Here is a 72,089-nt window from a genome sequence, read left to right on the forward strand (position 1 = left end):
AAGAACTGTGCCTATTAATGGGAAGATTTCCCAGGTCATGTTGAAGAAAGGTTACACCAGGGATGCCCAGCAGTGCTGGGTGAAAATCCTGCCTCGCCTTCCACCACATGACTGCCAGACTGTACGGACCATGCTTCCAGATAGCAGCATGCCTTGCCCTGTGTGGGGTAAAGGCTTTTTTCCTGCACAGGATTCAGCAGGAGCGGCTGAGAAATTTGTTTTCTGTGCTTCACATTTTATGGGAGAGCCCCTCCCAAACCTCCATGTGGCTGGCGGGCTAGCCCCTCCCCCACACCACATGGCTAGGCCCTGCCCCGCACGCATCACGTCTGCCAGGTGGTGTGGACCATGCTTCCAGAGAGCACCATGCCCTGTCCTGTGCGGGGTGGTACCACTTGAGAGGGCTGACCCTTGTGGTTCCCTCCCAGGGCTAGCAAGAAATATTAAAGTCACCACAAGAAGTCATGAAGAAGTGATTCCCTACACTAACACTTCCCAAAGTGTGGTCCACAGCCCAGTACCAGGCCTTGGAAAAAAATACCGGTCCTTAGAAAATATACAAATTATCGTGCATGATCCTATTAATTTGGTACATTTTGTATTTTCCTGTTAAAATTCTAGTTAAATTGTAATTCAGGTAATAACAATAAGTTAGGGTCTTAAGTATTTTATATCAAGATTTATATTATTATGTACTATTATTATTGTGAATAAATAATAAACAGTGAAAATTTATTCGTTTTTCATTCAGTTTTTATGTGTGTTTATACCTTTGGGCCGCCAAAAAAAGGTACTGAAAAAAAAAAAAAACTGGGTTCCAACTATAAAAAGTTTAGGAAACTGGGCCCTACACCATTTAGCAATGTGCATTTTACAGGGTTCACCTCCCAAGCTGCCACGCGGCTGGTGGGCTAGCCTCCATCTCCCCGCCGCATGGCTGCCCAGCTGCGCAGACAGCAGCATGCCCTGTCTCATGTGAGGCTTCAGTGCTTGGGAGGGCTATTTCCGTGCACAAGATTTAGCAGGAGAGGCCAAGGAACTTGTTCTGAGCTCTGCCCTTCATCCTACCCTTCCATCGCCCACCCCACTGCGGGCGCCACATGGCAGTTACATTTTTAAGTGATGCCTGCTAGACCTGTGCTTCAGGGCATCTGCCTCTGCCCTCTGCCCCGTTCTGCACTGGATATTTTTGAAAGAGCCCTGTCTTCTCTCTTTTTTTCAAAAGGGACCCCAACCCAACAGGGTTTTTGGTTAAAGAAAGTTTCCTGTGCTCTCTGTGCAGGGTCACACTTCCTTCCAAAACCATGTGGCTTGGGAGAATTTCCTATGAAGAAATGAAACCTGTGGGCTCTCTTTCTTCATTCCCTCTCCCTTTCCTCTCACACACAGGCAGTTCTAGGACTTTGTAACCAGAAGAGGCAAGGGAATCCCTGTTATTCACGGGTTAACTAATTCCTGAGTAGAGCCAACAGACAATAGTCTCAAGGGCTCATCTTTCCTCAACTTTTCTTTCTTCTAATACTTCCTTAACTTTCCTTCTCTTCTCTCTAGTCTTGGATTCATAATGCGTCTTGGTGCTCGAGCCACTACTACTTCTCATGGGGTAATGGCTCTTTCCAGCACACTATTCACTAGACACCAATGCCCTCTGAGATTCCATATCAAGTCTTGAAGTAATTACAGTGCTTGGCCCACTACCACTAGACACCAATGCCCTCCCAGCACCAGGGAGAAAACCCAGGAGTCCTGGCTACCAGCCATCCCGCCCACTAGCCTACTAGACCCCACTCCCAGAGCGGGACGAGAGCATGTCATTGTATCTTCTTTCTTTGTGAAGATAGCAGTCCATGTGGTCACTCTGGATTCCACTGGTATCTACGCCAGCCACAAGTGGCACTTGGGTATCATGGGCTTCACCAGGGGAAGACACTCTTTGTCTAGAAGTAGTCTCCTTAATTTACCTGAATATCTCAGAGAGGTAGCCCTATTAATCTGTGTCTTCACAAAACAAAAAAGCAGTCCTGTAGACCTGTTCTTTCCTACAAACAGCTGCCCAGCCTCCGGAAAATTCTCTCTAGCAACCACAACACACCACAGAAATACTAATACTGGAACTTTTCCTTGCAACAAACCCAGTTGCCAACTCTCTCCACATATTTACACTGGAGACACCACCACTGAACCTAACAACATCAGTTACATGATCACGGGCTCATATTCTTGCACTTTCTACTAATGTGATATGTGCCATCATGTGCCAGCAACACCGCCCTGCCATGTACTTTGGACAAACTGGACAATCACTTCACCAAAGAATGAATGGACACAAATCAGACATCACGAATCTGAATACACATAAACCTGTCAGTGAGCATTTCAATTTAACAGATCATGGTATCCAAGACTTGAACTTATCACTTCGGACTCAACAAAGATATCAATTAGCTTACTCTTTACAAGAACAATTTCTCCACCTTTGATATTCACAGTGATCCCAGGCAGCCCACTTAATAGACACTTACAGAAACTCTTTTTTCCCCTTTCCCCTCCCAGCTCCCTTCTGTCCTATCTAGCTGATTCATATTTCTTTTTTTTTTCTTTCTTTTAAATTCTCTTTGTCTGTTATCAGTATTCTCCAGATCTGAAGAAGTGGGTCTGTCCCATGAAAGCTCATTGCCTAATAAATTATTTTTAGTCTTTAAGGTGCTACACGGCTGCTTTTTTAATTTACTTGAAGTAATGACAGGACTTGAGCCACTACTATGCTCCAGGCAGATTGGCACTTCAGTAGCCAGCTCTGATGGTGTCAGTCAAAACATCCTGATCCAGGGGCAGGCTTCAGAAAAATGGCCATTTGTTTTCTACAGCAGTGAGAGCAAAGGACTCTGGGATGATGACATCACACACCCACAACCACTTGCAGAGACGTTTCCCCCCAAGACACTGGCACAGAAACCCAAAATGCAACAGGGCTGCAGAAACTGTGGGATAAATGCCCGCAATGCACTGCTGCTGCAGTCGAACTTAGGCAAGTTAGTGGGGACTCACTCAAGTCAACTTTGTGAGCAGGTACGGACATTCAGCTTCAACTGTATGAAATCTAGCATTACAAAGTCAACTTCAACAACTTCAACTTTATTCGCAAGTATAAAGATACCTGCACACTCATGTAAATCACGTCAGGAAAACCACAATGTGAAATCAGCTGCATTACACCACAGTAGAACCAGTGCAAATGAGAGGAGAATCAGGCCCCTGAGTGCTAACGAATGTTACAGCAAGAGACAGAAAATCTCAAAACAGGGCAAGATGCCCCCTCCCCCCCCCTCAAAAAAAAAAAACAGTCATCTGCTGCAACTGATTCAGGCCTGCCTTCAGAAGGAACATTACCTCACATACTTGGCACTAAGCTGCTGTTCTGCTGCCTGAAAGCCAACTCTTCTCAAGATGCTAATGGCAGCAACAAGAATTAGATGTTTTAGTTTATCTAGATGAGTTTTCTAAAATAAAGCTATTGTGCTAGCCCCGACCCAGTTCTGTGCTTCTACTTCTGGTTATGAGAAATTGAAACACAGCTACCCTGGCCATTTTTGCAGGTGGCTCTTCCCCACTCACAAGCACTCAAAGTCCATAAATGCGATGTTGGGGTGGGAAAGGAAAAAACAAATCCAATAATATATGGGGATAAACACACACACACACACACACACACACACTGAACAAAATTCAGCAATGTATCAGGAGTCCTCAATAGTGCACTTCCAATACATTAATTGTCCAGCTCATGGAGATCCATCTTCCACCATCTAAACCCCTACTCACAGATTCAGTTACACTCAGCAGTAACGAGTGCCTCTTTTCCTAACTGCTCCAGTCCAGAGAAGGCTGCACCATCTGCTTCTATTCTGCTCTAGAGCTACCTAGTACACTGTTGAATTGGTCCTAGGTTCTCGCCACCTATGGAAGGAGTGAGAGGGGGGACAAAGATTGTGTGAAGTCATCTCCATACATCCACTGCTAGTCTCACCAGGCCTCGCTGTATCTATTAATTCTGCTGAACCAATAAACTCCAGTTCTGCCGATCTATTACTCGTAGGATGATTCATTCACATTCTCTGAGTGAAGAAGCCAGAGCAAAACAAAATCCATGCATTGCATGCCCTTGATTCCAGTTTCTAACCCAGAGACCTGTAGAGTCAAGGTAAATCACTCATCCACTCCAAGGAACAGCCTGCTCAGTTCTTAGGTCCTTTCATGAGTACAGTCACTCTAACAATCTATCATTTATACTATCAAAACCAGGACAAATTCAAACTAAAGCAACAAAACCCTGTGGGAAAGCAGCAGCATAATAATACATGTAAATGGAGCTTGCTAGAACTAGCTTTTTTCCTTTTATCAGCCTTCTAGAACTCGGGTTTCTGTACACGTACAGATATAACATTTTCTGGAGCATAGTAGGGGCTCAAGCTGTGCAAGCATACCTGACGGTCTTGTCCTCTAAAACATTATAGAAAGCCAGTGTCATGGCAAAGTACTGAAATCTCTAATGGTTCATAACATCAAGGGACTAAGGAGAGAAAAGATCTGCAGCAGACCTAACTCTTTGAGAGCAAAAGCTAACCAGAAAGAAATGTGGAGAAAGAAATACGCACCTGATAGGGAAGGCTATATATCCACATCAAAACCGCAGAGACCATGTTAGTCTCTAGCATCATTAAAGACTAACAATTTTATTTATTAAGCAATGAGCTTTTGAGGGCAAGACAAACTTCAGCATCAGAATCTGTGCCCAACAACTCTTTTGTGTGTGTGTGGAGAACAGCTGTTATACACTGGGGTGTGGGGGTTACCAGTGCCTGTTGGGGGCAGGGTGAGGGAGTGCAGTGAGGGACAACCAGAGGGGCAGAGAGTAGGAGAGCACCCCATCTAGCAGCTGGGTGGGGAGTAAAGGGGAATGATGTAATTCCCAAGTGCTACCGCAAGTCACCTATCTTAAGATGCTGACCAAAATAAATGTATTTCAGTTTGCTTGTAATGAACTCAGCTTATGGAACATAATGTTCTTCTTTTGAGCTAGTCATCCCTTGCTGCTATTGGCTGTCGGCAGGTATCAGACGGAAACATCATACCACAGCTCAACCAAAGCTGCACCCACTTTTTCACAACAACAGACATTTATGGCCTACAAACAGCTTCAGCTATGTCCCCCAATCAAAGAGCAGGCACATAATCATCTTCCTGCACTAGCAAAACACTTTATCTAGAATGCATGATTTGTTGTGGCTCTGTAAGGCAACCTTAGTTCTGGCATTTTTTTATTTTGCAACCCTAATGCTGTTCTACTAATGTAGGGACTTTTGTGTGTAATTCCCTCGGCTTTTAATAAAGCAAACTAAAAAAACCCAGAAATTTCATCACATGGTAGCACATTGTCATTCTCACAGTTCACCAGCAGGGTTAGAACTTTAGATCTATTGCGCAGACTCCTGCCACTTCAGCAGACAGAGCAACTGATAGCAGTAACAGATTGACAGCCTCTAGGTGGACCAGCACTAGATGGAAGTGAGATGCTTTGTCAGTGAGTTTCACAGGTACCTCCTGACAACAGAGGAATGGCAAGGCTCAGAAATCCTCGGATCTAGTCTGGATTCTGGAGAGGACCATGCTCTTGTTAGCATAAACATCTTCCTCTGACCCCACCACCCTGTGTTGATCCCTTCTGACTATCACGTCTAACCTGTCCCTAAGCTAGCCCTGCTTCTTCCTCATCTCAGGCCCAGTCTTCATTCCTCAGGCTTCTCATTCTAGTCCCAACATCTTTGCCCAGTCATTCTTCGGCTTAGTCTCCACTCCAGCCTTCCCAGCCCCATCTTCCTACTCCCAGGCCCACTCTCACCCTTGTTCACAGTCTTCTTACCCAACCAGTCCCATTCCCCATGACATGCCTGACTCATTGCCTCCATATCTTTTGCAGCCTAACCAAGACTTTCCCCACTGCAGTTTCTTACCTGAATTGTCTCTCTTCTCCCCCTCCTCCCCAACACACACATTTCCCATCCCCACTGGCTCAAAGTGCCAGCCTCCTACCCTGGACTCCAGTTTGAGTCTCAATGTCAGACACACACACTTGCAGGACTACTTGCCCTCATTTCTCTGCTTAGCCAGTCTCAGCTCTCCCTATACCCAGAAATGTTTCCCATCCCCATACCATCATCCACAATGGTTTCCAGTCCCAGTCTCTCCTTCTGGTTCTTACCTGGATCTCAGCATTTCCCAGCCCCTCGCCCCCAGTTCCACCCATTCCCCTCTCCAGTCTGGCATTGGGGGCTGTGCCTTTGGAGACTCAGCTTCCCAAGGCCAGAGTACAAGCAGTGTGCTGTGAAGCTCTTGTTGTGCACAGACAGTTGGAGCCAGCCACTGAACAAAGCAGATTTCCTGCAAGCAACCTGAGCACTGAGGGATGACTGAACACGACATCATCTCAAGAGTAACAAAGGAATTGGGAAGATACTGAGCAGTAAAATTGAAAGTGTACTACAGAAAGTTGAGCAGTACCGCACTCCATAGACAGAGAGAGACGTTTTTTCAACAAAGCGTTCATAAAGAAGGTGAAACCATAGAACAGTATGCAACTGATCTGAGGCTGAAAAGCCAATCTTGTTGTTTTGGGGGCTAGTCCCTGTTGAGATGCTAGACTGTAACTAGCATTTGGAAGAAAAAACTATGAATCGAATTATAATTTGTCAAGCAAAGAAACTCCCTGGGTCCAGAATGAAGTTTATGGAGGGTGGCTTGTTCTCTGACATGGTGGACATGAATAAGAATCCAAAACCAAGAAATCTGAAGCAGAAAGGCTCAAAGCTGGAGTCTACCGAAAAACAGCACAGAGGCCTGCATTTACAAAGCCAAACACCTCAAGACAATGCCTATGATATAGGAAATGAAATCCTGGGGGAGACGGCTAATGCATTAGCAGTTTCTGGCTGGTGCTCTTAGAAAAACAGATCACCTCTTTGACCACATTCAATACTCGCCTTGGGAGAGACTGTTTCCATAGATTACCACTGAGATTATGTTTTGCACCCACAGTATGTCACTATAAAATACAACTCATTTGATGGTATACAGCGGGGAAGGGAATCTTTTTTGGGTCGGGGGCCACTGACCAACAGAAAAATCAGTTAGGGGACATAAAAATTAGAAGCAAAAAAAGAAAAAGAAAAAAAAAGACCCCAACCTCACTGATGTGGCCCCTGACTGAAACCCTTCACTTCCCACATGCTCCAGCCCTAAGGCCAGGGGGTGGGAAGTGGAGAGGGTGGAACTGAGGTACAGGGTTTTCCCAAGACCAGATAGACTGTTCTAGGGGCCTGAGGCAGGGCCAAAAATGAGGGATTCAGGTTTCAGTATAGGGAAAGGGACTGCCAGTGAGCAGGATGGGGGTGAGAGGTCTGGGCCAGAGGGAAGCTGCAGGAGCAAGCCAACAGTAGGGGCTGTGAGTGGGAGGGAGGGTGCAGGACCAGACTAAGGGAGTGGGTGTCCGGAAGGAGGAAACAGGCAGGAACAGGTTGAGAGTGGGTCGTGTGCATGGAATAGAGGGTGCAGGAGCAGTGTGGATGGGTGTGGATGGGAAGGAGGATGAAAGAATGGGCTCAGGGTGGGAGGCCTGAGTGGTAGGGAGGGGGCAGGAACAGGCTAAGATGGGCCTGAACAGGAGTGATTGCAGGTCTGGAGTGGTAGGGAGAGGTCTGTGAGGAGGGGTGCAGGTCTGGTCTGGGGATGAGGGCCTGGGAGGGAACAGAGCCAGTAGTAATTTGATATGTGAGGTCTGGGTGACTGGGGGGCAGTTACCAAGCACAGCTCGCTGTCGCTCCCTGGCACTGCCCCTGGTGCTCTGATTGGCCAGAATTGCCGCCAGTCAGAGCAGTGGTGGAAAGCCTCCAGGCAGTGCTGTGCTTGCCATTCCCCCAGCCAGGGCAGAGAGAGTGGAGGCAGCAGCAGTACACAGAGGCCAGAACTGCTTCCTGCCCCCACCACTCAGAGCCCAGGGTCAGGTCCAGCCCCAGCTTGTCTGATTCCAGCCCACAATGTTCGAGGCTCCACAAACTCTAGTGGATACTGTACTACCAAGTCCCAAGCCTTGGGGTCCAGACCCAGACAAACCACAGTCTGGATCTGAGTCATGAGTTATCCACCCCTGGTATACAGGGTACTAAGGATTATGCAGATCTCATTTTGAAAAGAAAAACAAAAGAAGATGAGCATGGCCAGAGGCTCCACCATGCAGCTTTGGAAAGAACCAGAGTCACTGGCCTAAAGCAAAACAAACAAACATATACATGCTGTTTATCTGAAACAACATACCTGTGAGACAGGTGAACACATCAAGGTGAACAAGGTGATTACAGTAAGGTTGAGACCATCACCAACATGCCCACCCCAGCTCACAAGGAAAGGGTGAAATGATTCCTTGGAACATTGAACTAAGCGGGTATATTTGTGCCTCACATAGCCTTCCAAACCAGCCATTTCTGAGAACTGTAGTGCAAGCAAGGCCAATGGACATGAGATTCTAGTCTTAATAAAGAATCATGGAAATATGGAGTTAATGAAAAAGACCCTAGTCCTGAAATATTGTGATGGTAAGAGCAAAACTAAGTTGTCCACAGATGTCTCCAAGGAGAGCATTGGTGCAATCCTCTTACAACAGTATGTTTAAAACTGGAGACCACTGGGTTATGAGTGACACGTGCTAACAAAAAGCAAGGGTTAATCTTCTGCTCAAACAGAAAAGACAGCTTTGGCCTTAGGCCATGGGTATAAAACATTTTATGTGTTTATGGGAAGCTTATGCCAGCTGAAACTGACCATAAACTTATTGCCAAAGAGAGCTGGCCAACCCTAAACTGCACTCTCCAACCCCACCTCCAACAAAGTGAAAGTTTTTTTCAGCGATAAGGGAAAGCACAGAACAGAGAGAATCCCTGCTTTCAATTCAGGTGAATAATCCAACTTGCAGTTGCCTGGAGCTACAATTGCAAGGAAGGCCCTAGGCTGGGGCATGCTCAGCACAAAGACAACCTTCGGAGAATTTAGCTGTGACACTCTACATAATATCTACAGAACATGTGTGAACTGCAATTTCTGAAAATCTTTTAATTTGGACAAATGTAGGGCAGTTTTCACAAGGATGACAAAAGGCACATCCTTATTGCAATGGCCGGCCCATTCCCCATTCAAGCTCCTCCTCCAAAGTACAGGAACATGAAAGTATCTCATGGACAAGGTCATTGTAATTTTTTAACATGGGCAAAATGCTTTTTTTTACTGGTCTCATCCACAGAAGTGGCTGAACCATTTCTGTTGATGTTTTCAGAAAACAATTCACCCTGAAGCAGGCATCTGGCATACAGCATTCCAGGCCCAGTAGTAAAAGTGTAGCAAAGTCATAAGCAGCAGAAAACAAGGTCTTATAATGGGAACTCTCTCTCTCTCTCTCTCTCTCTCTCTCTCTCTCTCTCTCTCACACACACACACACACACACACACACACACAAACACATAATAGTCCCTTCTTTAGAAATAAGGAAGGAAAAAGTAAGAAAATCCATAATTAGAAGAAACTAAGAATACCCTCTGGAAGACTGGAACAGGCAGCAAGTTTCTATTAGGGGAGAGGGAACTGGGAAAAATCACATCTATAAACACACAAAAGAATGCAAACAATATGTAAACACCCATCCTAGCTTTTCTGGGTCATTGTCCTTTGCCTCTGTCTCCCCTCTTGCAGTGTGAAAATCCATGGAAGAATGTTCTCTCACACTACTCCTCCCTTTTCTCCACTGTACTCTACTCAGAAGTTGTCCAAGAACAGCAAGTCACAAAATCCAGTTGTACACTGAGGTGGGTTCGCTCCCAGACCCAAGGGGTTGGGGAGGGACAGGTCATGGCTTCTGCTGCCATTCATTGCTGCTGCTATTTCTGTGTCCTTGGTCTAGCTCAGGCCTTCAGCACTACAACCCCCTACCAACAACATTAGTAATGACAGCTTCAGCTGCCACGCCATGTCTGGCGATTCCATCATCTAGCCCAGTTCTCAATAATTTTTTCTTGAGTGATTTCAGAGGGGAGTAGGGAACCTCACTGCTATTAGTTCCTCTATCTTGTCCTTCACAAGAACAGTGTCTTTCCATGACTATTAAGGCTCAGCCCCTATCAGACCAGTTTATCAAAGACTTCAACTCTAATGATCACTGAAAAAAAGCAATGGGTCTTAAGTGGAATGGCTTGGGTCAAGTTGGGTTCTTTTCTCTACTCCACCATTGGCTTTACTTCACTTTCCCACATTTAGTGGGTCAAGTTAGAGTGACCCACACAGTAAGGGCACATTAAATACAGTTCCACCCCACCCCACCCCACCTTAATCATTTGTTAAGAGTAATAATATTTCATTACTTCTGTACTCAAGAGTTAAATTTTTAACCTAAACTGCCAGAATTGATCTCTTTGGCTACACTACAAAGTTATTCCAGAATAACTTATTCCAGAGTTATTATTCCAAAATAAATATTCCAGAATAATGCATAGGGAAGCTCTGGAATAAACAAAACTTATTCCAAAATAGCGTGCTTCCAGGGGCTCTACTCCGATTACGTTTACATAGGCAATGTTATTTTGGAATAAGCCATTCCCGAATTGTTTATTTCAAAATAGCTCCTATCCTCTGTCTACACAACCCCCATTTTCAAACACCTATTTCTAAATAGGCAAAATTCCTCATGGAATGGGGCTTACCAAATTCAAAATAAGCCACCAGCTCTTTCAAAATTATTTCTAAATAACAGCTGTGTTGTGTAGACATTTGCAAAGCTATTTTGGAATAGCGGCTGCTATTCTGAAAGAACTGTGCTGTGTAGACATAGCCTTGATCACTCAGGCAAAGTACGTTTGTCTACGCAAATAAAGTGTGCTCCTCGGGTGTCTTCCCCCGGGCACAGGAGAAAGTATCTTCAGACCACTGGCTTAGATGATACCTAAAAGTGTTGTAATCTTAACATCTGATACCTTGAGATATTCTGTGGCTAGAAGTCATATGTGTCTCACTGGAACACTGGGAACCTCTCCTTTCTGCTGGCCTTTCATTCTAATCCTGTAGGTTCCTGAAATAAATCTGCTTCTGGGCTAGATTCAAGGAAAGTGCACCCAGGGCACTGGACCAGTGTAGTTTAGGTAGAAACACTTCTCTGGTGGAAGGGGTGAGAGAATAAATGGCAGTTGACTTCAGAATTGGAAAGATTAGAAATAGTCTACAGGTACAGGGGTTAGTGGTCAGAGTGCAAGTGAGGCAGTCAAAGGTTCATGATAAATATAAGTTATGACATGGCCCTTCAATCTATTATATGGATATTACTGATGCATAAGTGCCTAGTAGAAATAGATTAGATTGGCAGCAAAGAGACAGGATATATACACCTACACCCAAATACAGACTGTTCAGGTTTTAAGCCATGCCTAAAACTAAAGGACATTCAGGCAGGCCTCACACAGTGTCGCTGCCTCTATAATAAGAGTTCTGTTAAGGCATGACTTCACCATGCACTGAATCCATACACAGAAATTGAGCCAGCAAGTTTCATTTATTGCATCTAATATAGTAGGTCTTGCCCACACTCTGCCATCTCTTCCCTTTTTAGAAGACTAAACCCACCCAGTAGGGGTCAGTTGAGGGCTAAATAGCTCTGAGAAACCATACCCCAAGGTCAAAGTCTTCACTCCCAAGCCTGTATGCTCGTCTCCCTTGTGCAAAAATGCAAGGACAGGGAGGTTCTTTGAATCCTCTCCCCCACACACCACCTCCCACTTGCACAGAACCAGGCACAATCTGGTCTTATATCTCTATGTGTTGACTTAGTACATTTCTAGTACAAATTACATAGATCTGTAAATACACAACGTCATGAAAAGCTTGTTCTAGCCTTGGAAAAAAATGCTGAAGATGCCTTGGCTGATAAAATGTAGGAGTTTTATCTGTTGCTTTAAACAAACCATGATTTGTTAAGTCTTGCGACATGCAAAGAACAGCAAGTTGGCAGGATGCTGAAAGATACACTCAGCATCAAAAGTTTCCTTTGATGAATGTAGAACAGTAGGGAGTCAGATTAAGCAAACATGATGCTCAAAAATATTTTGCACTTTTCAATTACAATTACTCACAGCTCTAAGCTTTTTAGGCTACAGTTTGGCTTTGGAGACACTCTGCAGCATCCTAACTGTACTTCTTAAACATTCTGGATGCATTATAGTCCAGCAGGATCCAATTGGAATTCATCGCCCTACTATATCCCTGCAAGACGCAGTGTCTATGATATTTATATACAATCAGAAAAGGAGAGGGAATGGTCATGTTGTGAGATTGAGACACAACAGATGAACAGCACGTATACTCCATTGGTATGCAAGAGACACAAAGAGAACAAGAGGAAGGCCTCCAGTGCATCGGCTGGACCCTTTCTGGAGGATTCATGGACAGACACGGACGACAATCGCACAAAACAGGATGGTGTGGAAAAGTTGTGATCTGCATCAGTAGCGAGACTCTCCACATCAATGAAATCGCAGATTTTTTCCAAGTATTAATATATCCATCTCCATAACAATTTTCTCTGGCTCTCTTGTAACAAACTGACAAGAAAAAACGAGGGACTGGGCATTTGGAACGGACAAGGGCGTCATGAGGATGATCACACGGGTGGCAGTATTGCCCCCCTTACTTATGTAGTTTTGTTGCTGCTGCTGCCTTCAGAATTGGGCTCCAGCCAGCAGCTGTGGAGTTTCTGCAGCCAGGGAAGGTGTCCGGAAGTGAGTCTGACCTGGGTCCGACATCTGCAAGGGAAAAGGAAGTTGCATCCCTCCTCAACCTAGCTGGGACTAATAACTGGAGCCCAGTGCAAAGTAGGTGCTCCTGGGTGGGGTGCCTCCAAAATTGACCCTCCCCAGCTTTGGGCCCAACACTTTAGGGCTAGTGAGGGCTTGAGATGGCTGTGGGCAGAAGATGGGTGACTTCCCCATCAAAAAGTGAGAATCCCCACATATTATGCCTCCTGTGCTGCTGGGGTATTGATGCTGCCTTTGCAATTAGGTGGAAACCAGCCACTGCCACTCTCCATTCTCTGCCTGCCCAGCTCTGAAGGCCCATCAGATATATATTATATATCTAAATAACAGGGGAGAGAAGGAAATAAAAACATCAACCAAGTTATTTACCAAGTTATTTTGTTTTTAAGCACTGTGCTTTTCGGCAGTGAGCAGAAGTTTTTGATGAGGTTTCATACATTGCCAGGAACACAGATAACTTATTTTAGTGAAATAAACTCCTTTGGTCCTACAGAGTCAAGATAATTTCAAAGGAAGTACGTTGAGGAAGGTCCATAAACTCCTGCTTGTAAAGGGAACCACTGTGCAGCAAAAGCAAAGGTCTGGGAGCTAGGACCCTTTGATTCCATTCCACCATCTTCCATTTATGTTCTGTGTCCACATAGAAATAGACAGAATTTCAGATCTGAGTGATGGGCCTCAGTGGTTTGTGCAGGCAGACTCCTCTGCCTATTGAAGTCAGTAGGACACCAGAGGGAATCAAAGGTGCAACTTTGTAAATCAGGACTTCAGCTGTAAGCTCCTCAGAGAAGGGCTCTGTGCTTTTCCGTGTCTGCAGAATACCATGTGCCCTTACTGATGTGCATAAACGAACAACAGCTGCAAAACTCTAGGGCCAAAGCTAATTATAAAAAGCATCCCTTCAGAATCAAACAAAATCCTCCCCAGCCTGCAGTAGAGAAACACATAAAGTAAGGATGACATCTGGGACTCAATCCAGTGAGCTACGGAGCACCTGCATCCTCCATTCTGTTAAATGGCTTCCATGGCAGCAGAAGGTGCTCAGCACTCATTGAGTCAGGCTCCTGGAAACACAAGAAGCTTCTGCTTCATCTGTGTTATCAAATAATGAAGTATTATTCAATGTAAACAATAACTAGCATCTGTGATATATAAGTGCAGCCTATGTGGAACCTAGAAGATGGAGATTGTTAGAGGGATCAACTGATTGACCGATTGACAACAATTTCCATTCTTGTGGGTATGAATGGCAAGGTGCAACTTGGAATTTTGGAGCAAGATGTTCAAAAGTGGCAGGAGCAGATTTTCAAGTGCTCTGCACATGCAGCTGGAGCCACATCTTCAGTGGAGGTCAGCTCCCAATGTAAATGAGGCCAGACTGTCAAAAGTGCTCAGCATCCACTGTACTGAGAGCTTCTGAACAATCTATCCTCTTATTTGGTAGCTGAAAAGGCAGCTGAGTTCCTCTGAAAAAATCTGACCCCTAATTACATGGTTGTGCCTATTCATCTGGCAGACAAACATCTAAATCCAAACATTTTCACTTGAAATTGTGACTTCCCAACCAAAACCTTGAAAAGAGAGAACAGGCCAAGCACCCTTTCAAAATTTAGCCTAGAAGGTACCCCCCCGGGAAGTCCCCTTTGTCTGATGTTGTTAGATCAAATTCAGTGAGACTCTCTTCTCTGTTGTGTTGGAACAGAGGGCCTTACCTTGTACCATATGCCCAGGTCTACACTATGGGGAAAAAAAATCGATTTAAGATATGCAGCTCAAGCTATATGAATTGAGTAGTTGGAGTCAATGTGTCCTAAATCGATTTTTCCTGCCATCCCCAGAGTGAGAGGTCAATGGGAGAAAGTCTCTCACTGATTTCCTGTATTCCTTGCACGTGCCAGGAGTACCAGGGTTGAGTCCTGATGGTTCAATTTAGTGTGGTCCAACGAGGCATGCAAAATTGAACCCTGTAAGATTGACCACCACCAAGTCGATCTTCCGGTAAGTGAAGATGTACCCTATAATGAGTGTAAACACCTCTTATTCACCATTTTGTTCAATTGCCAGCAGTATCCTGGTTAATTTCTATTGACCTTTCCTCTCCCCACCACCTTCTTATTAACCTTTTCACTTGTAAGCCAAAACTTTGCCCCATATCTTCTGTAGCACATTATTCAATAAATTTGGGATGCTTACAACTATTATTTTTAAAAGTTCATTTCATGTAGGGGAAATTCATTACACTTCACCCTTCACACCTTGTCTTCTGTACAGATTCTGGTGTAGTTACTCCACATTCTGCCTATCTGTAGCTCACCCACAGTTCCAGGCAGGTATTTTATTCCTTTTTCACAGCCTGTTCTTAACTGTTGTGTTGCTGTGCATAATTTAACAGTTGCTGCATTCCACCTTGGAGGTTTAAGAATTTCTCCCAGGGTCAGTAAGTGATTCTGGATTGTTCAATACATTTGGAATAAAAGATTTTAAAAATAAATACGTTAGATGTTATTTTAGATTCCTAATAATGATTCTGCAGTGTACAAAAAGATATGGAATACCTTCTCTGTGTAATTTCTGGATAAAGGGCCAGAGGCTCATTTGATATAAACTGGCAAAAAATCTGACCCAAAAATTATATACAAACACAAAAACAATGATCCATTTTGGAGATGGAGAGGTAGAGTCAATAAATACTCCCAATAAATTTATGGAGTTGAAAAATGTTTCGTATAATCACACCAGCAGAACAAACACTGAACTTTCCCGAAGGACTTTAACCTATCCCAACATTCTTCATTGTCATATGAAACATACGATGCTGAATGTCCACCTTCTTCCATCCCTGGAACAACCAACATTCTAAACCTGCTCTGGTAATCTGCTAGGATGCAATACCCTTCACATCACATTTTTATGTAACACCCAGTTAGCAATTAAAGATGTGCAGCTTCTGCAGTACCCACGTATCATTTTCAGAACGTTCCTAAAGTTCACAGCTTTACAGACATCTCAAATACTTGTAGTCTATTCGGAGCAACATAACATAACACTATTCTCTTCCAAAATTCAGTACACAAGCAAGTGGGGGGCGGTGATACTGAGAGCTAGATCCTCTATTGTAGTAAAGCAGTACGCATCCCTGGACGTCAGTGGAACTCTACAGACTTCGCCTGCTGAGGATATGGCCCCAAATGTACATAGAAATTCACTTTGTGCAGGGAGGATGCATGGCAAACAATTCCATTTGTGGCACAAGAAACCACCAGTGCATGTTGAAGCAGCATGGATCTGCTTCACTGCCCTTGCTAAGCATAAATGATTTGGAAATAAAAATGATTTTCCCCATTCGTCCTCCCCTCCCCACCTTTATTTCAGTTTTATAAAGCTTTTCCTGGTCTTTTTGAACAATGATGTCTTCACAGCTCTCACAGGAAACTCAGACTTTTGTCTGACCGCTGCATTAATAGAGGATCCAAAGAATTATTTTTCCCCCTCAGTACTGATCCAGTGTGTGCCATTCACAGCTGGCTAACATGGGTTGAAAGCCACTATCTCTTCCCTGCTACCAAAACATGCACACACTTATTCACTGTATCTTTGGATAAGTGGGGAGCTGCCATCATCTCCTACCCCACTGGAGTTTTTTCCTAATAGAAGCCCATAGGACTATAAAACAAACCCACTATGTGGAGCGTTGTTGGCCATGGCAGAGGGTTAAGGAAGGGAAGCTCAGATTTTTCTCCAAATACTTTTCAGACCTTGATTTTATAAATCCACAACATCTTATATATTGGGAGTAGCTCAGGACAAATGTGTCTTTAAAAGAAATCCACGGTTTCTTTTTATCATTCTGGATTGAAAATTACAATTACAACTGCCGCTGTGGAGCTCTCTTGATTCCTTGCAGGCAAAGATGACTGGGAAACAAATTAACTGAGGCTCCATTTTCTGGGCAAATAAATTATAAATTAAGCACATACTTGTTTTACGTGATGCATCCAAGTATCCATTTCAAGTAAGGAAATGGAAAGGCAAAGGTATATGGTGTGAGAATGAATGTATTCTTAAAAATTAGAGCCCATTTAAAATCTTGCCTCATAACTGTATTTCTTTGGAGTCTGTATTTAACGTATTGTGCAGTCAGGGTCTCCAGAGGCATGACTGGTTGAGAGCGATTACTTCTGCAAGCTGCGGAAAGCAAGAGGGTGGTTCTCCACTAAAACACAGGTCTGCTGGCTATTTGTAGAGGCTCAATTCTCAATAGAAATGCAGGCAATTGTCATAAGAGAGACTGTATGAATTCCAGAGCATTCCCCCTCCTACTCACAATCCTCCAAACATGTTAATTATGGGGACCTCCCCTCTTCCAGCTGCAACCCTGAGTTTCCATTTGCATCCTTACCTCCAATTCCATGCCAGCTGAGAGTGGCTGAATGGAGTATAAACAACAGTCTTGATCCTCCAAAGCTTTGCATCTACTGCAGATATTTATAGTGGTGTGATGTGAGTGCAAAATGCAACCAGGCCCAACTGGTTGCATTTTACATCCATGTTGCTCTTATGTAATGGCTACCCAAAATGTCTCCTCTGCCCACACCAATATGTCCAGAGCATTGGCTGATTTATTTATGCAGACAATCTGGGGGAAGAGGCAGCATGAGGGGAAACCTGTTCTATGTCCCAGCCAGGACCATGACACCGTCAATCACTACAAAGATCCACTTATTGCCCTTAGATATTTGTCAGCACAAAGCAGTGTCTGCTCCCCAGCACTGGCACATTTTTTCCTGATAACCATGGCCACCAAACACCTAGAAGCAACCTAGGGCTGTAGGTCTGGCACCTCCCCTGAGCCAGCACTGTCCTGGGATCTCCATTCAGAGGAAGATGGAATCTTACGGTGTGCAGACTTTGTACTTTCTATTTTACTAAAATATATTGTATCCCAGGTTTCAGGCTCTCTTGTGCATATGGCCCTGTGACTCATTTGCCTCACTAATTCAGTTCCCCTCCCCAGCTCCAGAGCTTCAGAGCTCCAGCGGCACACAGTTCCCATGCCCACTATGCTTATAACACAATGGATGTTTCAAAGCTGTCATCTTCTGATGTCCATATTAAACCCAGGAATTTTTAGAGATTTTATTTGGGTTGAACCAAACCCGAAGGATCAGACTGAAATAACGAAAAAAACCAACAAGAAGTCCTGTGGCATCTTATAGACTAACAGATATTTTGGAGCATAAGCTTTCACGGGCAAAGACCCGTGGCTACCTCTCTGATACTTGTAACCAAAGAAAGTTAATGACTGAGACAAGCCAAAGAGGCTGTAAGGAGAGGCACGGAAAAGACTGGGAAAGATCAGCAAAAAGTAAATATAGCAGATGGCTACAGATAGAAAAATCAGAAGGGACATTGCAGCAGGAGATGAGGGGCAGTGGACTGGTCAGGAGGGACACTGGAAAGAAGGGTGGCAAGGGGAAGATGTTCTTTTACAATGCATCACAACCAGATACTCACATAACGCAACAGTCTCCCATAAGACCATGGTGCATCATCAGAGGTGTGGTTGAAACAGGAAGCCTGGTCTACAGGAAAGAATGGGAATATGTAACTCCCCAGTTACAACTGCCATACAAGAATTCTGAAGTGAAATATTTCACGTTTTTGCCAAAACCTCAATATTTTCTATGGGACAAAAGTACATTTTACAGCTTGCTCTGGTACTGACATGTTGGGTTTGGTTTTTATTTTTTAATTTTTGTTCCTAGACGTCTATTTAGTACACATAATCCCTCCCTTAGACTTCAATTATTTGAGGCCCCGTATTCCCTTCTCTTCCACAGCCATCTTCATGGAGCCATTATCAGCAGGCAGAAAGAGCAGGCCAGGTTGCTCCCTCACTGAAGTCATTCCAAGATTCAGTTGCTGAAAGCTTAAGGGGTTGGGAGTGGGTGAAGGGGACCAGTGCACCTTTCACCTTCCTGGGAATCTAACCCTGTCATATCTCAGGAGAAAAATGTGATGAATCTCACTCTGCATTCGAACTCTATAAGCAAATAATCCCACTGGAGCAGTACTGAAAAGGAGAATCCATATTTCTAAACAGGTGCCACTAGTATTCTTATTGTGACATGGATACCAAAGAGATAAAGTGCAATAGTCTCTATCTTCTGAATGTCATGTTACTGGGAGGCAATGTGATCTCATGCTCACAGCACTGGGCCAGGACTGAGGAGAGCAGGATTCTAATCCCAGCTCTGCCACAGGCCTGCTGGTCAAAATTGGGCAAGTCAATTCACAGCTTTATGTCTGTTATAATTTGTAAAATGCTTGGAGTTCCTTGGCTGAGAAGCAGTATAGAAGAGTATATCTTACATACTATGCTGTGATACAGAAAAGACCTAGTTGTTATTCATTACTCCTCTCACTGGCTCCTTTCAGTACATATTCTGGTACTTTGCCACTCAGCTTTCAACAGATCCAAGAAAGAGGACTTCCTCCACTTCCCAGGGGAAATGATTCCAAACCTCAAAGTCCCCTATCTTTGTTTCATCTTCTTAAGGCAGGTTACACTCTTCATCCCTCATGTTCCACCCACAGAAATCCTTCCTCCTCTTTCGTGCTATTGGTCTTCAGATACAATTTTGGGGAGCTGATGCTCCCTGTCCTTACCTCAATCTCTCCAATCTTGTGGATAATTTCTGTTGCTCTTGTCATAATTCCCTTGATTGTGCTAATATCTTACTAGAACCTTCCATCCACAGATCTCAAAGAGCTTTGAACTGAACACAACTCTTCAGGGAAAGCAAGTACGCCTGTTTCCGATCCCACTTAAACCAGTTTTGCAGTCAGGTTATTTCAGCTGAGTTCTGTCACTCCTGTTTTACTACAGTCTAACCAAGAAAACATTCCCTGTTTGAAGTGGACCGCTATACCTACCATGCAGGAAGAGTGATAGATTTATGCTCTACAAAGCACGTGGGGACTCTGCTGGATAATAAGCACTATATATATTTTTATGACACATTGTATTTGGTGCTATGGAAGCAGTTGCAATAGGACTATGGCCACAAGATTTTGTAGGTGGAGCCAATGGGCAGTCCGTGTGTAGAGAAGCAAAGGAACAGAAAACTCCTGCCAATGCAAACAGATTTTATAATTAATAGAAATGGCAAAGAAAATTATTAAAAGCAGATGCAAGGGAAATTAACCCATGTTTTAATGAATCTACGCTTGCACATTTTCCCTAGGATGAAAGCTCCTCTTTAAAGGCAGTCAAGATTTTTTCAGAAACAGTATAACTGTTTCACAGCATGTAGAATAACCTTTCTCCTGACTTTTCCCCTCCTTTCCATATGCCTCTCCCATTTGACAGAGCTGTGCAGACCACAGGGCTAATGTTTAGAACATAAAGAGAAATTTATCTGGGATGAAAGGAAGTTATCCACGGTTCTGTTTCTTGTGCCTTTCGCCCCCTCACCCTCCATCTTAATATCAAATGTCTACAGAGTTTTAAAAGAGACTGGAGGTATAGTATGATTAAACTTGTTATTATTACCTGAATTTCAGCCAAAAAATATCACTAACCACAATGTTCATAAAATTTAGTCCCAGATCCACTCATACTGTTCATTGTGGTACTAAAACTAGTTAAAAGTAAAAGAAACATAATGTTTGTTAATGTACATGAGGTCTCTTTATTGCTTCGTACACCCAAGAAGGAATTTCCTGTGTGTGAAGCCAAATGCTGAGTGCTTAAAAATGTCCTCCCAGGTTTGTACAATGCAACAAACAGAACTGTTTAACATACTCTTTTATTTTTAGACTAAAAAAATGTGCTCAGTGTGTGACAATGTGTATAACAGAGAGGTGCGTATATTATGGAAAACTATCAGGATGAAAGTCAGACACTAAGAATTAGGTAAGAAACCTTGAAATGACCCTTACAAGCGCCTCCTGTTACCTGCTTTAATTTGTCAGTAGCGCAAGGAGAAGCACAAAATGATAGATTTATACACTTTCTAAAATGTAGATTGATGGGATTGATATTAACTGGCTCAATCTGGTAAATCTATATTTAGGAATTGCTACATCACAGTTTAGAGTGTCAAGAATCAGACCTATTGGAGTTCTTAGTACATAGCCTCCTGACATGACAGACTAATGGCTGGTTCACAGCCACTAGGATTTATTGTGTCAAGGGCTACTTAAAGGCTTTTTAGTTTTCACTTACTGATGATTCAGTTAGGCACACATCTGAGCTTCTCTCTTCTGAGCAACTAATGTGTCAATGCAGCTAACAGCCTTAAGATGGTTTAGGGAGAGGAAGCTAGTACCCATGCATAAATTAGTTTATTAAATAAGTTAATTTTGTTCTTTTCCATTTTAAGTCTTGAAGCAAAGGCCTCATTCAACATACACTCACCACAAGAGCATCTTCACACATATGACCTAGCCTTGTATTCAAGGGGATATCTCGTATACATAATTATTTACAGGATCAGGTCCTAAAAAGATATATAAAACACTGAGGCAAGGTCTACGCTATGCATTAAAGTTGACTGTAGATTCACAATTCTATCTATGGGAACTGCGTATCTAGAATCCACTTGTCTACAATTGACTTACCTGTCCCACCCTCACAGAGGGAGATTGACAGAAGAAACTCTCCCATTGCCTCCCTTACTTCTCACGATATTGAGAAGTACAGGGGTCGACTGCTGACCCCAGATAATTCAGTTTAGCGTGTCCCTACTAGATGCACGAAAGGCATGCAATGGTTTTGGGAAGAAGAGCCTTTTGAAATCGGAAGTCATTTCAAAAGGCTCCTGCCTACACTGGCGAGCATGCATTTCGAAGCACGGGTGGCTGCCATTATGTTAATGAGGCACTGTCTATTCATGGCAGTGCCTCATTAGCATCTGCCAAAGTGCCTCATTACCATGCCCCTTCTGAAATGCCTGGTGTGGCCACATCACTCACGAAGAAGACTTGAAAGCTTAAATGTTCCTGGAGTGTGTACCATTCGCTAACAGGCTATAACGCGTACACCTACACTGTCTCCAGCCCACAGGCTGGGTCTTTCATTATGCTAATTTCTTCATGAAAGAATGGGTGGAAAATTCAGGGATAGAAAAATCTAATTATCTATAAAGAGAATTACATTAATGATATACGTACGACTTTGTTCACAACATATATTCTAAGGCCAGAAGGGACCATTCTGATTATTTAGTCTGACTTCCTGCAAAAAACAGGCCACACAAGTTTCCCAAAACAAATAAAGGAAGTACTAATCCAATCCAGCAAGAGAAGCAATGCTATGTAATTTATTTGACATATCACCATTAAGCAACATAGTTTGCATTTGGAAGAGTCACAATCAAGCCACAAAGTGAAAAACTTTTTAAAGATACTAGTAAATCCATTCAAGTTTCAAATAGATTTGAAGGAATTCTAATCTGATGGCAAATACGCCATAGCAGCTACGTCTACACTAGCACACCACATCCAAGTAGCCTATTTCGACATAAGAACATCGAAACAGGCTACTTCGACGCATATCATCTACACGTCCTCCAGGGCTGGTGCCATCGACATTCAACATCGAAGTAGCGACGGAGAATGTCGAAAGGAGCCACCCTGGAAGGAAATGTGGAGCGTCCACACACACAAGCGCTCCCCATCGAAATAAGGGGCCAGCAAAGCCCCAAGCTGCTCCCTTAAAGGGCCCCACCCAGACACACTCGGCCTGCACAGCACGAGATCCACAGAGCCGACAATCAGTTGCAGACCCCGTGCACGCAGCATGGACCCCCAGCTGCAGCAGCATCCAGAAGCCCTGGGTTAAGGGCTGCTGCATGCGGTAACCATAGAGCCCTGCACGGGCTGGAGAGAGCGTCTCTCAACCCCTCAGCTGATGGCCGCCATGGAGGACCCCGCTATTCCAATGTAGCAGGATGCGGATCATCTACACACGCCGTACTTCGATGCTGAATGTCGAAGTAGGGAGCTATTCCCATCTTCGGATAGGAATAGCGATTTTGACGTCTTGCCACCTAACGTTGATTTCAACATTGAAATAGCTCACAGCACATGTAGACGCGACGCGTACTATTTTGACGTTGTGCCAGCTACTTTGAAGTAGCTGGCTAGTGTAGATGCACCCATCCAGATATTAAATTCTTAGGATATATTTGTGACAGACTATCTACTGGATTCTGTCATATGGCTGGTTTACTGGACATGGAAGAGAACATGAAGATGAATAGATTCACACTGCAAGTAGAATTATAGAAGATTTGTTTGCAAGGACACATGCAAATTTTTTCAGTTACGATCTCTGTAGATTTGCACACTGTTTTCTCTTGATGTATGTGTGCAAATGACCCCAAGCTTTCAAAGCAAACATTAATCTGAAACCTCCAAATGTCAAGCTCATCGTGTTACCTGAAACAGGGTGAGTTTCAGGATCACTGATCTCCAGCATTTGTTCTCTCCCAAACGAACACATACACAAATGGGCAAGGTACTAAGAGGAAGAAGTTTGATTTGCTCAGCTCAAAATCCACTTCAAAAAAGTTTAGCTGCTTATGTCAAATATACCCTGACCATCTTGCATCTGCACATCTGAGTTGGAAATCTCCAGGAATACTGTCTCAAGAGATTTCCAGCAGTTCTGACTTTGCCCTGGTAGCAAACAAGAAAAACATTGACTAAGGCTGTTCACACTGGCACTTTTGTTGGCAAAGGTTCTATTGGTTAAAGGTGTGAAAAAAGTTTAATTGACATAAGTGCCAGTGTAGACAGCTTTGTTGTGGGAGACACTCTCCCGCTGATGCAGCAACTGACACTTGGCGGTCTTTGAATGAGGCTGGCAGGAGGGCTCTCTCTCTGCAGAGGAGATCTGACAGCGGCATGGCTGCAGCAGTCCAAGTGCGCCACTGTAAGGTCCATAGTATAGTCTGAGCTAAATGAGCAAGTTTTCCCAAGGCTAAAACACCGAAGCAGAAGTGAGGTGAGATGTTTTACCACGCTTATCTCTGCTTGGCCTTGGGCAGTGCACTTAGCCTTTCCCTGCTTCAGTTCCTCAGTTTTCCATCTGTTACATAAATGTGTTATATCATGCAAGCTCAAAGTGCTTAATTCAAAAAGGAGTGAAATAGGAGTGATGAATCAAATCACTCTATTTAACCCAAACCAGCTCCATTTTCCCTAAGTAACATATTCTACATAGGAAGGTGGGGAAACCATGACATTTGTTTAACACTAGAAGATTCACCTGCCATTGCCTCAGGTCCTTGTAGGGGCTCAGGGCAGGGGATGCAGAAGTCAGGGTAGGGGGTGGAGAACTCAGGGCAGGGGGTAATGGGTGAAGAAGTCAGTGCAGGGGGTTGGAGGTGTGGCCTCAGGACATCCCAGAGGCCAGGCAGAGCTGTGGTGCCCAGTCAGCTGTGCCTCTGCAGGGGTAGTTGCAGCAGCTGTGGCTGAGCTGGCTGCTTCCCAAAGTTGTCTGGGGCTGCATTGGCTGGCCAGTGGCTGCTCCTTGGAGGTGGCTGGCTGCCTGGCCCAGAGTGGCAGCTGCTCCCTGAGGCCATTCAGGGCTGCAGCTGGTCCCCAAAGCTGCCCAGAGCTGTTCTCTGAGGCCATCCTGAGGCAGGTGGTTGGGGAGGGACAGCACAGGCAAGGGTCTGGGCTCCAGCTGTGGGATATGGGAGACACTTACCCTGGGTTGGTGGCTAGCAACATGCAGAACCGTGCACCCAGCTGGCCAGTGTCTTACAGGTGCATCTGCCCCCTGTGGTCACTCTGCAGTTTAACTGTCCACCTGTGGTCATTCTGAAGCATATCTGTCCCTGCTATCAGTCCCCCTCCCTTTCAGTTTAATCACAAACCAACGGGTTCCAGAAACATCCCATTGAACCGAAACAACTAAATACTGACCTTTCTTTAAGTTAGGCCAAATATGGTGGTCCTAGCTCTGGCCATGTAGGAGTTCTTGAACAAATGGACTCACAGGTAGAGAGACAGAGAACCATGTGGTGTTTCTGAAATATACAGTAGATTAAAAGATGCAAATACCATTTCAAGTGCCCTTGTAATTTCCATCTGTGTCATTTATGAGAGTTCTGGTAATGCTGCTGCAAGCTTTCCCTCCCATCCCCATGGAAACTGGCATTGAACTGCCAAAATTGCAATAGGGTGCTTTAAACTAATCACTGTTTCAAAACAGGAAGGCTCTTTTTTTTTTTTTTTTTTTTAAGATCGGTTTCCATGGGATCAGCAATATTTTCAGCCTCCCAGCTGTTGGAAATCTCATAAATTACACAGGTTGAGCCACTGCAAATACCATTTTGCTACCACGTTTCAAAATTAGTTAGCAATTGTGGGTTTGATTCTTCTCTTAGATACTTGGATGTAAATCACCAATAACTCAGCTGAAGACAATATTATGTCAGTGGAAAAAATCAGCACCAAACGAAAATCAGACCATATATGTTGACTTTGGGGGAAGATTTTTGTTTTAAATGGAGGGAGGAAAAGAGAGAAGGGATTATTATCTTCACTTAGAATTTTTAGCCAACACAAATAAACACAAGAAATACAGATCATCCAGTAGTCTTATTATGTATTTGAAGGCACGAGCCAAGAATCTGAAACCATATACTTATTTGCATAATGATTTGCCTTGTTAATGCCCTATCTACAGGAATACTAGGAGGGTTTTAATTATTTACAGTGAATAAAAGAGGGAGATTCTTGAATCTGACACTGATCTGAAGAAGAGCTCTGTAAAAGCTCAAGAAGCATATCTGTTTCACAAACAGAAGCTGGTCCAATAAAAGTTATCTCCTCACCTACATTTTCTCACTGACTTGTATTATGACTTTTGGGAAATTACTTATCACATCTGTCACTCAGCTTCCCCATCTGCAAAAGGAAAAGAATAGGCATGGGTTGCTTAACTCATAGGAAATCCTCAGACAGAGAAGTGCAAAATATCATTGTTGTGCAACTCATGTCCCCTCAAGAGTTAAGAAGTTCTACCAAATCTGAAGGGATATTTTGATGTACAATTTCTTTGAAAAACACTGCAGGCCAAATCCCAAAGTCCTCAATTTTCAGTTCCGCTCTAACCAGCACTACCCGCAATCTGAGCGCTTGCGCAGCTGTTCACCTGATAATCATAGTGCCCACAGTAAGCAGTATGTGTTTCTATGGTGGTGCATGACTTCACATGCCTTGGTGCATCTAATAAAATTTATTCTGCCCGTGGATGGAAAATATTAGCAAGAACACTGGCCCTGGCATAAGGAAAATTTCTTAGCAGAGAATATTCCCTAAAAATGACTTCAGGTCTTGGCCTTTTTTTTTGGTATTGAACAACCAGACATAGTTCTCTTACAGTATTTCAAATAGACACATTAAGATGACATGTAGGAGTACACAGTTGGCTCTTATCTTGCCAGACCATCAGGTTCTGTGTAACTGTAATTACTCAAAATGCTAACAAGACAACCAAACATGACTACAACTATGCATGTAAATTCAGATTGTTCCCGAATGTAAGCAGAGTAAGGAAAAGTCCAACTTTCCTGCAATATTTGACAAGAAAAATATTAGTGATAAATATGAATTAAAGGAGTAAGTACAAATTTAAAGATTAACCTGAATAAAAATTTATGCACTTGGATTCTTCGCTCTCCTAATGATGGCTACTTTAATGCACGGTGCTGCTATTAAAATACGTGATGGCTCACAAATTTATGGACATGCAACTAAGTATATGAGCTTCCCACAAATCTTCACTGTCTTTACTGAACTGCCTGAAGAAGGCAGAAATTTGAAAGTAATAAAACCAGTGACAAGCTGCAGTTAGGGAGACTGATTCCTACCTGAAGGAAATGTGGACAGAAAAAATTAGACCTTTACACATGTAATCCACTGGTCACTGTTCTTTCTATGCCCAATCCACATAGAAAGCTTGAGCCAATTACTGCTCTCACATTGAGAGACCAACTACATAGCTCAAGCTCTCATATTTCAAGCTGTGGTGGTCACTGGTTTTGGCCAAGATAGACGTCATTACACAGACACACATACAGACCGACTACAAGCAAGGCAGAAAAGTAGAGAATTTGAGGAGCTGAACAAATGGGGTGCTGAGAGTTTTGTAAGAAGGTGACCACCCTCAGCGTGACTGACATCAACTAGAGAATCACCTCACAGAATCAGACAAGAGAGTACCTGAGTAACAGGCATGACACTGTTGAATAACTCGTCATGACTCCAATTGAAATCATCAGTCATGGAGATAACAATTAAAAAAAAAAAAAGACCCAAATGTTTTCTACTAGGGTATGTCTAAATTGAAAAGCAAATGTACGACTCATTGACTAACCTGTATTAGTTAATTCTTATTAAAACAGCAAAGCAAACCCTGGAATTCTGCTATTAGCTTGAGGTAATAGCTCAAGTTTAACCAGCAGTTGAACTTGAGCTGCTAAGAAGTTAAAAGCTGAGTTGTTCAGTCTCCACTTCTGTTTTAACCCAAATTAGCAACACACCTTTCCCCTGTGCTCCCCCCCACCCCCCGTGTAAACATACACGCACTGAGAAATCATTTTATAAGACTCACTTACATTAGGAAGTGGATCTGTGCATGTCTGTCTGATCTCATTACAACAATGGGTATTGGAAGTGATTTGGTTTCTTACTATAAACGTGGCTAACAGACACAAAAAGCTGTTGCATGAAAGTTGAGTCGTATTAGAACTATGATGTTAGAACACAAGATGATCATGGGTAAGTTAAACACTCTGAGAAGGTGTACGTAGAGAATCACTCTCATCCCCATCCTGTGTTCTTCTCTAGGCCTTCTTTCCCATGTCCCAGATCTGCCTGGAATTTGCTTCCTGACTCAGTCTGCCATGCCTCCAGTCATACCTCCTATATGTCCATCCTTAAGTCATGCCATAAAAATAATGTATTTACCTTGAATAGTAACAGAGAGGGAGCTGTGCTAGTCTATATACAGTATTTACCTTGGTTCAGGCTAGGAAAGCCATTAACAAAATTAGACACCAGAAGATCTACTCAAGACAAAGTCCCACACAGAAATCCCAATTTAAATGAACCAAATATATTGAATAGCACTATTAAACACACTATTCAAACACAAGCCTTTTCTAATAGCATTATAGAATAGATGTGACCAAAGTGCTATCAATGGACCAAATACAACCCATGAAATGGTACCGCAAAACATGCAATGATTCTCAGAATACTGAGATCCCCAGCCCGGGAGGCTTAATCTTATATTGAGCACATGGCCACTTGATTCAAGACAGAGCATTGGTGGGATTCAGGCTGTGTCTACACTAGGCACTAACTTCAAAGTAAGGCACTACTTCGAAGTAACCAGCAGACAGTCTACACACATTTTGCCTTACTTTGAAGTTAACTTCCAAGTAGGGAGCCCAACTCCGAAGCCCTTACTCCATTTCCAGGAATGGAGTAGTGCCCTACTTCAAAGTTTAACTTCGAAGTGGGGTGTGTGTAGACGCTCAACTTCAAAATTGTACTTCAAAGTAAGCAACTTCAAAGTTATTTCTGTAGTATAGACATAGCCATAGCGTTCCCAGGCTGCATCCCGCTGGCAACATATACAGGTTGAACCTCTCTAATGGCATCTCATCTCTAGCTGTTGCCTTCACTTGTTCTCAGTTTACATGGCAAGGTCTTCAGGACAGAGCCCTGCTTCTGAGTTGTTATGCACATGAATCCTGATATATAAGTGGACAGAAGAACAATCTGCTTGCACCTTCTCAAACAGAAAAACTGCTAAACAAAATGCAAAATATAATTTTATCTCAGGACATATTTTGAAAAATGGATCAGTACTGGAGTTCTTACTCTGCCTTTTGAGTTGTCCTTCTGGTGAAACTGATACTGACTTCAATGAGACTTTTCTTCCAGGATTTGACTCCAGAAGATTAGCCCTTTGCTATTGACATTGATCCTCTGTATCCTCTCAGCAAGAATCCCGGCATCTGGTTGCCTAAGTAACTTTTCTGTGTTTTTTGTACAATGTGAAAAATATTTAATATTGTTTGTTTTTCACCAGTAACCAATATATATGAATATCTTGCACACCTGTACTTTTTAGAAGACTGTCTCTCAGTCCCCTTGACTTGAATGGGAGCCCATCTTTCCTGAGTGAAGCATTTTGTTTCGTTTTTCTGACCCAAAAACCAAATAAAAAGACACACTGGGGAAAAGAAATTGTAACTAAATTTTTTTTAAAAAAAAAAAAGGCTGTTTGGGTCATGTTTCACGTCCACATAAAGAAGAAATTGAATGAATAGGGAATGGGAAAGGATCTCTATAATTGGGATCCCGCTGTTTTACGCAGAGTTGCACATCTGGAAGAGGCAGTAGGGAAAATAAGAAACAGAAGTAGAAAATGCTGAAGTTGTCTCACTGGAGAAAACTGTGGAGTCAGGAAAGCACTCTGCTGAGCTTTTCCTTTGCTGAACACTCACTTTCTCTGGAGCTTAAGAAACCAGACAATGCCACTTTTCTCACCACCTCCTCCCTATTTTATAAATCATACTAATGCTTTTAAGTTGCCCTTCAGCACCCTAAGTAACTTACTTCCCATAGAGGAATATGTTCCTCTCTTCTACTCACCCCAACAAAAACAATAGCACTGGTCTAGCAACGTGGCTTTCTTGCAGCCAACCTGCTAGTTACCGATTAATAAGAAGAGATCTGGAATTACAGAGCAAACCAGAAAGACGGGCATGCTCAGTCACCTGTTTGATAAAGAAGTTCATTTGTTTTCATTAAAGGATCTATGGATGCTGCTTTCTGACACTGGAAAACCAGTTATGGAGGTTTTCCTAGTACTGTAAAAACCAAATCCTGTCCCTTTGCGAGGACGGGAAAGAAAGACCTTGGCTCAGCATAGCCACTGTGGCAGAGACAGGCAACCAGTGAGTGGCTCTCCTTCACTTCAGAGGCTGCTTTAGCCCACAGCCCACTACTCTCCCACTCCTAATGCCCCCCTCCCCCATGCCTCTCATGCACTGGAGTCCCACACTTATCTGTTGCTCCCCATCACTCCCTCCCAAATTTTTTGGAGCTCACAAATTGCATGACTCAAGCTCCATCCTGGCTCCTCCCCTGCCTTCCCTGAGCTGGAATGCAGTGAACAGCTAACTCATGGTGTTCCTGCTCTGGAAGGGAGGGAAAGGAGTGGGAACAGAGCACAAATCAGGCAATTCCCGAAAGTGCTGGGAAGGAGGAAGGGAGAAAGGGATGGAGGAAGGAGTGAGGTGTAGGAAGTGAAGGACTTCCGTGTCCCAGTCGACAAGAGGCATACAGGGCTATGACCACACGGCAAAGTTATTTCAAGATAACAGCTATTAAGACATGGAATAGCACTATTTTGAAATAAACCATTATGGCATCCAATGGCACTATTTTGAAAGACGCCCTATGTGGGGATGCTATTTCAAAATGCATTCTTGTGCGTAGCTGTGTTATTTCAAAATAAGCTATTTTAGAATCGCTATTCTGGAATGGCTTATTTCAAAATAATGCTAATGTGTAGACATAGCCTAGAAGATGGCAGCAGCCAAGGGGCCTGTGGGCCGCAGGTTGCCCACCACTGCGTTATGGTGTCTGTGAGGAAAGGATATGGAGACCTCACACACAAGGTCTGCAGCCACTGAGCTTTGGAACTTTTATCTCAGACTTCAGGACACTTGGGGAAGGGGAGCAGAGCTGGTTTATCTGAAGCTATGCAAATCACTATTTGCCCACCATGACAAGGGAGTGCACCAGCCCTGAGGCTGCATTTCTGCTGCCCCCTACACAGTCTCCCTAGGATGTGTTCCCTCTTCTACCTCTCCAAAGAGCACAGCCAAACCACTTGGTAGTGGAGTCCAAAGCAAAGGTAACAGATGCAGTAGAACAATATATACTGTTGTAGATCAGGAACAAGTTATAAGAGAGCACTGGCATTCTAGCTAGAGTTCCTAAACAAAGAGGTTACAGTATGTTGGGCTTACATTGTAAGGAACTATTGTATACCCCAAGCACTATTATTCTTATTACCGGACTGTGTCCTCCCAGTCTTATTCAGTGACACAGTTACAGCTTCAAATTCCATTACGCAGAATAATTACATTCAATCTTGAATGTAAAATGCTGAATTAGCTCTCAAGTTACACTACAGAAAGCAAGTCATTCTTAGAAGTTCCTCAGCTGAATCGCAGACAATTAAAACATCTAAGAGTATGTCAGTTAATTTTCTTTAACAGGATGAAGCCTTAGAGGTAGGTAGAAGTAATTTCCTTTGCAGAGATTCTGTGAATTCCTATTAAATGAATAACATATTGTTCAATTTCTAACATCCAAAGAACCAGTATGCTCTGTCACAAACTTTTTCTAATAGCATTATAGAAAAGGTATGACCAAAGTGCTATCAATGGGCCAGATGCAACCCATGAAATGGCACCACAAAACATGCAACTATTCTCAGAATACTGGGAGCCCCAGCCCAGGAGGCTTAATCTTATACTGAGCACATGGCCACTTGATTCAAGACAGAGCATTGCTGAGACTCATAGCATTCCCAGGCTGCACCCCTCTGGCAACATATACAGGCTGAACCTCTCTAATCCAGAACTCGCTCACTGGGCAAAATCTATAATACAAGAAGATTTTAGTTGACTGGACAACGCTTATCATGGGGGAGGCCAAGTTTCCCAAGGTCCCATGAAGTTTGTTCATTGTCACCAGTCCTGGCTCTCTGTGTTCTGAGCTGTTGTTTAGCTGTAATTTACGCCTAAATGTCTTCCAAGAGCCCAGTAAGCAGTGGAAGTGCTGGTAATGCTGCTAGACAATATTGACCTCCTGTGGTCTGGTAAATTCTCTTGTCTGGAACTGGTCCAATCCAGGAGGTGCCAGATTAGAGGGGTTCGGCTTGTACACTGTACACTCCTTATAGCAGCATAAAGAGTACATATGCTTCATGCCTCTCTAGCACAGGTATAAATAATAGTATAAAGCTAGTAAAGCACTGTTAGGGGAACAGATGACATACCCACCTGAAGGATATATACCCTACATGGCTCACTACACACCAAAACTCCCACATCTACACCATTATTTTTAGCAGTGTCATGTCCTGCTGCCTTCTCAAAGTCTTCTGCAGGTAGAGGAAGCAAGAAAAGGCTCTGGCAGCTCCTCTCTGCCTCGCCACAGACAAAGCCTTTCACTGCCATATTGAGCTACATGCTGTAGCATGGACAACTGCTGCTTTACATTAGTGTGTAGTTGCACATATCCAGCATGACACTGCTAAGGTGTGCAGTACAGAATGAAGATGAAGGGCAAAGTTAGTTGTGCCCCAAGTCTTGACACCCCTAATAGAGAACACAGACCTTCTAACCAAGTCATCTGTCCATTACTAATGCCACTGCAGCAGTACATGCATTAATTCAGTGCTGGAAGATTTTGAAGCTGGGAATCTTTTTTGGATTCTGACTTTTTCCTCACATCTATATTATAATTGCCAATCCAGCCTTCTTGATGCAGCAGGCAGCTCAGTAATTCTGATTACAGGCAGCGCAGTAATTCTGCCATCAGTACCATAAAATGTGAAATAATTAACCCTGTTCTACTAGATTGTTTTAAATGCATTTAGAGAACAGGATAGCTTGGAAACATGGCTTGGGATTTGAGCTAAAGGTTTTGATTTTTCCCCTCCATGCCTCCTCTTCTGATGAATGGTGCACTTGAAGTAAAAATGCAGGTTTCAATCTGAAAACAAAAACTTTGCTTTGCATTAATGTTTGTTCAGGCAGGACTGACTCACTCTCTTATTTTGCTATGCTGGTTTAGCTGGGTTCTTTCAACGTAAAAATATAAAGTGACTTTGCATAACCCTGGCAGGCCAGTAACACAAAACATTCTTTGTGTGCTGTGGAACCCAGACCATTGCATACAATAAATATTTGACTTGAAGGTGTGGAACTGATATTCTTGTATCCACTATAGCCATTTTATCCTGCTGGTTTTGTTAGTTTACAATCTCCTTCATGGTGTGGTAAAGTCATCCAGGCAATTGCTCAGTAAGCCACAGGGCAAAGCATTACACATACACACACTGCATCGGATGACTGCCACCTCAGACACTCAGATAAAAATTTCACTCCATTTTTAGTAGCTGAAGTAAAATATGTAACACACTACAGATTCCAAATTTCAAATTCCAGTATTCATAGTCACCTCCTTTAACTCCACTGGGTGGGGGGAAGGAGGGAGGGTGGTAAGCTTATTAATCAAAAAACAGCACGCTCCTCTTGTTTGGATATCAAGAACCAAATTCTGCCACAGGTAGTTATACTGAATAGTACATTACTGAAATGATCCTTTAATACCGATAGGATAAGGTACTAATCAATGTAAGTAAGAATAGCAAGATCTGGTCCTCCCTTAAAAGCTTAGAGGAATATATTCCCCTATGTAGTAATGAAGAAAATTAAATATTAATTAGATTCTGCCACCACGTGTACTCCAAGAGATGTATGGGGTCAATAGAGTAGTAAGGTACTTTGTTTGCATTAGAAAAGCTGGCAGAATTTGCCCACTTGAGTAAATCCTTTCCTTTTTTTCCAACTATCACAGAAAATTGTCTCTCATGGTGTCAGTCTCGCTACCAGTCAATTATATGTCATGAACAGCCCTGGTTCTTCAAAATCTGTCTCCTCGCATTCATGCCTGTGCAAATTAATAAACATTACTGAAATCTTACTGGGAACTAAATACTGAACCACAGTAAGTTATAACCCATTGAAATATGAACTAATAATGCTTTTAGCTTTCTAACACTCATTTATCCCCAAAACAGTACAAACACAAGACTTTAAATAACCCTGTTATTTAATTTACTTGTGCAGTCTGTCCAACTTCCAGTTTCATAATAAAATACATCCATGTTCTAAGAGTCAAGAACACATTGGCATCTGAATTTTCTGCCTCCAACATTGGTTTGACCCTTAGAATTTTCAGTCACAGTGACAGGGTATTAAGAACACAAGAACGGCCCTTCCAAAAGTCCATCTAGCCCAGTATCCTATCATCCAACAGCAGCCAACATTGGATGCCCCAAAGGGCATGAACAAAACCGGTAATCATCAAGTGGTCCTCTTCCTGTCAGCCACGTCCAGGCTCTGACAGAGGCTAGGGACACCATTCCTACCCATCCTGGCTAAGTCACTGATAGAACTAGCCTCCATGAATTTATCTAGTTCTGTTTTGAACCCTGGTAAAGTCCTGGTCTTCACAATATGCTCCAGCAAGGAGTTCCACAGGCCTACCATGCGCTGTGTGAAGAAAAACTTCCTTGTTTTAGTTTTAAACCTCCTACTTGTTAATTTCATTTGGTGACCCCTATTTATTATGTTATGAGAACAAATAAATAACTGCCTTATTCACTTTTTCCATACCTGTCATGATTTTATAGACCTCTATCCTATCTCCCCTTAGTTTCTGCTTTTCTAAGCTGAAAAGTCCCAATCTTTTAACTCCTTCTTTCTTTCATGGAGAACTCCTTCCAAAACCCTAATCATTTTTCTTGACCCTTTCTGAAACTTTTTCGAGATGAGGCGGCCATTCTACACACAGGATTCAAGATGTGGGCATACCATGGATTTATATTCTCTGTTTTATTCTCTATTCTTTTCTAAATGATTCCTAACACTGACATTTTTTGACTGCTGCTGCACATTCAGAAAACATCCACTCAGAATTATCCACAATGACTTAGTGGATTACTCCCCATCATTTTGTATGTATAGTATGTATGCACCAATTATAACTTTCATGGATCTTAACGAATAGAAGTCAGTTCATTTTCATTCTTTCAGGCAAATGTACTCTTGGACTGACAGAGTGAAAGCGTGTATGGCAGAAAGAATAAGGATGGCAATGGGAAAAAAAGCCAACAAGGCTTTAGGGGGAGTGTTTAGGGGGAAACCTCATAGGTGCCTAAATACCACCTTGTCTGCCATGTATGGGAACTATTTGCCTTCTTCTGAAGTGTCTAGTGCTGTCACTGACTGGTACAAGGTACTGGAGAAGTTGCAACACAGGACTGATCTTACATGGTAATTCCTATGGGCAGCTGCACAGGGACAGAAGACTTCCTGCCGCCTACAGAATCCCTCTGCATAGGCCCTCTGAACCCTCAGGGCGGTACCCAGGATAAGAGGTGCTGAACACCCATTTACTGTCACCACAGCAAATGGACATGGGGCAGCAGAGAATGCATGGAGTCTTGGCTCTGTTCCCCACCTCCAGTTCCTCTTCATAACATCCAAACTGGCAGAGCCAATCCAGTGTGGGAGGTAGAGTGGGTACAACTCTGCAGCAAATTACTATGCTCCCAGGACAAGTAAAATGTGCAGTGAGCCTTGTCCTCAGAAAGGATACAATCTAGCCCTCCCTTTGACTGCTGAGGTTCACACATCCCCACTTCACCATCCAAAGGGATAAGGGAAGTTGTACATTAAAGTCTCCCATACAAATATGTATTTCTTGACAATTACAAATAGAAAGACTTGTCTCAGAATGAAAAGACCGAGACAGTTCTCAACAGCTGCCGGAGACACATGCAGCTCCAGAATTTCTGCAAGTGACTGTTGCATGATTTGGCTATCAAGATGGGAAAAGGTGTTTGTCTTTCCAGCAAGATCAACAGGCTGCTAACTTTGCTTTGCCTCCCAGTTCCTATGAGCATGAGGGGAAATAACTGATTTGTAGTTTACGTGCTTGAAAATAAATTTTCGTGGTCCTTTCTTAGATTGTTGGTTCTTTAAAGTGGAGACCATATCTTAATATTTCAACAGTGCCTAGTACACAACACCACCAATCCTGATGGAGACCTTTGGGCACCACTACTACCCAAATAAGAAAAATGCAAATTAAGAGACATAACAGGGCAATTTTGCTGAAAGTCAATGACTTGTAATACAGGCATAAAACTGTACTGTACTGCCTTCAGTTCACTCACACAACTCCAACTGACATCAATGAAAGCACCAAATAAGGATTAAGCGCATGGAATGGCCCAAACTCTAACCTACTTGGTTCCCTCAAAGAGACAGCCTGAACTAGATCAATGAGCATGGAATTGAGAGTCAGAGCCACCTGATAATTAATTCACAGCTCTTTTGACCTGATTCATTGCAAAACCACACAACTCACTGCTGCAGCACATTGAGGATTAAGGATCCAGTAGAGCTATTGTAAGACATGTAAGACACTACTGTGTTTCTAGGAGCAGCATATTAAATCACACAGAGAACCAATGAGTATGCCTCTCCTGTACCTGGGAGTGAGCTTCCCACCCCAGGTCCACAGACTTTGCTACCAGGGTTCAGGTCAGGATGTGAAAAATAATTGTGTATAAAATGTGGCTCAGGCTGAAGCTCAAGCTCTTGAGCATTGCTAAGAAGTACAGTTTTTTCTGACACTTAGTACTGTATTACAGAAGCAACATAGCTCCTTAGTCAGACTTCCTGGAACTATGCTAGTGGATGCGCTCAATTTTAAAGCAAGTTTTGCCTTTCTGTTCCTGGTTCTTTAATTTTGCCAGTGTTAATCTATATAAACTTAGACAAATTACTGAATGTACGTCCCGTATTTCCAGAGCTGGTCTTATAAATTTGCAAAGTCACAGCTTCTGAGGAGGAGGTCTGTGATCTTCTGTTGAAGAAGAGCTAAGAACATAAGCATGCCCATGCTGGGTCAGACCAGAGATACATCTAGCCCGAATCCTGTCTTCCAACAGTGGCCAGTGCCAGGTACTTGACAGGGAAGAAAAAGAAGAGCTCTCCATACGCTCAAAAACTTGTCTGACCAACAGAAGCTGGTCCAATAACAGATATGATCTCACCCAATCTGCCTCTCCAGTACCCTGGGACCAACACGCTACTACACCACTGTATTCTGCTCAGGGAAGACTGCTGGAGTGCAGGATCTTCCAGTGAGTTTCATTCTCCCTTCTGACCTAATAGGCCAGGGAGGTGATCAAGTTCTGAGGGTTTGTAAGTATAAATGCCAACACCCTGCATTGTACAGACTAGGTTTTAGGAACCCAAGAAGAGTTCATGAGACCTCATATTTATTTGTCCCAATGAAGACATCAGAAGGGCTATATATTTGCATTTCTGTAGAACCTATTGGCCCCAATCGGACACCAGGGTCCCATTTGCTAGGGAGTGCATGAACACAGAAGCCCTGAGAAGTTTACAGTCAAAGAAAAGTGATGAGTAACAGCATATAAACATAATACAAGCTAAGAATGGCACAAAGCTGCTTAGTATCTTGAGAGTAAATGAGTGAAGAGGGACTTAGAAAACCTGGGTTCAAGTCCCATCTCTATCATACTTTTCATCTATACCTTTAGGGAAGTCATTTAATCTCTCTGTACATCAGTTCCCCTCTGTGAGATGAGCATTCTACCTTTCTCCCACCCTTTTGCTGCCTTGTCCATTTAAACTGTTAAGTCTTTGCGGCAGGAATTGTCAGTGCCTAACATAACTGTGACCTGATTTCAACTGGGACTGTTAGGCCTTACTGGCTACATCTACAGTAGCCCCAAATTTTGAAATGGCCACGCAAATGGCCATTTTGAAGTTTACCAATGAAGCGCTGAAATGCATGTTGAGCACTTCGTTAGCATGCGGGCAGCCGAGGCACTTCGAAATTGACGCGCCTCGCCGCCGGGCGGCTCGTCCCAACAGGGCTCCTTTTCGAAAGGACCCCGCCTACTTCGAAGTCCCCTTATTCCCATGAGCAGTAATCCCAATATGCATTTCAGCGCTTCATTGGTAAACTTCGAAATGGCCATTTGCGTGGCCATTTCGAAGTTTGGGGCTAGTGTACACACGGCCACTGTGTAATACCAACAATAATATACGCTGTGCCTGGAACAAGATTAATTTAAAATAATAGGAGATAGACTATGTAATTACCAAATATAATATTGGTAAAATGAACTATAATTTTTTAGCCTGCCAATAATATACTGCTAATCTAATTAGAAGAAAAAAGAATTGGGCATTCACAAAACCAGCTCTACTGTTTAGGACACTTATTAGAAATATGAAATAAAAGAAAGTCACTTTGCAGCAGCATTTGTGAAGAAGACAATAAATACTGAAAGGCAGAAGCAGGAGCAGAGTATGACACGGTTTGCCTAGCCTGTGTATGAGTTAAGAAAACAAAAAGAATTTAGCAGGCAAAGGCAATTAAAACTTTCAGCCAGACCCTCTGCTGGTTTGAATCAGTTATGCCCATTCACGCACACTCAGGATCTAGCCCTTGGAGTAATTTGCCCTGCTGCTGTATTATCTAGTAACCTCTATTCTCTGCTGCGCACAAGCTGCTTCAAAGGAAGCGTCCCATGGAGCGCAAGCCAAAATCCACAAAACAGATCTCATCACATTTCCTCATCACATCCCCTCTGCCTATGACCTATGACCCTGTCCTTCCATAATCTTCTGCTGTCCCACTACGGCCTTCTGAACAAGCATGGTTACCTACTTCCTCCAGAAACAAACTTTACTCAGTAACTATAGCCATAATTTACCCAGTCAGGAAAAAGGTACAAAACAATGTCCATTGTGAAAAATTGAGAACTCTGTTCCCTGTCATTGACCCCATCTCCACTGACACCAGGGGGGTGATTTTTTTCTTATCTGAGGAAACATGACCATTTGTGAGAAGATTACTGGCTGGAATATTACCACCACATTGGGAAATGCAGTTCCCTGCCCCCAACCCACCATCACAGAATTGAAGAATAGATCTGACAGGATTTTATTGACACAGACTTTTTATAGCTCCAGTTAAAAGGTCTCCAGACACCCATTCTGCTTTTCAGATGGCTCATTTGGAAGAACATTTAGTACAAAGGAATTGCTAAATCATGGTTAGTGAAAGTAGGTTTTGCATGGAAAGGGGCTTTTCCAAAGACCCTAAGAGACATCAGTGCAACACAGCTTCCTACCTGAATTGTTCTCATGTATCAGCTGAGTGCCAGTACCCGACAAAGGAAAAGAACAAATAGTAAATAATTCATCCTGTGTGTATGGGTGGGGAGAATTGTTGGACCCAGTACACAAATAAAGGACGTGTGTGTTCCACAAACACAGCAGATTCTCCACACTGCAACACATTAGAAGTGGAATGGGAACCAGGACACTCATGTCATTTTCAGGGTTTCAGGAAAGCCACAGCTGGCTTATCTACACTCAAGACACTACAGCAGCATGGCAGTAATGCTGTAGCACTTCACTGAAGACACTCACTACTGTGGTGGAAGGGGAGCTCCCATCAGCTTAGTTAATCCACTTCTCTGAGATGCGGTAGCTAGGTTGACAGGAGTATTCTTGTTCTGGCTGCCTAGCATGGTCTACACTGGGGCAGAAGATCAACTTAACTACACTGCTCAAGACTGTGTATCTTTCACTCGGTGTAACTGACTCTGCTTACATTTTGAGTGTACCCCTGGCCTTAATTATGGGGTTTGGTACCTCAGTAAAAAGCAGTGTACTTTCAGAGTTATTGAGTACCCACAGCTCTTAATGCAGTCACAAGGAAAAATTTTATTTTTTTTCCAACTATCTTTATACACTTTTAAAAATAAGTTTTTCCCACTCCTTTAAAAGGAAGGCTAGTCCTATTGTTCAAGAACTCCAAAGATTTGATCTCTATTCCTGGTTTTAATCTGTGAGTTCTTTGGCATGTGTCTTTTCAGTGCATTTCCCCGCTTTGAAAATAGGGAAAGTACCCACTCTCCAGTACAAGAAGTCCTGTGGCACCTTATAGACTAACAGATATTTTGGAGCATAAGCTTTTGTGGGCAAAGACCTGCTTCATCAGATGCGCCTGATGAAGCGGGTCTTTGCCCACGAAAGTTTATGCTCCAAAATATCTGTTAGTCTATAAGGTACCACAGGACTCCTTGTTCTCGAAGATACAGAATAACACGGCTACCTCTCTGATACTTGTACCCACTCTCCAGCCTCTCTCTTGTCAAATTACACTAAGTTCATTAAAGTACCAACTGTTTCTTCAGACTTGCATGTACAGTCTAGCCAGTTTATACCTCAGAGGCCGCGTCTACACGTGCACGCTACTTCGAAGTAGCGGTGCCAACTTCGAAATAGCGCCCGTCACAGCTACACGTGTTGGGCGCTATTTCGAAGTTGAAATCGACGTTAGGTGGTGAGACGTCGAAGTCGCTAACCCCATGAGGGGATGGGAATAGTGCCCTACTTCGAAGTTGAACGTCGAAGTAGGGCACGTGTAGACGATCTGCATCCCGCAACATCGAAATAGTGGGGTCCGCCATGGCGGCCATCAGCTGAGGGGTTGAGAGACGCTCTCTCTCCAGCCCCTGCGGGGCTCTATGGTCATCGTGTGCAGCAGCCCTTAGCCCAGGGCTTCTGGCTGCTGCTGCGGCAGCTGGGAATCCATGCTGCATGCACAGGGTCTGCAACCAGTTGTCGGCTCTGTGGATCTTGTGGTGTTTAGTGCAACTGTGTCTGGGAGGGGCCCTTTAAGGGAGCGGCTTGCTGTTGAGTCCACCCTGTGACCCTGTCTGCAGCTGTTCCTGGCACCCTTATTTCGATGTGTGCTACTTTGGCGTGTAGACGTTCCCTTGCAGCGCCTATTTCGATGTGGTGCTGCCCAACGTCGAAGTTGAACGTCGATGTTGCCAGCCCTGGAGGACGTGTAGACGTTATTCTTTCGATGTCGCTACATCGAAATAAGCTATTTTGATGTAGCATGCACGTGTAGATGTAGCCAGAAATGCATCAAAGGACCCTACAAGCTCCCCATTCATCTAAGGGAGGATATCTTCAATTCAGGTTCTTCAGAAGATGTAAAATAGCCACCTGAGGACCTTGGCACAAACCTCATCATAACACAAGGACCCCTGATATCAGCTGGACATTCTAGGTGCTATTGTAATACAAATAACAACATTCCTTTTAATTCATATGTGCTTTGAGATCCTCAGGTGAAGATTACCACAAAGAATATACTATATACATGAGTGAAAGTTGCAAAAGAGTTTTCCTGATAGCCCCTTGCATTCATATTCAGGCCACTCTGTTCCTATGCTTGGCTCCTGCCAGAAGTTTGAAAAAAATTGCAGAAAATGTGAGCAAAGTCTCAACAGCTGTTGTCATGCTGTGGAACAGTGGGAAACACACACTTTCCCCATTGTAATACATGTCTAACCACACTTGTTTTTTAAGCATAGCTATAGCACAAACAGCGGAAGTCTGAAATGTGAAACTCAACATTGGTGTTGTTCTCAATAAGGAGTGCATGCAAGGCTGTGTTAGGGGAAAGCAGATTTTAAGTTATGACTGATTGAAAAGTCCCTTCTCAGACTATTCAGAAGCATCTGCTGTGATTTTAACAGGGTTCAGTGCGGCCATCCCTTTCTGACATCACTATGGTTTTTTTCCCTCTGCCCAAACTGGCAGGCCCAAGGGTTTCAGCTCTCAAGCTGCTGCTGCGACTATTTGCATGAGGGAGATTTTCAGAGAGATATTTATGCACTTAGCCTTGTTCTATGATGCAAAGTGCAGAGCCATCTTCTGTTGCCTCCCACTTAACGCAGTGGAGTAAGCGAGCATGTGACCCATCAGGACAGAGCTGAAGAGCAAAACTAGGTTCAGTTCAATAACTTTCAAATGTTGTTTCATATAGGGCCCAGGAAAGGTTTGAGAGGGTTCCAGTCAGAGTTCCCAGGTAGGCCTGGGACTCCTTCTCCAAACCAGCCCCCCAGTTTTGTATCAATGGTGCCAGCTGAGCTCCCCACTTTATCAGTCCTGGCAGGCACTTGGGGTGGTTACCCCAGTTAAGAAAAAGTTTTAAATTGAGTTGCATCTTCCACATCAAACTGAAGAACAGTTTCCACCACATTAGGTGCATCTACACGAGAACACTACTTCAAAGTAGCAGGCACAACTTCGAAATAGCATACGCCACACAACACATGCCAAGTGTTACTTTGAAGTTGAAATCGATGTTAGGCGCAGAGACATCTAAACCGCTATTCCAATGAGAATATGGGAATAGTGCACTACTAGCATGAAGATGATCCATGTCCCGCTACTTCGAAATAGTGGGGTATGCCATGGCAGCAATCAGCTCAGATGTGGAGACATTCTGTCCAGCCCTTGTGGGGCTCTATGATCTCTGCACACAGCGGCTCTTAAAGCTCCACAGACCCGGAAACCCTGTAGCAGGAAGCTGAGACTGTGCTGAGACTGTGCAGACAGCAGTTGTGACACGCGGTGCCCCTGCACAGCCCAGACCGAGGAGATGGCAGCCAGCCAGCCACCCTGAGTGCCCCAAGGGACTCAAGGGTCCTGAAGGTCCCAGACAGGAGGGCAGGAAGCAGGGCCTCTCCTGGTCTCAGGCCGAGCTCCATGACCTGCTGGGGCTCTGGGGCAAGGAGGACGTGCTCCAAGTAATGGGGAGGAAGAGGCAGAATGCAGCCACATTTCCCCATCTGGCCGAGGGCCTGACTGCCCAGGGTCACCTTGCCCGCAGTTCTGACCACATCAGAAGTAAGGTTATGGGGTTGCAGTAGGGTTATGCCCAAGCGCAGGACGTGGCCAGCCAGTCGGGGGCCACCTGCACTGGTTGCCCCTATTACCAGGAGCTCAGGGCCATCCCGGACCCCCAGGACACCTCCTCCCCACAGCCATCCTTGACACCACGGCCAAGGAGCCCAGCAGGATGCAGAGCTGGAGCCGGAGGCCAGCCCCGCACCCCCCAAGGCCAGAGCCAGAGCCAGAGCCAGGCACAGAGCCATCAGTGTGGTCGAGTGAGCAGAGGGAGCTGGTGCTGGACCTCCCCTCCCACATCTCCAGCCAGGCATCCACCCAATGGGCTTCCCCCAACCAAGGCGGTGGACCCTCAGGTACATACCCCACAGGGCATGCAGCCCAGGGCATGGGGCAGGGGCACCATACATGACCAGGGCCCCCCCACACCCTCAGCAGATCCCAGCTCGCCAGGGCTCATGCAGACCACAGCCCCAGGATGGCAGCATGGGCACCAGTGCCCATCGGCACCTGCTCCTGTGGACAGTGCCGCGTCTACCTCCGAGAGGAGGGGTGGAGGGTGGACCACACACAGGGGTCACCACACCCATGGACAGGGGACAGGGACCCAGGGACCTCCATGGGCCACTGGGCAGGGGTCAGTACTCTCAGCCTTCATCTCTCTCCCTCGTTTCTGCAGCTGCACCATCTGAGAGCCAGGATAGCATGGCATCATCAGTTGTCCCACACAGCACACCCCCCCCGGGGTAGACGGACCACGACCACCCAGGAGCACCATAAGCACTGGGACAGGCCCACCGAAGCCACGGGCTTCCCGGTGTGGACCCCAAAGTGGCTGCCACCCTCCAGCACCTGGCAGACATTGCAGAGCGACGGATGCACTTTGAGAAGCAGGAGGCCACCTGGTGCTGGGAGACCTGGGAGGCCTTTATGGCCACCTTTAACAGAGTAGCCACGTCCTACAAGAAGCTAGTGGCCTGGCTGCCACCTTCCGCCACCCCACCCCCCACTGTCCCACCTGCTGCCCCCAAAGATAGCAGCCCACTGGGTCCAAATGCCAGGCAGACGACCTGCCCTGGCCATACCTGCTGGTCCTCCTGGCTCCCAGCCAGCCTCACTGGGGACCCCAGACAAGCAGGGGGCCTGTGACCAGACCCATCAAGGGTTGCGCCCATCCACCCCCTCCCCAGAGTGATGAGACAACAGCTGGTCCATCCACATGCCCCCCTTCCTGTAAATAGTTAACCCCCCCATCATGTATATAGTTATTCCCCCAATGTAAATAGTTCTGATCATTGTTTTTTTTTCCAAAATACGTATTCAACACAGTTCAAATGGTTTACAATATATGCACAGTTTTATTTTTCCCAAACCCCTGTGTAACGTGTGCTCGTTGGGGAAACAGTGTGCGGGTGGTGGGGCAGTGTGCAGGAGGCCCACTGGGGGTGGCTGCAGTGGCGCTCACTTGGACCCTCTGTCAAAATATCACCGCAGGGCCTCCTGGACCTGGACCCCCTCCCGATGGGCCTGGCAGCTACTGGCGGCGGCTGGCTGGGGATAGCCCATGCCGGCCTCAACCACCCACCCCTGCACAAATAACTCCCCCTTACCCTCCAAAAGGCTGTGGACCTTGCAGCAGGTGCCCACAACCTGGGGGACATTGGAAAGGCCGACATCCAGGCGGGCCAGGAGGCAGCACCACCGGTCTTTGAGAGGCCCAAACATCTGCTCAACCACCTGCTGGGTGTGGTTCAACTGGCATTGTAGTGCTCCTGGCTGGCAGTGAGGTGGCCTGCATAGGGGCGCATGAACCAAAGCTGAAGCGGGCATGCCACATCTACCACTACGCAGAAGGGCACAGTTGTGTCCCCCAGCAGGATCTCCCTCTGGTGGATGTAGGTCCCCACCTCCAGCCATCAGCACAGGCCCAAGCTCCAGAACATGCAGGCGTCATGGGTGCAGCCAGGCCAGCCCACATAGACATCCTGGAACTGGCCCCGGCTGTCCACCGTGGCCTGCCGGATGACCGAGTGGTAGCCCTTCCTGTTTATAAATCATCCACCATTGTGCCCTGGGGCATGGATAGGGATGTGGGTCCCATTGAGGGCCTTGTAGCAATTTGGCAACCCCACCGCAATGAAGCCCACGATGGCCACGCCCAGGTCCCCAGATCGGATGACCCTCTAGAGCAACAGGGTGTAGAGCACACAGACCACCTGCAAGGAGGAGTAGGCACCCATGAAGGTGTGCAGGGTGCTTCCGCCTCCCCAGGCCCCTGCCCCAGCCTCCCTCCACAGTCCCCTCTGCCCCAGCCGCCCTCCCACGCCCCCAGTGGGTGCATGCCTGGGCCTCCTTACCTCCATGACGACAGCCCCAACCATGGCCTTTCCCATACCAAATTGGTGTCCCATGCAGCTGTAGCTGTCTGGAGTGGCCAGCTTCCAGACAGCTATTGTGACCCTTTTCTCCACGGGGAGGGTGCACTGCATCCGGGCGTCCTGGTGCCTCAGGGCAGGGGTCAGCATCTGGCAGAGCTCCAGGAATGTCTGCTGGCACATTCTGAAATTCTGGAGCCACATGTCGTCATCCCAGTCCCCATAACTAGGTACGCCCACCACTCGGAGCTGGTGGGGTGGCTCCAGAGCCGGCCGAGCACCCAGCGGGGGGTGGGGGGTGGGCAGGAGGGCCCAATGGTCTCGGTCGTCCCCTTCTGCCTCTCGGGAGGGCTCCCCTGTCAGGAGCTGCTGGATGGCCACCCGTGCAGTGCTTAGCAGGGCACCTGCTCCACAGGTTGCAGCTTGCAGGATGTCAAGCTGCTGCTTCTTCTCTGCCGCCATGTCCGCTGGCAGTCTGCCTGTGGGGTTTGTGGCAGCTTCGCAGGCCTCGTGCTGTGCAGGCCTAGTGTGTTTGGGAGGGGCCCTTTAAAGGAGCAGCTTGCTGTTGCCTCAGATCTTCTCCGCCCAATGACGCCGTCCACAGGCTTCCATGGCCCCTTATTTTGAAAGGGGCTGCTTGTGCGTGTAGACACTCCCCTTTGACTTCCTTTCAACTGCCGTGTTGCTATTTCGACACTGCACGTCAATGGTGCCAGCCCTGGCGGGTGTCTAGACACTACACGTCGAAGTAGCATATTTCGATGTCGCTACTTGGAAATACGCTACTTGGAAGTAGCGCTCTAGTGTAGACGTAGCCATTGTGTCTATGTCCACAACACTATATTTTACCACATCTATGTAAGTGCATCTTTCCTGTGCTCACCAGGAGGGTATCTTAGAAGTTGTCTACACAGAGCATTAGTCTGTACCCAAGAACTGTAAATTCTAGAGTACTAGTGGGTTGCATATTAATTGACCCATGTAGACCTGCTGGCAAACATTAACATTCCTTAGTGCCTGCTACCATAGTCCTAGGTGCATTAACGTGCATTAGGGAACTTTTACTGTGCATCAGCAGCATCCACATGGGCCCGTTAGGGGATGACATGCTTCCACATGCTGGAATCTACACCTTTTTGGGGCAGCCCAATATCGCATGTAGATAAGCCCTCGATAGTCTTTTACTGCTGATTGTCGCGTATGTCTTTACATGCTATTGACAGTACAATGAATTGCAATGCAGAGGCTCAGACTCTCAGCCATTAGGCCTCTCCCATAGCCTGCGAGAGTGAAAATGAACTGAAATGCAGGTCTCCGAGGAACAGCTGTCCATCCTACCTACATTAGCATACAGCCGCGGACTTTTTGTATTGCTCAGGCGTGCGCGCACATGGCTTGCTTGTGTTGGTGTAGTACAGCCTCTGGAGTAGCTGCACTTTTGCAAACTTCATGCTACTTTCTGGTGCAATGCTTTGAGAGACATTTTTGCAGGGCTTCCTGGGTTACCTGGCCAGACTGCAGGTATTTCTGGCACTTAGGGGCCAAGTTTCCATAATGTTGCTTTCCCTATTGTTCATGCTGATATCTGATCATTCAAATGTCAACATTAATAATTCCTCTGCTTGTCACTACCTGTCGAGCTGATCTGCTGATTTGTCAGTTTGGACATACAAGGTAAATCTCAGCAAAGCAGCAGTGGAACTGCTAGTTACTACCCTGCGTTGCTGAGCTGGACCACAAGGAATTCACGCTGCTCTCCCCAAGGCCAAAAGCAAGAGTTAAATGAAAGGGATATTCCTTCCCTGGTATGAAGAGCCATAGCAGCCTCTGGGATTCCAAACACCAGCACCAGCACCACGAGAACCATAATCAAGGCAGCCCTTTACTCAGCTGCCAGCTCTCTTTCTTTACCCCACCTCCACCACCACCCTCCTTTCCTGTTCCTCCCTCAAATTTCTACAATGCATACACTCATAGTCAGTGCAAAAATATTGGTGACACAATGGAGTTTAGGACTTGGGACAATGCAAAACAACTTTAATTTACTATCAGAAGCAGTATATTACAGAGAAGGCTGTACTAAATGGACTGTACCTCAGGGGGATGAACTCCGGCATACATCTGGGTCCCCTGCCACATCATTAAGGTCTAATTATCTGTGGTTTTAATTATTATTACTGAAGTACATGACTGGCTGCTTCTCTGTAGATAATAAGGTGTGGGGACAGGCAATGAAATGTTCTGAAAAAAAATAACTACAGTATTATACCTAATTCTCTCACATCAGCTCTAAATCCTTGCAAATCCAGAGACATCAACAGTCTTATTTTTCATTTAGTGCTAGTGGAGCTTTTCTTATTGACTCCTGGGGGAGCTGGATTAGGTCTGGATGTACACAAAAGCCAAATCAAACCCATCCCTCTACCTCCCTGGGCAAGGGGTGCTGCAAGAGTCAGATGCTTACCCATGAGGTAAGAAAGAAGGTATCAGGAAGATTTCCCTCTGGGACACCAAGGAGTAGTGCTGGCAGCTCTGTAGAGAGTCCAGTGACTTTTCCCTGCTCAGAAGGATTGCGTTCATCATACAAGGCCACAAGAGAGGAGCACTGAGAGGGAGAAAATGGATATGTGCTGAACTCTTCGGCAGAAGCAATAAGGACCTCTCCCTCCCACAGAGACAGTAACACATGGTTACTCCATGGACCCTATATTAGCTGCTACTGCTCAGCATAAAAGGGGAGGGGGTAAAAAAAAAACGGGTAGTGTGACTTACAGTCCCCTTCAGATCTATGTCCTGTACTTGGACAGAGGTAGGAAAAAGAGCAAGCAGCAACATCTGCTTTTTCATTCTTCATCTAGATCCACTGGATCTCAGTGGGGTGCAGGTTCAGCTGCGCCAGAAACTCAGGAGATTTTGAACACATTGGAAAGCTCATTAAATATGCTGTTCCCACACAATTTTCACTACTTTGGATGGAAAGCTTGAAATACCAGCTATGCTACTCTGATAAATCTCCTCTGGGTCTGAATCTAATCTGAAACCAAGGTTACATTTTGGTCTATAGAATACACACACACACACACACACACACACACACACACACACACACACACACACACACACACACACACACACGTACGTACGTATATACACTCACTTGAATTCAAAAGATTTTGTGTTCTAAATTCCAGATTTAGTCTAGTTCTAATAACATGCCATCATACTTTAAAGTATGTGCTACTGTAACATTAAATGAAAGGCAAACATTTCCCAGGCTCACTTTAATCTGTAGGTTAATGTCATTCTTGTGAACAGTCTGTAATATGTTTGCCATGGGAAATGTTTTTCTACCGATTTAAATACAATAATCTTAGGCAAACAATGCATTAGAATAATAGATTCCATGAAACAGATGCACATATTATACTTGCTCATTTGCCTACATTGTTTTCAGCTACGTGACTTTTAAAAACAGGTAGCTTTCAGCCAAGTCAACAGAGACTGAGGCCTGGAGATATTTCTGAAGTCAAAATTTTGTCTGAGTACTTTTTCTTCACTATACCTTCAGTGGGACAAAAGGACTTCTGATGATGAAATCAACATAGAATCATAGAATCATAGAAGAGTAGGACTGGAAGGGACCTCGAGAGGCCATCGAGTCCAGCCCCCTGGCCTCATGGCATGATTTTTTTTAAGCTGTAAAAAACATTTGAAGGATATAAAGATAGTCATGAGCAACCGTCTTTTCAGCCGACAGCTTTAAGATCTTTTTTCAGTCACGCTTTGTCAATATCAAACGAACAGTAATAACACAAGATTTCCACTTCATTAGAAACTGCCCAGATCACAGATTCATAGAATTTAAGGCCAGGAGGGAACAGATGATCGGTTATTCTAACCTAGTATATTAACATAGGCCATTTTTACCCAGTTGCTGTCGGTCACCTTGGATTAGGGCAGTCTAGACTTGTGGCTAGAGCAGGCAGCAGCCCTTGTGACCAGAGTCAGAGCTGCACTCAGTCATTGAAAGCCAAGACAAAGCATAAAACTGCAAGGCAGAAACTGAACACCTGAGCCAAGGGCCAAATCAAAGTGCACAGACAGGAGCCAGAGCTGAGGATCAAATTGGAGGACAGGAACTGGAATGAGCAGACCAGCAGGCAAGGAGCAGGTAGGGAAGATGCAGGGGTGGATACCATGCAGGAGCTGCAGGAACAAGGTAACACAGCAGAAGGCTCAGTGGTGCGCACAAACCTTGAAAAACCAGAAAGCTGCTGCTGCTGGCTTAGAAACCAGCCTACCAGCCTCTTGAGCCAGTCAGGTGGTGCAGTTAATCAGGCATCCTGCTGCAGGCTCCAATTCCTGACAGTTACCCCAATGTTCAGTGCCATAACTTGGGATAAATTAAGCATATCTTCCAGAAAGGCAGCCAGTCTTGGTCTGAAAACTTCAAGTGGTGAAGAATCCACTACTTCACTTGAAAGTTTGCTATGGTGGCTAATGACTGTTAGTAGTAGTTAATGAATGAGTGTAACACCAACCAAGAGTGACAATTTTACAAGATTAATGGCTAACATTTGAGATCAAAAATATATTGAGAATGTCATTAAGTCTTTAGATTTTGATGCTTTGGATCATAACTGTACATTACTGTACTGTCAAGTTACATGGGGATTGTGTTTCTGCAACCCCTCCATCACTTGAATTTTCATGCAAGTTGAGGGGAGATGGGAACCAGACATGGCTGTCCGGTTCCTGGCCCCCAGAGTGGCAGGGAGCCAGGAACCAGGGAGCAGCCTGGCTCCAGTCTCCTCTCCACTTCTTGGAGCCAGGAAACTAACCAAGGCTGCTGTCCTGCTCAGCTTCCTGGCTCTGCAAGTGGAGGGGAGCTGCGAGCCAGGCTGCAGCCTGATTCCCAGCTACCCACCACTCTGGGGACCAGGAAACTGCTCCTGTCAGGGGCAACAGCCTGAATCATGGCTGCTGCCCCTGACAACAGTGACCTCCTGTCAGGGGTGACAGCCATGAATCAGGCTGCCATCCCTGACAGGAGCAGGGAAAAACTGCTCCTCTCAGGGCTGCCATTCTGACTCACAGCTGCCGCCCCTGAGAGGAGCAATTTCCCGCTCCTGTCGGGGCAGCAGTCGCATTCACCCAAGACATGCACAACTTGATTGCGCGTATCTTGAGGGCGTACTGTACATACAGACATTCTTTTCTACAATCCTATGTGTCCTAACAGCAAATTTTAATATTTGTTGTTGTTGTTATTTTGGAATTGTGTTTTTTTCTTTGTCTTATTTCTGTTTTCTATCTGACTGATTGACTGGACCTTTTTATTTTTATATTTTTAAGCATCCATTCCTTCTGTGAGCTTTTGTACATTTGCTCCTCATCATTCAACTCTTTAGAAGCACATAACTTAAGCACTGTTCTGGTTTCCATCTCTCATGGATCCACAGTGCTGTGAAACTATGACTTCAGCCCTTTTTTCTGTTGCATTCCATGGTTTTCATTCTACCCTCTGTCCCAGTAGAGTGGAAGGCTTCTTCTCACAATGAAATCATTCCCAGATGGATGCACGTGCAAGAACTCTTGCACATGCACAAAAAAGGAATCAAAACTGGAGAATAAAGAGTTCTGCGTAAGTAATTCCTGGGATGCCACAAATCACGAGGGTTGCCAGTTTTCAACTGGGACATCTGGTTGAAAGGGGACTCAGGTGGTTCCGATTAGCACCACTGACCAGGACCTTAAAAAGTCCAGTTGGCATGGACGACAGGCTCCCTACCTGGCTCCATACAGCTCTCAGAAGTAGCAACATGTCTCTTAGGCTCCTGGGCAAAAGGGGAGGCCACGGAGGCTCTTCTCATTGCCCCTGCTCCATGTGCTAGCTCTGCAGCTCTCGATGGCTGGGAACTGCAGCCAGTGGTAGTTGTGAAGATGGTGCCTGTGGGTGGAGGGAGAATGTGCACAGAGCGACACTGGTGCCCCTATGCCTCGGACCTAAGGAACGTGTCATTGCTCCCATGGCCCCCCCTCTCCGAAGTAAGCACCACTGAGAGCCCATTCCCTGCATCCCAGTTCTGTGCCCCCGCCCTGAACCACCTCTCTGCCTAAAATCGCTCCTGGAGCCTACCCGCTTCCATCCCAATCCTCTACTTCAGCCTGGAGCCCTCTCCCACACCCTGTACCTCTTATTTCTGTTCTCATCCCAGAACCCACACTTCCAACCCATGGAGCCTCTCTCTCCATATCTCAAACCCCTGCCTCAGCCCAAAGCCCTCTCCCATACGCCAAACCCCTTACCTCCACCTCCCAGCAGGAGTCCCCTCCTGCTTTCCAAATCTCTCATCCCCAGCCCCAGCCCATACCCCCAGCTGGAGCCCTCACCCTTGCCCCATCCCAGCCCCCTGCCTCAGCTTCCACACCCTGAAGGCTGCACCCCAACCTAGACCTCTCACCCTCCTCTCACAGCCTTACTCAGACTGGCCTCAGACTGGTGAAAGTGAGTGAGAAACCAAGTGGGGAAAGCAAGTGACAAAGGGAGGAGTGGGTGGAGTGAGCCGGGGATGGAGCCTCTGAGAAGGGATGAGGCAGGGACAGGGCCTCAGAGAATGGGTAGGGCCCAGGAAAGGGTGCTCTGATTTGAGCAGTTAGGAAGCTGGCAACCCTTCAAATGCCATTTCCGCATACAATGATAGATAGACTTGTATAGCACTTTACATCTTTAAGGTTAGGGTATTATAACTGCATTACAGATACAGATGAACAATCGACTATATAGTTTAGAGCCTGGTCTCCCAAGCTGGGGGGTGTGCCCCCCAGGGGGGGCATGCTGAAATTCCAGAGGGGGGATGAGGTGACCCAGCCCCCCCATCACTTCCCCCCACCCAAAGAAAGAGCCGGCCTTTTCTTCTGCCACTCAGCCCCTGCCATTTTATGTGGGTGACCCGGTGCAGCCGCTACACGAAGCAAGCAACTGGCAAAGGCCCACGTGCAAAGGTAAGTGAGTGTGGGTTGCGGGGAGAGAAAGAGGATGGGGTTAGATGGGGGGCTGAGGTGCCTGGCTCAGGTAAGTGGGATGGGGCTGGGGTAAGAATGGGGGGTTGGTGTTGCCTGGCTTTGTGGGAGGTGAGGGGCCTGGGCAGGCAGCTCTTGGGACGTGCAGGGTTCAGGCAGCTGACCAGCTTGCAGGACTCTTGGGGCTTGGGCAGCTGGCCACGGCATTGCAGGGCTCAGGTGGCTCAGGCTGGTGGGCAGGCGGCTGGCCCTGGTAGTGTGGGGCTTTCAGGCAACTTGGGTTGGTGGGCGGTCGGCTGGCCCAGGTAGCGCGGGGCTTGGGCAGGCGGCTCAGGTGGCTGGCCCGCAGCTGGGGTGGGTGGCTGGTGGGCGGGCGGGCGGCTGGCCCTGGCAGTGCAGGGCTCAGGCGGGCAGCTCTGGCAGTGGAGGTCTCAAGCGGGCCGGTGGCTGGCACAGGCCTTGGGCAGCTGGCCAGCTGGGTCTGCACCAGGCATTCGCAAGGGGTCAAGAAAAACTATTTATGCATATTTCAAATTTTAAATAAATATTTTTATATCAAGTTTTTGTGTTTATTTTAAATTACAATTTGAATTTTTTGTTAAAAGGGGGTTGGATGATGGTACAGAAGAGGTGGGGGAGCATAAGGGTTTCTCAAAAATCAGAAGGGAGGCATGATACCAAAAAGTTTGGGAACCACTGGTTTAGAGTATGTCTGTCTGTGCTAGGCTTGTTCAAGAACTCCTTTTAAACTGTAAGAGTTACAACCATGACATTTGGTATGCAGCTTCCTGTCACCCTAACATAAACTAAGGTCAGGGTTCAGTTGAGCCTGGAGAGTGGGAAATGCCTGAAATCCCCGGGTTTCCTAAAACATGGAAAGTGAGGGGAGGAACAACAGACTTCAGATTCACCACTGGGGGCAGCAAATGCAGGTAACAGACATACTGCAGAGCGACCACTGGGGGCAGCCGCAGCAAACAAACAGTGGCCATGTGGAGATGGAGCTCTTGACCCTGCCTGTCTCCAGATGGGTAAATGTCCATAAAGGTCCTCCCTTGGGACTGGCAGCCCAAACCAGGATCCCTCTCCTATGACGTGGGGATCAGGGAGCCACAGCCTGATCCAGCCCCATAGCCTGGGGACGGGTGAGGGGAGCTGGGAGCTGCAGCCCAAACCAGCCCCTCCTCTCAGGACAGACGGGAGGTGGGAGTCATGTCCCAAACTGACCCTCTCACCCTCTGAGGACAGGCATGACAGGGGGCCAGGATCCATGCCCTGACCTGTCCCCAGGAGTAGGCAGGGGGTGGGGGCTGGGAACAAAGGGAAAGAAAACTTCAGTTAAGGACCTGAGCAATGCCAGGTTGTCTGCTAGTACATTATGTCATATATGATGTCATCTTTACTACTGCTCTACTATCTCAGAGTTGGGTTCACAACAGAGAATAGAGGAATAGGTGATGTGTAAACTTGGCGACAGTCAGAAAACTAATAATACTTTGTGAAGTAGTACGGACTTGTGTGTAAAGCCGAACACTCACAAGATCTAGTGTTGTTCACAACAGCACCACAGACTCTGTGACCCTGAGCAACCTCGCTATGCTTCCAATCCCGATCTGTAAAGTGGGTATAAATAATAAAGTGGGTAACAAAAAAATCAGTTAAAAATGTATTTTTGATCAAACAAACCCTGCCATAGAAAAATGTTCATTTTGATATGAATTTTTTAAAACAAAATATTCTGGCTATGTGGGGGAGTTGGTTTTGTTCCGTTTTAGTCTGTATCGTCAAAAAATAATTTTGGGAAATTTTTTGGGTGGGAAAGTTATTTTTTTTCAGAATTTCCAACAAAAATATTTTGCCCATTTCAACCCCTCAAATCCATGTGCATCAAGACAAACAGAAAGTGAGAAGTAAGGTCTTAGCAAAAGGGACGATCTCATACTACCCTATTGGTGTATGGCTAGCGCCCAGTACAATGTGGCCCCAATCTCTGTTGAGGCAACGAGACATAAATGGAATGTAAATATAAATATGAATGATAGATTAAGATTCTTATCGTTCATCCAATTTCTACAAGACTTTGTTATTGGGATTCTTGGGAATCCGACGCTCAAAAGCAGTAACTATGGAATGCCATTCAGTGCCTCCTGGGGCTCTGGAAGGATGAGCAGGTCCTCCGGGACACCCTGGAGCACCAGAGGAACGCCCCTGCCTTCGTGCACCTTGCCAATGTCCTGGATGCCCAGGACCACCTTTCCTGGACCACCAAGCAGGTACAGTGTAAGGTAAAAGAACTCCAGCAGGGCTACATGAGCTTCCAGGACAGCACCTGCCAGTCCAGCCAGGCCCCAGCCATCTGCCCATACTACAGGGAGCTGCAGGACCTCTAGGTGGGGGATGACACCCCCCCACCTACATCATCATGGAGATGGCAGAGACGGAGCCCTCTGACACAGCGGAGGGGGAGGCAGGTCCACCTGAAGAGCAACCCAGACCAGCCCCAGAGCCCAGCACCCCACAACTGGAGGTCCCATCTGGGGATGAGTCCTCCGAGTGCTTGCTAATCATCGAGCTGGCCTTCGCCTCCAACAGCAAGGTCACCTCAGTGTGTTTAACATGTGGATGCAATCTTCCAGAAGACAATCCTCCAGAGTAGAGCTTCCAGAGGATCTTCTTTCAGAAGACTGTGTACATGTAGATGCAGCCTAAGAGTCTAGTCATCTATCTAATCTCAACTTAACATTTTCCTGTAACCAAGAGTTCAAAGTGTTATTTGTTATCCACAGACTCCTGGGTGGATCAAACTTAAACCTTCTCTTTTGGTGATAAACCACTCACTCACTGGCTGAATTCACTCAGAGAGACTTTTGGCATAATATTGTATTTCTGACTTACGATACGTGACTTTTTTAAGACAATATTAAAAACAGAAACTGTAATATTCCAAATACAGACTTCATTTCAAACATAACAGTAAATGAATCCTTCTGAAAGGTTGAAGTTGCTTTCATATAAAACATTTTTCTATGAGGAAACACAAGCAGAATGTTGAACTAAGCATTAACTTGAAAGAACTGTGCGTAGATTCCAATGGCTGCATTATCCTTTAAAACAAAAAAGCAAAGCTTTTTATGAGAGTGGGTAGCTCTAGTTTCATAAAAAGGGTATTATGGTAACATGGTAAAATGAGTCCAAGCCCATTATTCTGAATACTCCTCTTAACCTCTTTTTAGCTCCTAAGCTCTGCCATAGCAATTTTACTGAAACAACCATTCCAATTAATTAAATTTCAGACAATGTTGTGTTTTACATGTATTCTAGTAACAGAGGCAGCTCAACTGAAGTTATGGCCCCATTGTGGTAAGCAGTGAATAAACATGAGAGAAGGTCTCTGCTCCAAAGTGTTTTCAATCTAAAGAGTGCTAAGAGGGGCAAATGGTAGGAGGGTAAACAGAGGCACAGGGAGTCAATTGACTTATCCAAGGTCACACAATAGGTTAACGACTGAATCAGGAATACTGTACTTCGTACAGTGCTCTAACCCAGGGGCTCTCAGTCTTTCTAGACTCCTGTACCCTTTTCGGAGTCTGAGTTGCCTCACATAGCCAACTTTCATCTCACTTAAACTACTTGCCTACAAAATCAGACATGAAATATAAAGGTGTCCCAGCACACTACCACTGACAAATTGTTTATTTTCCCAGCTTGCTGTCTACTACATGTGCGAGAGCATTTGTCTGTCTGTTCAAGAACACCTCCTAAACAGTAAGAGCTAGGACCACCAAATTCGGTATACAGCTTCCTCTTAGCATAACTTGCAGCAAGGTCAGGGTTTGGCTGTGCCAGGAAAATGGGATTGCATCTCATAACACCATACAGAAAAGAGAGCAAAGAGGTAGATGAAAGGGGCTGGCAGGGGTTAACCCCCCCAGCCTTAACCATCCACCCCTCAGGCACTTTTAGGGAGGGCAGGGGCTGACACTCTCCCTCCTCAATTTGTATGGGGACATTGCTGGCTATTCCCTTTGTCAGGGAGCGAGGGGAAGGTGCATGGTTTGCTGCATTCTTAACACTGGCTGGGAAGTGCAGTGGCCAGATGAACCTGGACCTGCCCAGCTGGGATTAAGAAGGATGCCAGGAGGGCCCTGAAGCTTCTCCCTTCTGAATTGTATGGAACATTGCTGGCTGTTCCCCTTAGTCAGGGAGCGAGGGGAAGGTGCACAGTTTGCTGCATTCCTCACTCTGGCTTAGGAGCAGAGGGGCCAGAGGAACCTGAATCTGCCCCAGCTAAGAGAAATGTGCCCCTCCCCTGGATGGGCCTACTGCAGCTTCCACAACCATGGAGATGCACTTCTCTTGTGGCCCCAAGCTGCTGGAGTGAGAGAGGGATGAGGTTGTCCTCTCTCCCCGCAGGGCAGCCTGTATCTTGAACCCCTCATCCCCAGCCACACTCCACTCCACAGCAAGGAGTTAAATGAAGAAAAATAAAAATTAACCGAGTTAAGGGCCCGAGCAATGCCAGGTCCATCTTCCAGTATAATTTTAAAATAAATTAACTGGAATATAACTATTGTACTTACATTTCAGTGTATGGCAGGGTGGCCAACCACAGCTCTCTGAGAAATTAAATGCAGCTCTGCGCACCGCGTGTGCTGTCCACCACTCTGCCTATGCACCCCAGAGCTTGGTGGGAGAAGCGTGGCAGCTCTTTGCACTCTGTCCATGGCTCTTAGTCCCTAATTAGTTGGACACCCCGGGGTACAGCATACACAGCAAAATATACAAGTCATTGTCTGTATGAAATTTTAGTTCATATTAGCTTCGCTAGTGCTTTTTACGTAGCCTGGCGTAAAAGTAGGCAAATATCTAAATGAATTACTGTACCTCCTGGAGACTTCTGTATACCCCAAAGAAATGCATACCCTTTGCTCTAATCCAGGGTGTGGAGGTTCCCTCAAGGGGTGATATTTCAACTGCTGGGTCTCAGGCTCATCCATCTCAGTTAAAATGTTGAAATATGTTACTGTTTTTATGTAAGTGCATTCACATTTATATACTGCTTAATAAAGTTTTTTATGTTTAATATACTTATGTTCTTACATATGCCAAAGTTTGGGAGGTTTTGTCATATGAAAATGGCTCAAATTTCCATCGGGTTGGATTACGTTAGAGAGGCTGGGGGGCCCTGCTAATGGCAGGGATGAAAATTGGAGCCCAACATAAAAAGTTTGCTCACATCTGCTCTAGCCTACACTTCCTCCTAATCCATAAGTGCCCATCCTCTGGACATATTTGCTTGGCTGGGAAGTACTGAAAGGGTTACATTACTCATTGTCTTCTGGGTTCAACCTGATTCTTCCATCACCAGATACAAAAAAAAACAAGACCATAAAAATGAATTTGGCATATAGTGCTGTTTGCTGGTTTGCCAGCTTCCACAGTCATCAAGCGTGACATAGCATTATTACTAAACATCCTGCATATAAAATCAGAGGTGATTTAATCTGGCTTTTTGCCATCCCACCGGCTGTCATCTTGACACCGTGTAAATAATACATCACTTTATGGCTAAACTACTTTTGTGCCCCGTGCTGAGAGAAAAAACACAACACATGATATTATTATTAGCCACATCTTAGCCACTCTGGAAATGTGCGAGATGAACATTGACATTAATCCAAATGTGCTGTGATCTCCAATTTCAAATACTTCATTAGGCTGAAATGAAAACCATGCATCCACAGTGATTAAAATCAGCAACGTGCTGATTTACATGTCACTCCTATTAAATGTCAGACTCCTAATTAAGACTGTTGCTTAATAACAGAGTTTGTAGATTGAAGCTAGATTTTTAAACATCAGGATTCTCTCAGAAGGTTGTTGCTGTCACCGTTTGAAAGGCCACAGCTTTGGAGGGAACTTATGGACCAACAAAAAAAAAAACAAAAACCAAGGATATCTCCAGCCTGCAAAGTACAACTACCTAATTAAAATCCCCTGCTACTATTAGACTGGCTGCTCCCCTGTCCTGTTCATGTGCAAGTGTAAATCTATTGACGTCATCAGGGCATGCTCATTAAACCACAGTGAATTTGTGGTTTTCACTGGGGAACATTGTAAAACAAAGACTGTGCAGCTGATCATATATGTCACCTCTTTCTTGAACTAGTTGTCTTTCATCTAAATGTCACTCACACTGAGCTGAACTGAAAACAGGCAGCAACACCCTGTGCATTCTGTTTTCATGGCACCTGAACAGAGATGTCTTTAAATCAGTGATCCCCAACCACTGGTGCAAGTACTTGTACTTCAGAAGCTTCTCACTGGGATGCTGCTGTCCCTGTATTATCAGAACAGTGCCAGCAACTCTGGCTTTCCACCAGGAAGCAAAGCAATAGCTCCAAAACAAGGAGAGACAATATAAAAATAATCAAGTTAATAAAAATAAATAAATAACGATTTCCAGTGGCTAAAGTTTAAGTCTGGAAAAGTTGAGTGCTTCCTTTAAGCTCTATTTTGTTTGGTACAGTATACCTACAAAAGGAGTTTGCGCCAATATAGATTTAAATTTGGGTAGAATCCCTTTAAACTCCCAAAGCTTTTTAAAAATAAATCACTTTACTCAAATACCTAAAGTGTTCACACACAGATCATCCATTCTCAAGTTGATCAGCATTGCGCACTCCAAATCCCCTTCTCCTCGTAAACTCTTTAGAAAACCATCAAAAAGCAGAGGCCGAAGAACGTTTTGTTTCGTCTCCGAAGGCACTGTTGATTCTGAAAAAGGTAACACAAATTTTGTTTCACTGCTGTAATGTATTCCTGCACACTCCTATTTTACTCACGAGAATCAGCATTTCAAGCTCCCCAGAATATTTAAAGACAAAACAGATAGTATAAGTCCCAAAGAGGGAAACTTGAGTTCTCATTTGTTAAATATCTTGCCTTGGACACTGCAATAGCAATATGTAATTTAGAAAAGGAAAGGTACTGGAACTATTGCTTTACTAAAGCTACTCTCAACCTATGCTCCTCCTGGTATTTTTATGGAATGTACTTTTGTGACAGGTCAAGACCTCTTTGTGACTGTCACCTGAGGTGGTGACACCCTACAGAGCCTGCTTTCCCTTACCACCTGGGCACTCTGTTACCCTGTCTTGCTGAGCCTGTCTCGTCAGACTGCTTCTCCCAAGACACAGGAACAAGATCACACCCCCAAGGCTTCAGACACACACTGTAATCAGCACAGTGTTGTCTTTTCCCCTGCATTCAAGTACACAGCCCCACTGGGAGCTGCACTCTAGATAAATCTGTCTTCTGCTGTGTTGAGATTGGTGCAATATAACCACTTTTTCTCAGTGTAAAAGGAAATGTGCACAGACCCCTTGCTCCCCACTTCCAGGTACCAATTATTTACACTGGGTTTATTAATAAACAAAAGTGATTTTATTAAGTATAAAAGATAGGATTTAAGTGGTCGTAAGAGATAGCGCTCAGAACAAAATATAGTAAACGCCTGGTTATCCAGCACTCAGATAACTGGCACATTCAGCTCACCAGCAAGCCACTGGGTGCCGGTCCCAGCTCAATAACTGACACTGGGATGCCGGATAATAAAACTTGCATTCTAGGTTACTAAACAAAATAAAAGAGAATATGAAAGCTCAGCTTAATACACCACATAAATTAGTTTCAAGTAAAACCTCACCTTAAAAGTTGCTCTAGTAATTCACAGACATCCTTCCAGTCTGAGCCAGTTCCTTCCCCAGGTGCAATCTGCATTGTTTCCAGCAGTCGTCTTGGGTGGGGTAGACAGGGAGATCTGACAACCTTGAATACCTTACTTCCTACCCTTAAATAGAGGTTGGGAGCCCTTTGTTTTATTTTGACACACCCACCCCCAATCCTTGGGAAGAGTAAGGAGCTTAGGATAGATTCCAGCAGGGCTTTTTTTCTGGCAGAACGCACCAGAACGGCTTTCCGCCACCTTTTTTCCCCCCGTTATTTCAGGGCCAAGGGGCGCTGCCAGCTGCAGGGTATCTCCAGTCATGGCGTGTGCCCCATGGGGTGTTTTCAGCCATGGGACTCCTCTAGCCATGGCTCACATGCTGTGAGGCACCTCCAGCTGCAAGGCACCTACAGCCGTCTTGCTCACCAAGGGGCGCCTCCAGCTGCAGGGCAGCTCCAGCTGCGGCTCATGTGCCAAGGGCACCTTGGGGCTGCAGGGTCCCATTGCACCCTGGCCAGGGTTCTCATGGCTGGGGCTGCCAGCAAGACAGCACCCCTACCTGCTTCCCACCCAAGGGGTCTCCCATCCCACACAGGAGGATGAGTGCCAGCACCCTTTTTTTTTCCCTCAGGGAAAAAAAGCACTGGATTCCAGCATCAGTTGACAAGGTTGCATATCTCTGCAAGACCCCTCTCTCCATACTTCATGAGCTGACTCACAAGCCTGCAGGAAGGTTAAACTCCATTGTCTCTGGCTAAGGTTAGTCTTTGTTAGTGCTACAGAACTACTTGTTTGTTTGTTTGTGTGAAGCTAGACTAACGCAGCTACCCCTCACCTCGCTAATGGGCCAGCACAGCCCTGAACTGACATCAGTGGGAGTGATCCAAAGCAGTGAATATGCAATTACAGATACACAGTTCAATATTCCTAACCCGATCTACAAAAATGATACGTGCATGTAAACGAGGTAGTTGTATTCAGTAGATTACAACCTTGTCAATGATCTCTCACTCGATATATCTCCCATGAAGTATATTCCAGTTATGTCATATTCCTATTCATAAGCATATTCTTGTAAAGAATAAAGAATGCCCCGTCTGTCTTGTCTATTTAGATTATGAAATGTTTGGGGCAGGAAAGAACTTACTATGGGTTTGTCTTCACTGAGAAACCATAATGGCTGTATTCAACTGGAGCAATGGTCCATCTAGCCCAGTATCCTATCTTGCAATAGCAAGATGAATAACGTCTACACGTCCTCCAGGGCTGGCAACATTGACGTTCAACTTCGACGTTGGGCAGCACCACATCGAAATAGGCGCTGCAAGGGAACGTCTACACGCCAAAGTAGCACACATCGAAATAAGGGTGCCAGGAACAGCTGCAGACAGGGTCACAAGGCGGACTCAACGGCAAGCTGCTCTCTTAAAGGGCCCCTCCCAGACACAGTTGCACTAAACAACACAAGATCCACAGAGCCGACAACTGGTTGCAGACCCTGTGCATGCAGCATGGATCCCCAGCTTCTGCAGCAGCAGCCAGAAGCCCTGGGCTAAGGGCTGCTGCACACGGTGACCATAGAGCCCCGCAGGGGCTGGAGAGAGAGCGTCTCTCAACCCCTCAGCTGATGGCCGCTATGGCAGACCCAGCTATTTCGATGTTGCGGGACGCAGATCGTCTACACATGCCCTACTTTGACGTTCAACTTTGAAGTAGGGCGCTATTCCCATCCCCTCATGGGGTTAGCAACTTCGATGTGTCGCCGCCTAACGTCAATTTCAACTTCGAAGTAGCGCCCAACACGTGTAGCCGTGACGGGCGCTATTTCAAAGTTGGCACCGCTACTTCAAAGTAGCGTGCACGTGTAGACACGGCCCCGGTGACCCCTAGTTGTTCTGTTCTGAGGAGTAAATAACACTCCCTTATTTACTTTCTCTGTACCTATCAAGATTTAATAGACCTCTATCAAGTCCCCACTTACCCATCTCTTTTCCAAGCTGAAAAGTCCAAGTTCTATTATCTCTTCCCATATGGAAGCTGTTCCATAATGCTAATAATTTTGTTGCTTTTTTTTTTTCTGAAAATTTTCCAGTTCTAATCTATATTGAGATTGGGGTGCCAGATATTCATGCAGTCAGTAGTCAACATATGGGCATGCCGGGAATTTATATAAAGGCAATATGATATTTTCTGTTTTATTCTCTACCCCTTTTTTAGTGATTCCCAGCATTCTGTTTGCTTTTTTGACAGCTGCTGTACACTGAGTGGATGTTTTCAGAGAATCAGCCACAATGATGACAGGATCTTTTTGTGATATCTGGGAATTCCTGGCACCCATATTCATGCTCTGACCTTAGTTTCTCCATATACAGACTCTCCCTTTTCATTTTATTGGTGGTTCACACCAAGTGGATGTGAAAAGTAAAATGGAGTTAATATTAGAGGTTCAAAAAAACTAGCATTATTTTTACTCAAGACATTCAAAGGGCTATATATTAGTGTATACACCGCATATATCCACACACAGAAATCATATTTTGTGTATCATCTAAGACTGGACTGAGGGCAACATACCTAGCACCTGGCCACAAAAGCAAGAAAATTAAAAGTTAAGCCATCTCTCTATTCCTCCATCCAGAGACACACATATCTCATTATTACCACAACCACCACAAGCCATGCAGGGTCTCTCATGCACCAGTAAGAATACCAATTATCAAGAACCTCCTTTCTCTGATTACCCACCCAATCATCATCAGACTAGGCTCTGGCTCCTTCCTGCACACCTCTAGGAAGCCACACACTCTGGCGTTTGAAAATGTGTGTGTCAAATGCAATGCAGGAAAGTATTTGACTTTATAAAAAGAAGAGTTTGTTTCTGAAAGTGACAGTCCTTTCCCCCGCCTCCCAAACTAAAGAGAAACCACCATGACCGGAAAAATGTACCATTTCCTCTTGAATAGACTCACTCACAGTGGTTCACATTTATCCAGACATGAATGCTGCTATATTGACACACTTTCATGTGCGCGCACACACACACACACACACACACGCACACACACACACACACATATGCTATGAAATAGACCTGTATGTTTTAAGTAGCATAAATAGGACACTGTGGTCTTGATGACAGGTACATAAAATGTAAAATGACTTTTTTTAAAATAAACCAGAAAGTCAGTGCTGGTGGCTGCTGAGCTTGGCTCCTTTTGAAGACTCTTGCCAGTTGTTCTATTTGTACAGTCATCTTGTTTAGGGTTGAACTTGTCTGGAATAGTTCATCTACCTCTGAACAGATGAATGTACATCCTCCACCAATAAGTAATTCAGAGAGAGAAGGTGGGTGAGGTAATATTTTTTACTCACCCATCCACTCTTGGTGAGAAACGCAAGCTTTCAAATTTGCACAGAGCTCTTCTTCAGGTCTTCTTGGTATCAGCTCAAAAGCTTGTTTCTTTCACCAACACTCACCGGACCATTAACAGATACGACTTCACTTACCTTAGCCGTGTCTACACATGCACGCTACTTTGAAGTAGCGGCACTAACTTCGAAATAGTGTCCGTCACGGCTACACATGGTGAGCGCTATTTCAAAGTTGAAATTGACGTTAGGCGGCGAGATGTCGAAGCCGCTAACCCCATGAGGGGATGGGAATAGCGCCATACTTCGACATTCAACGTTGAAGTAGGGCACGTGTAGACGATCCACGTCCCGCAACATCGAAAGAGCGGGGTCCGCCATGGCGGCCATCAGCTGAGGGGTTGAGAGACGCTCTCTCTCCAGCCCCTGCGGGGCTCTGTGGTCACCGTGTGCAGCAGCCCTTAGCCCAGGGCTTCTGGCTGCTGTTGCAGCAGCTGGGGATCCATGCTGCATGCACAGGGTCTGCAACCAGTTGTCGGCTCTGTGGATCTTGTGTTGTATAGTGCAACTGTGTCTGGGAGGGGCCCTTTAAGGGAGCGGCTTGCTGTTGAGTCCGCCCTGTGACCCTGTCTGCAGCTGTTCCTAGCACCCTTATTTCAATGTGTGCTACTTTGGCGTGTAGACGTTCCCTCGCAGCGCCTATTTCGATGCGGTGCTGCCCAACGTCGAAGTTGAATGTCGACGTTGCCAGCCCTGGAGGATGTGTAGACGTTATTCATTGAAATAGACTATTTCGATGTCGCTATATCGAAATAAGCTATTTTGATGTAGCGTGCACGTGTAGACGTAGCCCTTGTGTGTCTAAGATCCTGGGATCACCACGGCTACAACAACATCCCATACAATGAGAAATTCAGGCAGTTTTATGACTCAAATGCTAACTAAACTTGCACTGAGGAGAAAGAAAGAGTCTTGCTGTAAAGAAACTTTAATAGACACTTGAAAAAGGATCCAAAGTACATCATGCCAGACCAGTCTGATAGCTTTCTTTGACAGGATAACAAATCTCGTGGATCAGGGAGAAGTGGTGGATGTGGTATACCTAGACTTTAGTAATGCATTTGATATGGTCTCGCATGATCTTATCAATAAACTGAGCAAATACAACTTAGATGGTGTTGCTATAAAGTGGGTGTATAACTGGCTGGATAACCATTTTTAGAGAGTAGGTATGGTTCGCAGTCATGCTGGCAGGGCATAACAAGTGGGATTCTGAAGGGGTCTGTTTTGGGACCAGCTCTATTCAATATCTTCATCAACGATTTAGATATTAACTGATGGTACATTTATTAAGCTTGCAGATGGTACCAAGCTAGGAGGGGTTGCAACTGCTTTGAAAGATAGGGTCAGCATTCAAAATGATCTGGACAAACTGGACAAATGGTCTGAGGTAAACAGGATGAAGTTTAATAAAGACAAATGCAAAGTACTCCACTAAGGAAGGACCAGTCAGCTTCACACATACAGAATGGGAAGTAACTGTCTAGCAAGGAGTACTGCAAAAAGGAACCTAGGGGTCATAGTGGACCACAAGCTAAATATGAGTCAACAGTGAGATGCTGTTACAAAAAAAGCAAGCGTGATTCTGGGAAGCATTAACAAGATTGTTGAGAGTAAGGCACAAGAAGTCATTCTTCCACTGTATTCAGCACTGATTAGGCCTCACTTGGAGTATTGTGTCCAGTTCTGGGCACCACATTTCAAGAAAGATGTGGAGAAATTGTAGAAGGTCCAGAGAAGAACAACAAGAATGATTAAATATCTAGAGAACATGAGCTATGAGGAAAGACTGAAATAACTGGGCTTAGTTTAGAAAAAAGAAGACTTAGAGGGGACATGATAGCGGTCTTCAAGTACCTAAAAGAGGGTTGCAAATCAGAGGGAGAAAAATTGTTCTCCTTGGCCTCTAAGGATAGGACAAGGAGCAATGGGCTTAAACTGCAACAAGGGTGGTTTAGGTTGTACACTAGGAAAAACTTCCTAACTGTCAGGGTGATCAAACAGTGGAATAAATTGCCTAGAGAGGTTGTGGAATCTCCACCACTGGAGATATTTAAGAGTAGGTTAGATAAACATCTATCAGAGATGGTCTAGACAGTGCTTGGTCCTGCTGACAGGGCTGGGGACTGGACTCAACAACCTCTCGAGGTCCCTTCTTGTACTAGTGTCCTATGATTCTATGACTTTCCTCTTACAATATTCACATTTTCACTTATGTTAAGCACTCTCCATGACCTTTGTCATGGCACATCACAACTTCTTGCTAACTTTTCTCCTTTTATCCACCTGTCTACCAACTGTAAACTTTAAAAAAGTCAAATGAAAGCATGCCTACATCAGTACTGTATACAGCAGCAGGTTTGGCAAGTGAAAAATACCTGGTTTTCCCACTCTAACACTCACGGAATCATTTTGGTTGAAATTTAGCAGGGAAGTGGCTAATCCCTTCCCCAAGACAGAATTCCAAATCTAACCTTAAATATCTTCAGTGATGAAGATTCCAAAAACCTCCCTCTGCAGCATGTTCCATTGCCTAAGTGTTCATGTAGCAGTAAACTTTCCCCTAAGATTTAACCTATTTTTCCCTGACACAGCTGAACATTTTTTCTTTCACAGTAAATAATAAGAATATTTGATCCCTGTCCTCATTAGGTAGCTGTAGACAGTATCATGTTATTACCTCCCCCCCATACCCAGTGCACTTCTTCTGAAGAGTGAATGTGGCTGGTCATAGAGTGGGTCTTATTTTGAAAACTTACCATAATTTCTATTACTTTCACTACAGTCTTCCCAGTTTGTCTAAGGGCTTTTTTGGTTTGTTGTTGTTTGTTTGTTTGTTTTTGTTTACATGTCAATGTCTAAAATGTAATGAATTACAAGGCTGAACCTCTCTAATCCCGTACATTCTAGTCTGGCAACATCTGTTGTCCAACATCATTTTAGTTAGTCAAATGACCACTTATCATAATTGTGGCCAAATTTCCTGTGATCCCATAAAGTTTGTTTACAGCCAGTGTTCTGTGCTGTAATTTAGCTTCACTCTACTCCTCAATATCTTCTAAGAGCCCAGTAAGCAGTGGAAGTGTTTGCTGGTAATGCCAGCAGACAATATTGACCTACCATGGTTCAACACCAATCAGGTCAAAAGGTTGCCATACTAGAGAGGTCAAACCTATATTTTAGGTCATGGCTATAAGTGAGCATAGTGATGGCCAAAGACTATCTTTCTAGTCACATATAAATACATAATTTTTTTTCTATAGCTTGTGTTGTACAGAACGTTAAATTGGATGTCTTTAGCAGTCCTTTCAGGCCTGAAAATTCATGAATCTTTAGAGTGAATACAACTCTTCACAGCTTTTGCCTCTTTCTGTGACAGGATTGCTGAGCGCTATGAATCTTATAGTTCAGTGTTTGGCACTGTGCTAACCCCTCAAGCAACATTCAGCTAACAGAGGAGTTCATAGCCTCTGAAGTAGAGAGACGGGAAGAAACACCAGAGGTTAGAATGGCCCATGCTCTGTCAGGAGCCAAAGGCTGTAGAGAACACAAACATCAGGCTGCACACAGCAACCTGGGAATATAGATGAGAAGTCCATAACAAAGCTAAGATTAGAACTCCTATGTTAGACCCAGCAGTCCTCAAATTTCAGTCAGAGCCCAATCAGCTCCCAATATCTGGTTATTCACCTTGACTGTTGCATGAACAGATTCAGGGCACTGAAAGTGAAATTAGAAATTGACCTAACAGCAAAGCAACACACATGAAGGACAAAGAGGCACCAAGGCAGAACCTCAGGCACTGGATTGCAACAAAGAACAGAGATGGGAGGCAAACTAAGAAAAGCAGATAATGCAAAGGCAGGTGAAAACTAGGAACAGACCTAGATGCTTCTGTTCCCTATTCCTCTTACAGAAATTTCCCTTTAGTTATGAATATGTACCAAACATGGCAGTGAGACAGGCAAAATGTTCTCAGTGATCACCAGGAACTGAAGATATGCTCTCCACAAGCTGATCTGAAGGGTTAAAAGGCCAGATTTTTAAAGCTATGCGGGTGTCTAAAGAAGCAGATATGTGCTTAGTAGGACTTTCTGTAGTGTTCAGGCCCATAATGCTGGAACTTACTGGTGCGCTGCCATCCTTGGCAAGACGAGGCAAGCAGCTCTGCAGCTCCCAGAAGAGGCGGGGCCTTGAACGGAAGGGGAAGGGCTGGGGGACAGAGTCCCCCAAACTAACCCCCATGGCTGCCACTGCTGCAGCTGCCAGGATCCCCAGAGCTCTGGTGGCAATTTGAAAGACCCCTATGGCAGGACTGTTGACAGGGAGGAGCAAAAGGGGGCAGCAATGTTAAAGCACTGCCACAGCAGCATGTTAACATCAGCCACGTATGTGATGGTACTGGCAGCTGGATTTTGCCAATACACTGTACCAGCCCGTACTGGCCCTGCTAGGGGTCCCAAGATAACTATCAAAACTGGTTTTGACTGTTTCACCACCAACAGTAATGACACCTGCTTGCACTGGGCAGTTATCTCTTATGGTGACACTTAACAGTTATTTCATATCAGTAACGTACTGGTAGATGAATTCACACAAGCCTTGGAACTGGCAGCAACAGCAGTTTTCAGTCCAGATCCCATGTTCTCTCCATTGGCTGACCAATGACCTAGGTCAGGTTTGCACGTGCATCGGCACCAACATGTTCTACAGACATTTTCTTGTGCCACCCAAATGCGACAAATGTATTGCACAACTTTCTAGCACCTTGTGTGCACTACAAAGTTTGCATTTTCACTAAAATACTGTCACTTTTAATGTATGGACTGCGATTTCTTTTTTTAAATAAAGGAAGTCTGACTAATTCTGCAGAGCCACTAGAGCCAGCATTTACACACACACACACACACACACACACACACACACGCACGCGCACACACACACACACGGTCTACAACCTGTACCATTGTAACTCTTCAATGACTCCAGCAGTTTTGAAACCAAAACATAACTTGGTTAAAAAAACCACACAAATCTTTGAACACTGCAACCTACTGGAGGGATTGTTTTCTGACACTGAGGGCTGAGAGTCAGAGATTAGCATTCCACAGTGTGAAAAGTTTTCTTGAAACTATAAGAATTCTTCAGACAACTTTATCCATGGCAGCATCGCCGAAGCCCAATAATGTGCTGAGCATACACATTACATACAGGCCACTTGGTAACAGAGGAAGCAGCAGGTGTTGCTTTCAGGAAATGGGAGCCAGAGGTTTAGCCCTCCAGAGAAAACCTCTCTGTTGCTACAACACCTACCATAGCATGCAGATTTTCCTGCTGTAATGTGGTGTTCATTTGTGCATTTATTACGTAACTCTCCCCCGCAACTAATGCATGAAACTGGAGACATAGGCAGGCATGGACACCATAGGCGCAGACGCCCTGGTTGCTTCAGGCTGGAACACCCAAGGGCAGAGGGAAGGGAATTAGTGTCAAGCTTCCCCCTCACACCCTCCTCCCCACAGCATCTCCCATCCACCGGCAGCCCCACTGATCTACTTCTCCCCCTCCCTACCAGAGCCACCCACTGCCACAAAGCAGCTGTTCCCCAGATTTCAGAAGCTCCAGGAAGGAGTGAGGATGCAGCATGCTCAGGGCAGGGAACAAACAAAGGTGGGCTGGGGCAGAGGGAGGGTCAGTTCCCACCCACCCCAGCGACTAAAACAGAAGTAGGAAGAACTGCTCTTTGGTAGCTTTGTTCTTTTCTCTCACAGCAGTTGCAATAGGGAGCTGTGGGCTCCTCTTCCTGAAGAGCTCTCAAGTTTGGGTGACCCATGAGCCCCCCTGGGCACAGGGTATGTGAGGCAATTAGATGGGGCAGTAAAGGAAGTATGCTGTGCTCAGTATGCTGACGACACCCAAATGTTATCCTACTCTGGCAATGTAGTTCAATGTCTCACTCTGTGTCCATGGAGTTGGGGGCGCTAGTGAGAAATGGCTGAACCTCAACCCGACAAGTCTGAGTTAACTGCAATGAGCTGGAGAGAGCAACCCAAGGAGCTGGTGCAAGTAGTACAGTTGGGTCTCGACACTGGCAAGTGCCACATTCGCGAATACAATTATTCGTGAGTGGCCTCGCTTCCCTGGGGCTCCAGAGCCAGGAGCACCAGCTGCCATGTCTTCCCCAGGGGCTCCAGACCCAGGAGTGCTGGCGGCTGCCGCAGCTTCCCCAGGCCTCTGGAGCCAGGAGCACTGGCAGCCGTGGCTTCCCCAGGGCTCTGGGCAGGAGTGCGGGCAGCCGTGGCCTCCCCAGGGCTCTGGGGCCAGAGCAATGGCAGCTGCCACTTCCCCAGGGCCCTGGGTGGGGGGTGCCAGCAGCCGCTACCTCCCAGGGCTCTGAGCCGCCGCCCCACCCCCCATTTGTGAAAATTAACATTTGTGAGGGTTCTAAACACAGAACCCTCGTGAATGCTGAGACCCGACTGTATCAGCTTCTTTGATTAAGGGCATGTATCCACCAGGAGTTACCCATCCATCACAATCTAGACTGATGCTGGACCCCAGCTGCTGTTTTGTGACTCTATTGCAGCAGTAACCCACTCAGCATGTTTCCCTCTCACTAAGAGGCTGCAAACCTCCCTTTCAGATGCAAGCCTGGTCACAGTTATCCACGCTTTTTTTTAACCTCAAGAACAGGCTAATGCAGTGCACTCTTCATGTGACTATAAAACCATTTAGAGAAGAATCCAGGTGCAGAGCTCAGTGGCTTGGTTACTAAGTGAGGCATCTCACTGGATGCATAACACCAGTGCTCAGCAGTCTGCATGCTGGCTGCCGGTTGGTCTACAGGTAGAATTTGAGCAGTTATGATCCATGAAGGTCTCTGGTCTCCTCAGAATCAGGGAGCCATTGTAAAATTAAGCAAATGGATAAAAACATTATGGCAGAATAGCAGTACTACAAGTGAGAGCAGACTCAGGATCTCACTCACTCACTGACAAAAATATTAATACTCAGTACTTTATGGGTGAGATTTTCTAACTCGACTTCGGCCTCCCTCTGCGCCTACTGAAATCATTTGTAAGACTCCCTCGTACATCAATGGGAGCAAAGTTAGGTTACTGTTGAGTGCCTTGAAAAATTCCAACCCTGCGTATCTAAAGTATTCTGCAAACGTTAATCCTCAAAACACCTCTGTAAGGCAGGCGCAGCTTATGTCCATCTTGTCGATGGAGCAACTGTAGGAGACACGGGACAAGTGATTTATATTAGGACAGGAGTCGGCAAACTGTGGCTCCGGAGCCACATGAGGCTCTTTAAGGAGTCAGTTGTGGCTCCCTGCCCTGCCCTGCCCCCGCTGAAATAATGGCACTAAATTGAACTAGTTTAACAGACAGCAGGGCTGTGGGAGGGATCAGATCATTAAACCAATTATATTGAGTTCCATTATTTCAGCATGGCAGGGCAGGGAGCTGCCTGTGCTGCAGGTGGTGGAAGGGAGCAGAAGAGCTGGCGGGAGGGGTGGCTAAGTCTGCCCCTGCTGGAGCCGCTCAACTGTGCTGAGGGTGGGTGGGAGGCGGCGGCCGCGGAGGAGCAGCAACAGCATGCAGAGATCATCTGAGGCAGGGTGATCCTGGGAATGGGGGCATGGGTTTGGGGCTGAGAGGGGTTAGGCCTGGGGATGGGTGGTGGGTTCGTGGGCCAAGGGGGGCAGAGCCTAGGAATGCAGGGGTGAGTGGTGGAGGATGGATGCAAAGTGTTTTCCTTATCCTCATTTGCTGTCCAATCCAGGAGTGAAAGTAACAAAGCTTTCTAACTGGTAGATATCATTATGTGTGCGCTCTCCTTAAAAAGGGGGTGACAAAGTACGGTTTGACGTTATTTATTAGGACTGTCTTCTCGCTATTTTGGTTGCAGACCCCTGTATTAGTCCATAGAAGATATCGGTTTCATAACTGGGACTGAACTCTACTTCCTAGCTCCCCATCCTGTCCTTAGATCACACTTCTCTCCTATGGATACTCCTCCTGTACGCCAGCAATGGAAAAAGAGATTTCTTCACTGAACCCTGCTGGGAATAAGTGACACTATCTGAAAGCAGTTTGATTTATAACCCTCATAGCTGTTTGGGTTATGAAGAACTGTGGTCACGGTAGTGTAGTGTCACCTTTCCACTTTGCCATCTTTACTGCCTCACCATGAAAGCGGAGGACAGAGCCTAATTAGAAACACACATTCATGTTTAATCAACCTAGAGATCAGTCAATTAATGCAATTTGAATAGGCCTTATTTAAAGGCTAAATGGCTGACTGCCCTGTTTCATTAGATCCTTTTCAACTGCTACAAGCAAATTTTGTAAGGCTAGAACAAATAGGCACTGAAAACGTAAAGTGATTTCAGGTTTCCTTTGTCCCTCAGTCCCAGAGAAATCAGAAAGACAAACTGATTCTGCTTCCAAAAATTCTGACATTCCCTTTGTTATATACAAAGCAGCTTTCTGGCATGTACGCTCTATAAATTTCAGCATTTTTGCAAAGGGCGGAGCTGTCTGGAAAAGCAGGAGTTCGACACAATTGTGGTGAAGCAATTTCCAGGAAATACACTTTCATTTCTACTGAAAAATTCCAAGATATTTTTATAATGGATCTCTTCAACATTCTTAATCGTTTTTGTTTCTTTTCTCTCCAGTTACAGCTACCTCCAAATTTAGTAGCTCCTGAGTCCTGCTATGTACTAAAGATACAATCATCATAATTTGTACCAATGTCACAAGACTGGGGTCAGGAATTAATGACAAGTCTCTTAATATTCCTTCATTATAACCTCTGCTAATTTACTAATACTTGGTCCTCCACCCATCCATGGATGTGTGGGGAGAGAGTTCCACTATTTTCTGGTAGCCAGAATAGTGTAATAATTAACAATTTCAAAATGCTCTGGTATCAGTAACCCCGACCCATTTTACA

Source organism: Carettochelys insculpta, chromosome 3 (assembly GCF_033958435.1).
Source record: "Carettochelys insculpta isolate YL-2023 chromosome 3, ASM3395843v1, whole genome shotgun sequence".
NCBI lineage: Eukaryota > Metazoa > Chordata > Testudines > Carettochelyidae > Carettochelys > Carettochelys insculpta.